The following is a 72,089-nucleotide window of genomic DNA, read 5'->3' as shown; positions in this document are numbered from 1 at the left end:
TGGGAGTTGGAATTCCTATCCTCATTATCATTGTCAATTGTGGTGGTAATTACAAATTGCTCCCACTTAATTAACCTCTAACAATTGAAGGAAAGTCAAGTGAGCAAGTCAACTTGAGTTCACAAATCCTAATCAAAGACTAAAGTTAGTGAAGCTCAAGCTAACTAGCAACTTTCAGTCACTAACCAACAAGAGATTTTGACAATTCAAGAGTCTCCAAATTACTCAATTCGAGCTAAGAATATAAAGATCTAATTTAAAATCCTACCAAGCATTTTATCAAACACTTGGTAGGCACAAAATAAAAGCATGATAAAGTTAACAAGGAATATTAAATTTAAACAACCAATTGCAAGCATCAATGACTAACAATTAAAGAGAGTAACAATAAACATGGAAAACATAAATTGTATTAAAAGAAATCAAATGTAACAAGAGCTCATAAATATAAAAATAACGAAAAAGGGAAATTAACAAGAGAAGAAGATGAACTAACGTGCTTAAACAAATAAAAGTAAGACAAAAACTAAATTAAAGGAAGATTGAACCTGAACCTAAAGAGAAATTGAAAGAAGAAACCCTAAACCTAGAGAGAGGAGAGAGCCTCTCTCTCTCTCTCTAGAATTCTACATCTAAACCTAAAATTGTGTGAGTGAAAGTTGAATGATTGATTTCCCTTCCAGCTCCACCTTGCAGTCTCTAATCAGTATTTTCGGGCCTAAAACTAGGTCCAAAGCAGCCCAAAAATCGCCCCCAGCGTTTTTTGTTTAATGCAGCATGTGACGCTCTGTCACGCGTACGCGTCAGCCATGCGTATGCGTCGCTGAACAAATTTCTGGTCACGCGTACGCGTCATCCACGGGTACGCGTCGCTTGCCTCTTGCACTGGTCACGCATACGCGTCGTTCATGCGTGCGCGTCGCTACCAGATTCTCAAAACCTCAATTTCTTGTGTTCCTTCCACTTTTGCATGCTTCTTTTCCATCCTCTAAGCCATTCCTGCCCTGGAAAACCTGAAAACGTTGAACACACATATCACGGCATCGAATGGTAATAAGAGAGGATTAAAATTAGCAAATTTAAGGCCAAAGAAGCATGTTTTCAATTATAGCACAAAATCAAGAAGAAAAATGTAAAACATGCGATTTATATGCATAAGTGTGAGAATAATAGATAAAATCTACTCAATTCAATACAAAATAAACCGTAATATAACGGGTTATCAATGGTAAATATTAAGAAGTCCATGTTTTTACCCTCCAAAAACATAAGTCAGATGATTATAGCTTGTTGTTTGCTACAAAATTTTATTCAGATAAATATGAATACGGATCTCGAAGAGCAAACTAGCATCTTAGATGAATATCTTCCTGTTGGAGAGGAAGCACTAGAAGAGCTTATTGATGTAATCGAGAATACCAATAAGCAGACATAACAGTAGAATAACATGGCAATTGAAATGTATAAAGAGTGGCGAGCTAGTTGTACGGAATAGGGATAGCTACTACTGTGAGTTTGACTGTTATTATTGTACTTGGCATTAAATTTGTGATGTAAAACCTACTATTGTGTTTGTCGCAATGTCCCTGTTCGGGACATTGTAATTCAAAGGCAACCAAGAGATGAGAAAAATAATCATCATTTTTAAAAGAAATTGTGGTATGAGATTTAGAGTGGCCATCAATTAATTTTCCATAAGAATGGAATGGCTGACTGGATGCCAAAAATAAAAAAAATCTGCCAAATCAGAATTTAGAGTTCAGGAGTTAATTACGAATAAGGAAGGTATTCGTACTCTATATTGTTTGTTTTTAAACATTTATCTTTTATCTATTATTATTTATGTATTTAATTTTGTTGGTCTTTTTTTTTTTAAAAAAAGATATTATGTATTCTTTATTTATTTTTATTATTTTGGTAATTAAATTTCTTCAACATAATTGGTAAGATGTAATATATTATATTCTAATAATTTTATCAAAAAGAATATTTATTTTATATTATTGTTATTTTTATTATGAAAATTAAATTTAATCAACGCTACTTAGTATATAACCTTAAGAATATTAAAAAGAAATAATTTAATTGGTACCCTAATTTCTTTTAAGGTTTAATTATTCTGCAGGTCCCTATAGTTTTACCGAATTTTTAATTAGGTCCCTATACTTTTTTTCTTTTCAATTGGGTCCTTAGACGTTAATTTTTTTTAATTTAGTCCCTGCCGTGACAAAATCGTTTGAGATAACAGAATATTCTGTTAAAAAATCGAATATTCTTATAATTGGGTTAAAAAAGCAAACTGAACCCACCTCCAAATTTTCAAAATCCCAAAACTACCTTTGACATTTTGTAGAACCCTATCCAGCGCTTGTTCTCTGAAGTCAGTGGCGTTTCTTCTCTGTTCGCTGGTGTCGTCGTCCATCTGCGTTGTCGTCGTCCTTGGCGACATGAGCATCTGTCGTCGTCCGTCATCCTTGGTCTGTCCTGCACTGCTCTGCGCTATTAGTGGCAACTCCATAACACAGACGTCACTATCGAAGTCTTGTTTACCTCCACAGCTTTGGAGGAAGCTCTTCAATTTCTCTTAAATTGAATTCATTGAGTTGAAGAATTCAAAAAAGAAAGAAGAACGAAATCAAAAATGGGTAATCAGAAGCAGATTTTCAAAGAGCCCCAATTTGCACCCTTTCTCACTTCACGTTCCAACATCGACCTCAAGGTGCAAAATTCTCCTAATTAGCCTTTTCAATTTTGCGTCTTATCTCAATTTAGGGTTTTAAATTTCACTGCAATGTGCCTAATTCCCCTTCATGTATTCCGTTTTTTGGATAAATGGTGAAATTTGAGTGTGAGAAAACTAAGTTAAGGGTTTAGGATTTTTAATTTTTGTTCTTTTGTGGTAATTCAGGATAAGTGACGAAATTTGAGCATTAGCAATTGCATTAAAGAATCCAAAGAAAAGTCCAGGATTCCTAGAATAAGGCTACGGCCCCTACTGCTATCCTAGTTGCTGCAATGCCATTGTTGTTTCTGGGGAAGATGCTACCCCTGTCACGACTATGATTCATCAACCTGATCCTTCTGTTGCTGTGGGTGGTTCCTCTCAAAATGACGAAGATGCTAAAATTCCTCTGCGGTATGCAAATTGATGTCACTAATTTTATATGGATTATTGCAATTAAATTATGTGGATTAAGATTGTAATTCTAGTTAAAACTGTTGTATGCCTTAACAAAATAAGAAAGGTATTTTGTTACTTTTGAATTGTTCTGAGACTTGGTTGCTTTTGTTCATCTTCTCCCTAAGTACAATGCAATGATTTTAGAAGCACTGTCAGCTCTAAAAGATGCTAAATCTGACCTAAATGTCATTGTTAACTTCATTGAGGTCAGATTATGAACTTATAGCAAGTGAAGGTAGCAGTGAAGAAAGTGATGCTAATTCTCAGAATGTAAGTTAGTTTACTTGTCAACTTACCACTGTATTTCCAAGACGTTTCTGTAGTTTTCAATCCAGACATTAGTTCAGTACGAGTTACCTATGGTAGCGATTATTTACAATAATGGAGGGGTATATAGTGGTGACCGGAGAATCCCCGAAGAGATAAATGGACCTCACAAAGATGATCCTACTCCGACTTCCTTTGTTTCGAAAGCAGGCTACCATGCTTTGGTTGAAACTTTTGGTAGAAAAGACTATCATATTGGGACCCCTAATGAACTCAAGTCTGCTCTTTATTGTTGATCCTATGCTGGTTGTGGGAGGCTACAACACAAGAACTGATTTCTAGATTATCTGTATAACACTGAAATTACGTTTCCTATGGTTTTTGTTTTTAGATTTCAAATTTTAATAACACAAATTACATAGCCTTGTGATTTTTTATGGTGTACCATAATATGATAAAGACACAAACTATATTCCATGAATCCACACAAATGTAAAATATTACATGATCATAATAAATACTTGAATGATAGAAATTGAATTTTATACTACTATTTTTGTTTCATTTTATCCTTTTTTTTGTATGTTCTTAAGATAAAGTATTTTGAAAGTAAAAAAGAAAAGAGAAGGTATTTTTGGTACAATTTGTATATAAATAAGCAAAAAAATGATAGTAACAAAATAAAAAGGATTATAGAAATATCTTTCATATCGTAGAATCATTGAATAGGGATTATAGGAATATCTTTCATTGAATATTTATAATTTCATTGAATTTTCAATTAGGTCCCTATACTTTTTTTTTCTTTTCAATTGAGTCCCTAAGGGTATACAAGTAATTTCACAATTCACTAAAATTTTTTGGACGTTTAACGTTAACAAGGACTAAATTGAAAAAAAAATGTATAGGGACCCACTACAAAAAAAAAGAGTTTAAAATGGCATTGACATTACGGCGGTTTTAAAGAACCGCCGTAATACCCGTTATTATGGCATTTTTGGTTGCTGCCATAATTAACTTTGGGTTTGGTGGCGGTTCTGGTGATTATGGTGGTTTTGAACCGCCGTTTTCACACGTATATAAAACAAAGGAACCGCAACCCTAGCTCATTAAACGAAACACATCATAACGGCACTCTCGATCTCCCTTCTCTCTCCTTCGTCTCCTCCGTGTAAAGAAGCTCTCCACATCACCGTTCTTCTCTCTCGGGCTTCTCCTCTCTCTTACCATCTTGTGTTCAACCAGTCGACGATCTCAGATCTTGGATCTTGGATCTTCCTTCCTCACATCTGCCATCGACACTGCTTGCGAAGCCGGAAAGGTTGTTTCCCTAACCTTACCCCCTCCTCTCTCTCTCCTCTCTCTCTCTCTCTCTCTCTCCCTGATCTCAGATTTAGTGCCAATGTCTAGTGTTCTGAACTGGTTATGTTGATTAAAAACTACTTGTTATCTGAACTGGTTTTGTTATGTTGATTCAAGTATCTAGTGTTCTGACTTGTTTAAATTTGCATTTGTATCCGTTTCTAATTTAGACAAGTTTGGGTTTGTTAATTGAGATGTATTAAATTTTATATATCTTCCAATTTAGGTTATCATAGCAACTTGTATTTCAGGCTACACCAAGACTTAGCAAGGATAAAGTCAAGTAGTGTGTTGATCCGAAACTTGGAGCAGTTTGGGTTTGTTTTTTCTTGTTTGTTGGTTCAATTTTTAAGGCGCAGTTTCTGGATTAAAATAGTTCTCAAAGCACTGCATTTTTAAATGTTCTCAATGACCAGTCAGATTTTTAGTATATTCTATTCCTTATTCACATGTTAGGCCTTTTTTAATTCACATTTGCTGACCCCTTTTTATATTTTAACTTTCAGTTTCAAAATTTTATATGTCTTCGAATACCCTATATTGACTATTAGACTCACTTGTCTTACTTGTGTTTGAGACTTTCAGCTGGTTTTTAATCAATTATTCAAATAGGCGCCACCAGATTTTGCATTTGACCAAGGAATGAAGAAATAAGAATTAATTGAAAACAGATAGTGTGTCTTTGTGTTTTTATGTAAACTAGTTGTTTGATTATTTAGATAACTAACTAACTTGCTTTAACTAACATGAATTTGTTCTTGATAATTTTTCATGTGAAACAGGTTTTTTGCTGTATCTGATTTTTGCTGCTATTCTCCAGCAATTGTCGTTGGTTTGCTTCTTCAAGTGTTTGAATTGAATGCTTACTTCACTGTTGCAACAATCTATTCTTTATTTTTAGTATTTATCTTGCATTTAGCTTGATTTTGGAAATTAAGATAGTAATCTTGTTTCCTTAAGTGCTCTTACAAATACTAGAAATGAGATCTTTTGGTGAACGTTTTTTACCTTGTTGCGTTGATTTGTTTCTCTTTCAATTTATGTATCATGGTCTATTCCATTACATGAGCTTGTCAAATGTTCTTTATTTTTGTAGTAAGGGAAGTTTTGTCAACATGGATTTTGTGATTTGAAAATGTCACTTGATTATTATTCAAGAGCGTACTATCCAATTGTGTTAACTATGTGCTACACAAGTCATATTTTAGACAGCCATCACAATGATAAAGATAGTGCTTTCAGTTATCGTGGCAGTCATATAATGTGGCACCAAGCACCCACATGGCACATGGATGAATCTCTCTCAGCTGACATGTGCTACCTAAAGTTAGGCTAAGAATACTGAATTATCTGCAGATTTCAGTGTCAAATTCAACATGAGCTACATTCATGATGACTGAATTTATCTTTGCTGCAGTTTTTGAGCTTATTAACTAGTCAAAAATTGACATTAATTATAGTTGTTGCTGTTGCACTCAATTGCAAACTGATTTTAATAACTCACTGCAACTTGAATGCTTTCAAATGACATATTGTAAAAAGGAAAAAAGAAAAATGAAATAACTAACTTATTTTAATAACTAGTCAATTTTAAAGTGCATTCTATTTAATTTGAGCATCTATCTACTAAATTAGTGAAGTATTTGAAATTCGAATCCTATATTTTGTTCCTACTTCTTTTCTTCTAGTTAGATTAGATTAGATGCTCTGCTATTTTTTTCTTTCTTTATCTTTTCTCTCTTTGCGCACGTCATTTTACTTTTCTCTGTAATGATTATCTAATTTTTATTTTTATGAACACAGGGTCCACAACCTAGCCTTGCCAATTCAGTTAGATGGCTTCAAATTCAGACATCCACTGCCACTGTATGCTCTCCCTCACTTCCTGTTTATATTTGGTGTTGTATGAAATGTATACAATAAGCCTTTATCGCGTGTATTTTTTTCCTCTGTGAATGGAATTACTGCTATATTTCCTAGCATTGTTATATTGGTACAGTTGGTCTTTGGGGGGGGGAGGGATTTTGATACTAATCATGATATTTTCTGGAACTTTGTTATCATTATTAATGTTGTTGATAACATAACCATTTATTTTTCTATCTTTCAGGATCTACGTTCTGAGTTGAATGAGCTTATTCCAGAATATCAGGTTCGTTCTATTATTTTAAGCTTTGGTAGTGATACCTATTTATGTTGGATAAGCTGATTTAGAATATTAAAGATCATCATCATCAGTGGAGGACAGAGCATCTAATCTCTAATCAAATAAAAACTTTCTCTCATCAACTTGCTTTGACTTTTGATCCATTTGCATGGTCCCATGTGAGACACTATTGGTTCCTATGTATAAATAATATATTATATATGTATACATACAAAGTCTTCTTTTTCATCATATAATAAACAAATTTAAGGCAAAAATAATAATTGATATGGAGAACATGGAGTATTTTTCCTTTCATCATGATTAGGATTAGTGCCAAAATTGCATGTGTCTTAGTTATTACTATTGGTAATATGCTAATAAGCTAATCAGCTCATTATTAGTTCAGACTTTAGAGTATGTTACTGATGCACGAAATTTTTATTCACACTTTTCACAATTCCGCACAACTAACCAGCAAGGGCACTGGGTCGTCCAAGTAATACCTTACGTGAGTAAGGGCCGATCCCACGGAGATTGTTGGCTTGAAGCAAGCTATGGTTATTTTGTAACTCTTAGTCAGGAAATTAGAAATAAAATTGATTGGGTTTATGAAAAGTAATTAACATAAAGTAAATAATACTTGTTGTGCAGTAATGGAGAACAGATTGAGGTTTTGGAGATGCTCTGTCTTCTGAATCTCTACTTTCCTACTGTCTTCTTCTTCACGCACGCAGGTCTCCTTCCATGGCAAGCTGTATGTTGGTGGATCACCGTTGCCAATGGCTACCATCCATCCTCTCAGTGAAAATGGTTCAAATGCGCTGTCACCGCACGGCTAATCATCTGTCAGTTCTCACTCATGTTGGAATAGAATCTATTGATTTTTTTGCGTCTGTCACTACGCCCAAACTGACGAGTTTGAAGCTCGTCACAGTCATCCCTTCCCAGATCCTACTCGAAATACCACAGAAAAGGTTTAGACTTTCCGGATCTCAAGAATGGCCGCCAATAATTCTAGCCTATACCACGAAGACTCTGATCGTGAACCAGGAGGCTAAGAGATACACACTCAAGCTAGTACAGATAGAATGGAGGTGGTTGTGAGGCACGCGTTCATAGGTGAGAATGATGATGAGTGTCACAGATTATCACATTCATCAAGGTGAAGTGCGAGTGAATATCTTAGAATAGAAACAAGCGTGATTGAATGAAAAACAGTAGTAATTGCATTAATTCATCGAAACACAGCAGAGCTCCTCACCCCCAACCATGGGGTTTAAAGACTCATGCCGTCATAAATACAATGTGAAACATGTAAAAAATGTTATGAGGTACATAGTAAGTCTCTAAAAGTTATTTTTATACTAAACTAGTAGCTAGGGTTACAGAAAATAAGTAACTAAGTGTATATAGTGCATAAATCCACTTCCTGGCCCACTTGGTGTGTGCTTGGGCTGAGCATTGAAGCTTTGCACGTGTAGAGGCTTCTCTTGGAGTTAAATGCCAGGTTGCAGCCTGTTTGTGGCGTTTAACTCCGGTTTGTAACCTGTTTCTGGCGTTAAACTTCAGAATAGGGCAAGAAGTTGGCGTTTGAACGCCAGTTTGCGTCGTCAAAACTCGGGCAAAGTATGGACTATTATATATTGCTGGAAATCCCTGGATGTCTACATTCCAACTCAATTGAGAGCGCACCAATTGGGCTTCTGTAGCTCCAGAAAATCTATTTCGAGTGCAGGGAGGTCAGAATCTAACAGCATTTGCAGTCCTTTTTCAGCCTCTGAATCAGATTTTTCCTCAGGTCCCTCAATTTCAGCCGAAAAATAACTGAAATCACAGAAAAACACACAAACTCATAGTAAAGTCCAGAAATGTGATTTTTATTTAAAAATTAATAAAAATATAATAAAAAGTAACTAAAACATACTAAAAACTACCTAAAAAAATGCCAAAAAGCGTATAAATTATCCGCTCATCACAACACCAAACTTAAATTGTTGCTTGTCCCCAAGCAACTGAAAATCAAATAGGATAAAAAGAAGAGAGTATACTATAAATTCCAAAATATCAATGAAACTTAGCTCCAATTAGATGAGCGGGACTAGTAGCTTTTTGCCTCTGAACAGTTTTGGCATCTCACTTTATCCTTTGAAGTTCAGAATGATTGGCATCTATAGGAACTCAGAATTTAGATAGTGTTATTGATTCTCCTAGTTCAATATGTTGATTCTTGAACACAGCTACTTTATGAGTCTTGGCCGTGGCCCTAAGCACTTTGTTTTCCAGTATTACCACCGAACACATAAATGCCACAGACACATAACTGGGTGAACCTTTTCAGATTGTGACTCAGCTTTGCTAGAGTCCCCAATTAGAGGTGTCCAGGGTTCTTAACCACACTCTTTTTGCTTTGGATCATGACTTTAACCGCTCAGTCTCAAGCTCTTCACTTGACACCTTCACGCCACAAGCACATGGTTAGGGACAGCTTGGTTTAGCCGCTTAGGCCAGGATTTTATTCCTTTGGACCCTCCTATCCATTAATGCTCAAAGCCTTGGATCCTTTTTACCCTTGCCTTTTAGTTTTAAGGGCTACTGGCTTTTTGCTCTTGCCTTTTGGTTTAAAGAGCTCTTGGCTTTTTCTGCTTGCTTTTTCTTTTTCTTTCTCTTTTTTTTCTTTTATTTTCGCCATTTTTTTTGCAAGCTTTTGCTTTTTCACTACTTTTTCTTGCTTCAAGAATCAATTTTATGATTTTTTAGATTATCAATAACATTTCTCCTTTTTCATCATTCTTTCAAGAGCCAACAATTTTAACATTCATAAACAACAGATTCAAAAGACATATGCACTGTTCAAGCATTCATTCAGAAAACAAAAAGTATTGTCACCACATCAAAATAATTAGACTAATCTCAAGGATGAATTCGAAATTCATGTACTTCTTGTTCTTTTGTAATTAAAACATTTTTTATTTAAGAAAGGTGATGGATTCATAGGACATTCATAGCTTTAAGACATAGACACTTAAACACTAATGATCATGTAATAAAAACACAAACATAGATAAACATAAAGCATAGTAAACGAAAAACAGAAAAATAAATAAATAGACAAGGAGATTGAGGAACGGGTCCACCTTAGTGATGGCGGCTAGTTCTTCCTCTTGAAGATCTTTTGGAGTGCTTTAGCTCCTCAATGTCTCTTCCTTGCCTTTGTTGCTCCTCCCTCATAGATCTTTGATCTTCTCTAATTTTATGGAGGAGGATAGAATTCTCTTGGTGCTCCACCCTTAGTTGTCCCATGTTGAAACTCAATTCTCCTAGGGAGGTGTTAATTTGCTCCCAATAGTTTTGTGGAGAAAAGTGCATCCCTTGAGGCATATCAGGAATTTCATGATGAAGAACTTCCTCATGCTCTTGTTGAGGTCCATGAGTGGGCTCTCTTGTTTGCTCCATCCTTTTCTTAGTGATGGGCTTGTGAGATGAATCTCTCCATCTCCCATGACTCGGAGGTGGAAGCAATTGCCTTCTCTTTCCTCTTTCTAGAGGTTTCTCCGGCCTTAGGTGCCATTAATGGTTATAAAAAAAGCAGTGCTTTTTTCTACACCAAACTTAAAATATTTGTTCATCCTCGAGCAAAAGAAGAAAGAAAGGAGGAGAAGAAGAAGAAGTGGAGGAGATAGAGTGGTGTGTGGTTTCGGCCAAGGAGGGTTGAGTGTGTATGATGGGGTGGGTTTGGGAGGGATATGGTTTGAATTTGAATGGTAAGGTAGGTGGGATTTTATGATGGATAGATGTGAGTGGTGAAGAGATTATGGAGAAGAGTGTAAGATTTGATAGGTGAAGGGTATTTGGGGAATAGTGTTATAGAAAGGTGTGAAGAAGAGAGAGAGGGTGAGTTGAGGTTGGTGGGGATCCTGTGGGGTCCACAGATCCTGAGGGGTCAAGGACTTATCATCCCTGGTCTATTTAGGCGTGTAAATGCCCTTAGAGTGCAATCTTGGCGTTTAACGCCAGAGTGCTACTTATTTCTGGCGTTTAATGCCAGCTTTTCTCCCTTTATTGGCATTTAACGCCAAGTTGGTGCTTCTTTCTGGCGTTAAATGCTAGTCTGATGCTTCTTACTGGCGTTTAAATGCCAGTAAGCTCTTCCTCCAGGGTGAGTTGTTTTTAATGCTATTTTTCATTCTGTTTTTGATTTTTCAGTTGTTTTTGTGACTTCACATGATCATCAACCTACAGAAAACATAAAATAACAATGGAAAATAAATAGATACAATTAAATAACATTAGGTTGCCTCCCAATAAGCGCTTCTTTAATGTCAATAGCTTGACAGTGAGCTCTTATGGAGCCTTATAGTTTGCAATGTTTGCAAACCATGGAGCTTCCTGAATAGCAAACAATTGCTCATCCAGAAAGGTTTCAGATATCTTAGTATGAGGAAGGGATGCTCCTGCTACTGGTTCTATCCGGGACAGGTGATCAGCTACTTGATTCTCTGTCCCTTTTCTGTCTCTAATTTCTATATCAAACTCTTGCATAAGCAACACCCATCTTATGAGTCTGGGTTTTGAATCCTGCTTTGTGAGAAGATATTTTAGAGCAGCATGGTCAGTGTACACAATCACTTTTGATCCTACTAAGTAAGATCTAAACTTGTCAATGGCATAAACCACTGCAAGCAATTCCTTTTCTGTGGTTGTGTAATTTTTCTGCGTATCATTTAAAACACGGCTAGCATAGTAAATGATGTGCAGAAGCTTGTCATGTCTCTGTCCCAATACTGCACTAATGGCATGGTCACTAGCATCACACATTAGTTCGAATGGTAATGTCCAGTCTGGTGCAGAAATAACTGGGGCTGTGACCAACTTAGCTTTCAGAGTTTCAAATGCTTGCAGACACTCTGTGTCAAACACAAATGGCATGTCAGCAGCTAGCAGATTGCTCAGAGGTTTTGCAATTTTTGAAAAATCCTTTATAAACCTCCTATAGAATTCTGCATGTCCCAGAAAGCTTCTGATTGCCTTAACATTGGCAGGTGATGGTAATTTTTTAATTATCTCTACTTTAGCTTGATCCACCTCTATTCCCTTATTTGAAATTTTATGCCCAAGGACAATTCCTTCAGTCACCATAAAGTGACATTTTTCCCAGTTTAAAACTAGGTTGGTCTCTTGGCACCTTTTCAGAACAAGTGCTAAATGGTCAAGGCAGGAGCTGAATGAGTCTCCAAATACTGAGAAGTCATCCATGAAGACTTCCAAAAATTTCTCTACCATATTAGAGAAGATAGAAATCATGCACCTCTGAAAGGTTGCAGGTGCATTGCACAGGCCAAAAGGCATCCTTCTGTAGGCAAATACTCTAGAAGGACATGTGAATGCTGTTTTCTCTTGGTCCTGAGGATCTACTGCAATTTGGTTGTAACCTGAATAGCCATCCAAAAAGCAGTAATATTCATGACCTGCTAGTCTCTCTAGCATCTGGTCTATGAATGGTAAAGGAAAGTGATCTTTCCTGGTGGCTATATTGAGCCTTCTGTAATCAATACACATATGTCACCCTGTAACTGTTCTTGTAGGAACCAGTTCATTCTTTTCATTATGAACCACTGTCATGCCTCCCTTCTTGGGGACAACAAGGACAGGGCTCACCCAGGAGCTATCAGAAATAGGATAAATAATCCCAGCCTCCAGTAACTTAGTGACCTCTTTCTGCACCACCTCCTTCATGGCTGGATTTAGCCGCCTATGTGGTTGAACCACTGGCTTAGCATTATCCTCCAATAGGATCTTGTGCATGCATCTAGCTGGGATAATGCCCTTAAGATCACTTATGGACCACCCAAGAGTTGCCTTGTGTGTCCTTAGCACCTGAATTAGTGCTTTCTTTTCCTGTGGATTTAAAGCAGAGCTTATGATCACCGGAAAAGAGTCACCTTCTCCTAGAAATACATATTTCAGGGATGGTGGTAGTGGTTTGAGCTCGGGTTTAGGAGGTTTCTCCTCTTCCTAAGGAATTTTTTGGGACATCCCCGTTTCTTAGAAAGGGGTCATAAGTTTAGGCTAAGTCGTGCAAAATTTAATGGAAAAATTGAGTTGAGGGATCCCCCAGCAGTACTAACATGGTCAGAAAAATTGGAACAACTTGAAGGCATCAATGTTTCATTTGGGAAGGAACTACAGGCAAGTAAAGGTAAGAGGACTCGACGAAAAGTTATTGAAGAAGATGATGAATCTGGGATGTGGAGGAAGAAAAGCATATTTTTTTTATCTTCCTTATTGGGATTCTAACTTATTGCGCCACAATCTAGATGTCATGCACATTGAAAAGAATGTTTGCGACAATGTGTTATACACTTTTCTCAATGAGACTGGAAGGTCAAAGGATAATCTCAAAGCTCGTAAGGATCTTAAAGAAATGGGTATAAGGAAAGATTTATGGCCAGATGAAAATGGGAGATATCATCCATCTTTGTTTACAATGTCAAATTCCATGAAAGATGTATTCTTGCGTACTATAAAGAATATTAGAGTACCAGATGGTCTCTCGAGTAATATTTCACGGTGTGTTGACCTGAAGCAAAGAAAGCTCTCTGGATTGAAGAGCCATTACTGCCATGTCCTTATGCAGCAACTATTACCCATTGCCATACGTAATGTGCTACCAGATAAAGTTACTGCAGTGCTAATAGAGTTGTCTTCATTCTTTCAACAGTTGTGCTCTAAAAGCTTAAGTCTTACAGAAATTGAGAAGCTCCAACCTCGAATAATCCTTACCCTTTGTCATTTAGAAATGTTGTTCCCTCCTTCTTTCTTTACAATCATGGTTCATTTAACCTGTCATCTAGTTGATGAAGCAAAACTTGGAGGACCAGTACACTATAGGTGGATGTATCCTATTGAGAGGTAAATATCTCTTTTCAATCATTATTTATTTAACCTATCACTTAGTTATATCTTGCTTACTAAAGCCAATTATACAAACTAGGTATTTAGGATATTTGAAGTCCTATGTACGAAACAAAGCTAAATAAGAAGGTTCTATAGCTGAGGGATATGTGGCTGAAGAAGCTCTTACATTTTGCTCTCGATACTTAGAAGGGATTGAGACAAGATTTAATAGGCCACCACGTATTGATGATCGTCCGGATGGTAACTACAGTACACATGTTGATTCGCTTTTTCCACAAATAGGTAAGTCTAAGGGAGCTTTCACAGTATTTGAGTTGTCACCTATGGAAAAAAAAGAAGCACATCGCTATGTGGTTCTAAATTGTCCATATGTCAAACCGTTCATTGAGTAAGTACTTAAGGATTTGCATACATGTTTTTTATTTACCTAAAAATAGTTGTTTAGTTAGAGTTAAACTTTCATATCTGACAGTGACTTCAAAGATTTTGTACGAAGACGATCTAAGGGTAGAAGGCCTTCAAATGTAGAGATAGAAAAAAGAGTCAATAAAGATTTTGTTACTTGGTTTCCTACGCAGGTAAATAGAAAAGTGATCTTTTTTGCTAATATTCAGCAGTATTTGTGGATATAATAACTAATATTTTGTTCTATCATAATAGCTTATGAACCCAGACATTATGAATACTGTGCATGAGGATTTGAGATACTTAGCAAGGGGTCCATCACAATATGCCAAGAGGTTTTCTACATTTAGTATCAATGGGTTCTCCTTTCGAACTACCAATCGAGACAATGGGTTAAGGACCCAGAATAGTGGAGTTTTCTTAATGTCTTCAACTCCTTGTGTTGCTAGCGCTAGTGATACTAATGTTAGGAATGTTGATTTGTCATATTATGGCAAATTAGAAGATATTACTACAATGGCCGATTTCGGGTTACTTTATTCAAATGTAAATGGGCTGACACCACAAGAGAACGGGGATGTAGAAAGGATAGTTGGGATTTTACTTCTGTTAATTTTTCACGAGTAATACACAGTGGTGACCGAGAGGAGGATGATCCATATATTGAAGCCTCACAAGCTCGAATGGTGTATTTCGTCAATGATGAAGTGAATAAAGATTGGAGTGTTGTCGTGCATTTGAAGCCAAGAGACTCATATGATATGGGGGAAATGAAGATGATGAAGCATGTGAGAATGAGCCTTGGTTAGAGCAAAACCTGGATTCTTTATTTGAAAATGGTGATAATCTATCATTGTTAAGAGATGAGGTAGATGATAAATTACTAGATGATGACATTGGAGAAGACGAACACATGTCAGAATAGTTAGTAGGTTAAATTAATTTATGGTACGAAATTTATATTATGTAACTTTTGATAACTTTAGTTTATTTGCATTAACTTAATTATTTGATCAATTGTTTAATTTTTCAGTTTATTTGCATTAACTGAATTAGAATAAATGGATTGCATTGCATGAAGAAAAGTTAGTCATGTAAAGTATGGGCCATGTAATTATGATAAGATAAAGACCGAATCTAGCAGCAATGACAATATTCATATTTAAAATGCTTGAAACGGCTTTAATTTGCTTTAAATTATTTCACCAACTTAGCTACAGGGTCTATTCTTTTAATCTTGATGCACATTTTATATTATATTTATTAATTATTGATTTAATCTATTATGCAGATATGCCAAAATAAAAGAGGTACAAGAATCTACTTAAAGTAGCAGCAACTGCAAATTCTTCACAAGACAAGTCGGCAGCTTCAAATGCATCACAAGTCAAGTCCGCAACAGCTGCAAATTCCTCTCGAGACACATTGGTAGCTACAAATTTCTCCTGAAACAAGTCGGCAGCTTCAAATTCCTTCCGGGACAAGTCGGCAGTAGTTGCAAGTTCCTCCCGAGACAAGTCGGCAGCAGCTGCAAGTTCCTCCCGAGACAAGTTGGCAGCAGCTGCAAGTTCATCCCGAGACATGTCGGCAGCTTCAAATTCTTCTGAGCCATCATCAGTTGCTCCAACTATATATGAGGATCCATCCGATCCTAATCGTAAACGTGGACGTGAATCTAAACATTATTAGACTGTTGATGCCATAGGTATGTATAGATGTTCTATTAGTATTTTTAGATGTATAGATGTTATATATGAATTAGTTTGAAAGGATTGAAAATAGAAATTGAATTCTATGATACCCTTAGCTAGTTATTGGCTTATATACGTTGCCTTATCTACTTATGTTGCTGTCCAACATACAACGTGAATTTTATTTATTTTATTCTTTAGTCGCTCATTTACTCATTTATTTATACTCATTTGTCTATTTTAGATGAATACGAAGATAGTACACGCCTTCATTTATTAGCGAAGGATGTGCATAATTTGCCAGAAGGTTTGCGCATAGTTGTCAATTTTGATAAACATCATTCAGCAATAGGAGAAGTAGTTGGACTCCTTGCAGGAGTTTGTGGACAATTGGCCACTGATTGTGTAGCATTTCCAATCAGTTTTGAAAAGTGGTCAGACATTCCAGCAAGCTTTTTTGAAAATCAATGGAATATTTTTTTCCTAGTAAGAAGATTGATGAGCGGATAATTTATACGCTTTTTGGCATTGTCTTTAGGTAGTTTTTAGTATGTTTTAGTTACTTTTTGTTATATTTTTATTAGTTTTTATGAAAAAATCACATTTCTGGACTTTACTAGGAGTTTTTGTCTTTTTCTGTAATTTCAGGTATTTTCTGGCTGAAATTGAGGGACCTGAGCAAAAGTCTGATTCAGAGGCTAAGAAAGGACTGCAGATGCTGTTCGATTCTGACCCTCCTGCACTCGAAGTAGATTTTCTGGAGCTACAAAATCCCAATTGGGGCACTCTCAATTGCGTTGAAAAGTAGTCATCTTGGGCTTTCCAGCAATGTATAATACTCCATACTTTTCCCGAGATTTGATGGCCCAAACTGGTGTTTAAACGCCTACCAGAGACCCTTTTCTGGCGTAAAACGCCAGAACTGGCACCAGAACTGGAGTTAAACGCCCAAACTGGCATCCAAGCTGGCGTTTAACTCTAGAAAAGGCCTATGCACGTGTAAAAATCAATGCTCAGCCCAAGTACACACCAAGTGGGCCACGAAAGTGGATTTCTGCACTATCTGCACTTAGTTACTTATTTTCCGTAATCCTTAGTAACTAGTTTAGTATAAATAGCACTTTTTACTATTGTATTCGGAGAGAATATATTTTGATCATCTTTGGACTTTGGAGGCTGGCCATTGGGCCATGCCTAGACTTTTTCTCTTATGTATTTTCAACGGTGGAGTTTCTACACCTCATAGATTAAGGTGTGGAGCTCTACTATTCTTCATGAATTAATGCAAGTACTATTGTTTCTCTTTCAATTCACGCTTACTTCTTCTCCAAGATATACTCTCGTACTTAATTCAGTTAAGTTAGAATGAAGGGGTGACCCGTGATAATCACCCACTATCTTCGTTACTCGCTTAGCCAAGATCCGCGTGCCTGACAACCACAAGCGGTCTACATGATGTTCAACGTAGTCATTGGACGACAGCCGGAGTATAATCTCTTGGGTCTCTAATCCACGGACCGAGTTCGCGAGGTTAGAACCTCCGTGGTAGAGGCGAGAACCAATTGAATCTGCCTGACTAAGATTTACAAGATGACCATAGCTTGCTTCAAGCCGACAATCTCTGTGGGATCGACCCTTACTCGCGTAAGGTATTACTTGGACGACCCAGTGCATTTGCTGGTTAGTTGTGCGGAGTTGTGAAAAGTGTGATCACAATTTCGTGCACCAAGTTTTTGGCACCGTTGCCGAGAATTGTTCAAGTTTGAACAACTGACGGTTCATCTTGTTGCTTAGATTGGGTAATTTTATTTTATGTTTAAGCTTTTTATTTTTATTTTCGAAAAAAAAATTAGTTTTCAAAAAAAGAATTCAAAAAAATTTTTTAAGAATGAATTCTAGAGCTTCATGAGATATGTTGAAGCCTGGCTGACTGTTAAGCCATGTCTAATCTTTTGGACTGAGGTTTCCACTTTCCATTGTAGAAAGGACATGTCTGTATTTGTTATGCTAAAGCTTGGCTGGCCATTTGGCCATGTCTAATTCTTTTGGACCGAAGCTTTAGACTAACATTGCATGAATCCTAGAATTCTTATTAAAAAAAATTTTGAATTTCTTTATTTTCTTTTTCCAAAATAATTTCGAAAAAATACAAAAAATTTAATAAAATCACAAAAACCAAAAAAATTTTGTGTTTCTTGTTTGAGTCTTGTGTCAAATTTTAAGTTTGGTGTCAATTGCATTTTTTTAATTTTCTTAAAATTTTTGAAAATTCATGCATTATGTTCTTCATGATCTTCAAGTTGTTCTTGATAATTTTCCTTGTTTGATCTTTAATTTTTCTTGTTTTATGTCTTTTCTTGTTTTTCATATGAATTTTCAAATTGTTAGTGTCCGTAGTACAAAAGTTCTTAAGTTTGGTGTCTTGCATGTCTTTCTTTTCTTAAAAATTTTCAAAAATATGTTCTTGATGTTCATCATGATCTTCAAAGTGTTCTTGGTGTTCATCTTGACATTCAAAGTGTTCTTGCATGCATTATTTGTTTTGATCTTATATTTTTATCTTTTGTTTCATTTTGTTGTTTTTCTCTCTCCTCATTAAAAATTCAAAAGTAAAAAATATCTTTTCCTTATTCTTCTCATAATTTTTGAAATTTTGAGTTGACTTGGTCAATAATTTTTAAAATTTAGTTGTTTCTTGTTAGTCAAGTCAAAATTTTAATTTAAAAATTTTATCTTTTCAAATCTTTTTTTCAAAAATCAAATCTTTTTCATTTTTCTTCTTAATATTTTCGAATTTCTTAAATAAATTTTCAAAATCTTTTTCTTATTTTTATTTCATATTTTCGAAAACTTTACTAAAAATTAATGTTTTGATTCAAAAATTTCAAGTTTGTTACTTTCTTGTTAAGAAAGGTTCAATCTTTAAATTCTAGAATCATACCTTTTAGTTTCTTGTTAGTCAAGTCATCAACTTTAATTTTTAAAATCAAATCTTTTTAATTTCTTTTTCAATTCCTTTTCAAAATAAATTTCAATCATATCTTTTTAAAATTTTAATTTCAAACTCTTTTTCTAACTTCTTATCTTTTCAAAATTTATTTTCAAATCTTTTTCAATCAACCACTTGACTTGTTTGTTTTAATTTTAAAAAGTTTACTATTTCTTATCTTTTTCAAAACCACCTAACTACTTTTCTCTCTCATTAATTTCGAAAACTAACTAACAAATTTTCAAAAATATTTTTAATTAATTAATTAATTTAGTTTTCAATTTGCTTTTATTTCTTTTCTTAAATTTTGAATTCTAACTTATAATTAAAATAAAAAAACAAAAATATTTTTCTTCTCTTTTAATTAAAATTCGAATACTCTCTCTCTCATTTCTTTCTATTTATTTTATTTAAGTACTAACATTTCTCTTCTACTCATAATTTGAACCCCTCTCTCTTCTCTCTGTTCGAATTATTCATCTCCTCTCTCTACCTCATTCTTCTATTCTTCTTTTCATCTGACACATAAAGGAATCTCTATACTGTGACATACAGGATTCCTCTTCTTTTCTGTTCTCTTCTTTTTCATATGAGCAGGAACAGGGATAAAGACATTCTTGTTGAAGCTGATCCTGAACTTCAAAGGACTCTGAAGAGGAAGCTAAGAGAAGCTAAAGCACAAAACTCCTGAGAGGACCTTACAGAAATTTTCGAAAAAGAAGCAGACATGGCAGCCAAACCCAACAACAACGGTGGAGATGCAAGGAAGATGCTTGGTGACTTTACTGCACCAACTTTCGACTTCTATGGAAGAAGCATATCAATTTCTGCAATTGGAGCAAACAACTTTGAGCTTAAGCCTCAATTAGTTTCTCTAATGCAGCAGAATTACAAGTTTCATGGACTTCCATTGGAAGACCCTCATCAGTTCTTAGCTGAATTCTTGCAAATCTGTGACACTGTTAAGACCAATAGGGTTGATCCCGAGGTCTACAGAGTTATGCTTTTTCCCTTTGCTGTAAGAGACAGAGCTAGGATATGGTTGGACTCATAACCTAAAGAAAGCCTGAACTCTTGGAAAAAGTTGGTCAATGCTTTCTTGGCCTCCACCTCAAAAGATGAGCAAGCTTAGAGTGGAAGTCCAAACCTTCAGACAGAAGGAAGGTGAATCCCTCTATGAAGCTTGAAAAAGATACAAGAAATTGATCAGAAGGTGTCCTTCTGACATGCTTTCAGAATGGAGCATCTTATGTATATTCTATGATGGTCTGTCTGAATTGTCCAAGATGTCATTGGACCACTCTGCTGATGGATCTCTTCATCTGAAGAAAACCCCTGCAGAAGCCCAGGAACTCATTGAGATGGTTGTAAATAACCAGTTCATGTACACTTCTGAAAGAAATCCTGTGAATAATGGGATGACTCAAAAGAAAGGAGTTCTTGAGATTGATACTCTGAATACCATATTGGCTCAGAATAAAATATTGACTCAGCAAGTCAATATGATTTCTCAGAATCTGACTAGAATGCAAGCTGCATCCGGCAGTACTAAAGAAGCTTCTTCTGAAGGAGAAGCTTATGACCCTGAGAATCCTGCAATGGAAGAGGTGAATTACATGGGAGAATCCTATGGAAACACCTATATTCCTTCATGGAGAAATCATCCAAATTTCTCATGGAAGGATCAACAGAAGCCTCAACAAGGCTTCAATAATAATAATGGTGGGAGAAATAGGTTTGGCAATAGCAAGCCTTTTCCATCATCTTCTCAGCAACAGACAGAGAATTCCAGGCAGAGCCTCTCTGACTTAGCAACCATAGTCTCTGATCTGTCTAAGACTACTCTCATTTTCATGACTGAAACAAGGTCCTCCATCAGAAATTTGGAGGCACAAGTGGGTCAGCTGAGTAAAAGAGTTACTGAAACTCCTCCTAGTACTCTCCCAAGCAATACAGAAGAGAATCCCAAAAGAGAGTGCAAGGCCATAACTATATCCAAAGTGGCCGAACCTAGAGAGAGTAAAAAGGCAGTGATTTCCAGTGAGGAAGACCTTGCTAGACGTCCATTGACCAATAAGGAGTTCCCTATTGAGGAACCAAAGGAATCTGAGGCTCATATAGAGACCATAGAGATTCCATGGAACTTAATGTTGTAGTTCATGAGCTCTGATGAAGATTCTTCCTCTGATGAGGATGAAAATATTGTTGAAGAGCAAGTAGCTCGGTATCTAGGAACAATCATGAAACTGAATGCCTTAGTTCAACAGAAATTACCTCAGAAGAAACTGAATCCCAGAAGGTTCTTAATACCTTGTACCATAGGCACTATGACCTTTGAGAAGGCTCTGTGTGACCTGGGGTCAGGTATAAACCTCATGCCACTCTCTGTAATGGAAAAACTGGGGATCTTTGAGGTACAAGCTGCAAGAATCTCACTAGAGATGGCAGACAAATCAATGAAACAGGCTTATGGACTTGTAGAGGATGTCTTAGTGAAGGTTGAAGGACTGTACATCCCTGCTGACTTCATAATCCTAGACACTGGGAAGGATGAGGATGAATCCATTATCCTTGGAAGACCCTTCCTAGCCACAGCACGGGCTGTGATTGATGTGGACAGAGGAGAGTTAGTCCTTCAATTAAATGAGGACTACCTTGTGTTTAAGGCTCAAGGATCTTCTTCTGTAACCATGGAGAGGAAGCATGAAAAGATTCTCTCAATACAGAGTCAAACAGAGCCCCCACACTCAACTTTTAAATTTGGTGTTGGGAGGCCACCATTAAGCTCTAAGTCTCTGTGAAGCTCTTTAAGAGCTCACTGTCAAGCTATTGACATTAAAGAAGCGCTTATTGGGAGGCAACTCAATGTTATTTAATTATATTTATTTTTATAGACATTTGTTTTCCATTGCCATGTTATGTTTTCTTTAGGTTGATGATCATGTGGAGTCATAAAAATAGCTACAGAATTAAAGCGAAATAAAAAACAGCATCAAAAATAGAACACCCTGGAGGACAGGCTTACTGGCGTTTAAACGCCAGTAAGGATAGCAGAATGGGCGTTTAACGCTTTAACGCCTATGCAGGCAGCATTTTGGGCATTTAGAAAAATGCCCAGTAAAGAAGGATTCCTGGCGTTTAACGCAGCCAAGGTATCTGGCTGGGCGTTAAACACCCAAAGAGGCAGTCAAGTGAGCGTTAAACGCCAGAATGGATAGCATTCTGGGCGTTTAACGCCAGGATGACACAAGGGAGGTAATTTTGTTTCCAATTCGATTTTTTTCAATTTTTCATGTTTTAATTCATAATTTTTTGCATTAAACATATTTTAAACGTTCATCTTTCAATTTCTATTTTCAAATATTGATAACCTTTCCAATTCTTTTTAATTCTTTTTTTATTTCTTTTCAATTCCTTCCAAAACGTTTTCAAAACTTACATATGTTTTCAAATTCTTTTCAACTCTTTTTAATTTTTCTTGTATACAGTAATAAGTTTTCAAAATTAATTACGTCATTCTTCTTCTACTCCCTTCTATCTTATTTTGCTCGAGGATGAGCAAACTTTTTAAGTTTGGTGTGAAAAAAGCTCTGCTTTTTGTTTTTCCATAACCATTAATAGCACATAAGGCCGGAGAAACCTCTAGGAAGAGGAAAGGGAAGGCAGTTGCTTCCAACTCCGAGTCATGGGTGATGGAGAGATTCATCTCAAAAGCCCCATCACTAGAAAGAGGATGGAGCAAACAAGAGAGCCCACTCATGGACCTCAACAAGAGCACTCCATCATCCTCCATGAAATCAGAGAGGACCAAAAGGCCATGAAAGAGGAGCAACAAAGGCAAGGAAGAGACAAAGAGGAGCTCAAGAACTCCATTGGTTCTTTAAGAGGAAGAAGAAGCCACCATCACTAAGGTGGACCCGTTCTTTAATCTCCTTGTTATTTGTTTTTCTGTTTTCGGTTTCTATGCTTTATGTTTTGTCTATGTTTGTGTCTTCATTACATGATCATTAGTGTTTAGTGTCTATGTCTTAAAGCTATGAATGTTCCATGAATCTTTCACCTTTCTTAAATGAAAAATGTTTTCTAAAAAAGAAAAAGAAGTACATGAATTTCAAATTCTATCTTGAAAATAGTTTAATTATTTTGATGTGGTGACAATACTTTTTGTTGTCTGAATGAATGCTTGAACAGTGCATATTTTTTTATAGTGAAGTTTATGAATGTTAAAATTGTTGGCTCTTGAAAGAATAATGAAAAAAGAGAAATGTTATTGATAATCTGAAAAATCATAAAATTGATTCTTGAAGCAAGAAAAAGCAGGGAAAAACACAAAGCTTGCAAAAAAAAAAGGGGCGAAAAATAAAGGCAAAGAAAGAAAAAGAAAAAGCAAGCAGAAAAAGCCAATAACCCTTTAAACTAAAAGGCAAGGGTAAAAAGGATCCAAGGCTTTAAGCATTAATGGATAGGAGGGCCCAAAGGAATAAAATCCCGGCCTAAGCGGCTAAATCAAGCTGTCTCTAAACATGTGCTTGTGGCGTGAAGGTGTCAAGTGAAAAGCTTGAGACTGAGCGGTTAAAGTTGTGATCCAAAGCAAAAAGAGTGTGCTTAAGAACTCTGGGCACCTCTAACTGGGGACTCTAGCAAAGCTGAGTCACAATCTAAAAAGGTTCACCCAGTTATGTGTCTGTGGCATTTATGTATCCGGTGGTAATACTGGAAAACAAAATGCTTAGGGCCACGGCCAAGACTTATAAAGTAGCTGTGTTCAAGAATCAACATACTAAACTAGGAGAATCAATAACACTATCTGAGTTCTGATTTTCTATGGATGCCAATCATTCTGAACTTCAAAGGATAAAGTGAGATGCCAAAACTGTTCAGAAGCAAAAAGCTACTAGTCCCGCTCATCCAATTGAAACTAAGCTTCATTGATATTTTGAAATTTATTGTATTTTCTCTTATTTTTATCCTATTTTGTTTTTAGTTGCTTGGGGACAAGCAACAATTTAAGTTTAGTGTTGTGATGAGCGGATAATTTATACGCTTTTTGGCATTATTTTTAGGAAGTTTTTAGTATATTTTAGTTACTTTTTATAATATTTTTATTAGTTTTTATGCAAAAATCACATTAATGGACTTTACTATGAGTTTGTGTATTTTTCTGTAATTTCAAGTATTTTCTGGCTGAAATTGAGGGACCTGAACAAAAGTCTGATTCAGAGGCTGAGAAAGGACTGCAGATGCTGTTGGATTCTGACCCTCCTACACGCGAAGTGGATTTTCTAGAGCTAAAGAAGCTCAATTGGCGCACTCTCAATTGCGTTGGAAAGTAGTCATCTTGGGATTTCCAGCAATGTATAATAGTCCATACTTTTTCCGAGATTTAATGGCCCAAACTGGCGTTTAAACGCCCACCAGAGACCCTTTTCTGTCGTAAAATGCCAGAACTGGCACCAGAACTGGAGTTAAACGCCCAAACTGGCATCCAAGCTGGCATTTAACTCTAAAAAAGGCCTATGCACGTGTAAATCTCAATGCTCAGCCCAAGCACACACCAAGTTGACCCCAGAAGTGGATTTCTGCACTATCTGCACTTAGTTACTTATTTTCTGTAATCCTTAGTAACTAGTTTAGTATAAATAGAACTTTTTACTATTGTATTCAGAGAGAATATCTTTTGATCATCTTTGGACTTTGGAGGCTGGCCATTCGGCCATGCCTAGACTTTTTCTCTTATGTATTTTCAATGGTGGAGTTTCTACAACTCATAGATTAAGGTGCGGAGCTCTGCTGTTCTTCATGAATTAATGCAAGTACTATTGTTTCTCTTTCAATTCACGCTTACTTCTTCTCCAAGATATACTCTTGTACTTAATTCAGTTAAGTCAGAATAAGGGGTGACCCGTGACAATCACCCACTATCTTCGTTACTCGCTTAGCCAAGATCTGCGTGCCTGACAACCATAAGCGGTCTGCATGATGTTCAACGTAGTCATTGGACGATAGCCAGAGTATAATCTCTTGGGTCTCTAATCCACGGACGGAGTCCGTGAGGTTAGAACTTTCGTGGTAGAGGCTAGAACCAATTGGCAGCATTCCTGAGATCCAGAAAGTCTAAACCTTGTCTGTGGTATTTCGAGTAGGATTTGGGACGGGATGACTGTGTCGAGCTTCAAACTCACGAATGTTGGGCGCCGTGACAGTGTGCAAAAGGATAGAGAGATCCTATTCTGACACAAGTGAGAACTGACAGATGATTTGCCGTGCGGTAGCTGTACCTGGTATTTTTCATCCGAGACGAGAAATCCGACAGCTGATTTGCCGTGCAGAAACCGTACTTGGAGCATTTTCACTGAGAGGATCATACAACTTGCCATGGAAGGGAGCACACATGATTGGATGAAGACAGTAGAAAAGCAGAGGTTCAGAAGCAACAAAGCATCTCTAAACGCTTATCTGAAATTCCCACCAATGAATTACATAAGTATCTTTATTTTAATTTACGTTTTATTTATCTTTTAATTATCAAAACTCATAACCAATTGAATCCGCCTGACTAAGATTTACGAGATGACCATAGCTTGCTTCAAGCCGACAATCTCCGTGGGATCGACCCTTACTCGCGTAAGGTATTACTTGGACGACCCAGTGCACTTGCTGGTTAGTTGTGCGGAGTTGTGAAAAGTGTGATCACAATTCCGTGCACCAAAGATTACTCAAACTCTAAAGCTTATTTCTTTGCCATTATTTAATTATATTTGCTGGTTAATATATATTCTTTATAATATTGAAGGCTCGATTTTGCTTCAAAGTGAGTGATAACTTGTCCAAACGTTTTTTGCTCCAATCGCTTGGCAAAATATGGAGGGAACATAGGATAAAGCTTTGGAATGATTTTTATGATCCAAGGTTGAGTAAAACCGAGATCATAAATAATGCACCAGAAGATATTGCTCCTGATCAATGGGCTTTATTCGTAGAATATCGTTTGAAGCCTGAAACTCAGGTAAGTACTTACTCTCCTAGTTAAATGTTGTCCTTTTTTACAGCATTTGAAATATATATATAATTGAATATGAACTAGTCAATGTTGTTGAAGAGTGATTTTGATTTCTGGGTGTCTCTAGAGTTGCCAGAGGTTCTGATCTTTATTTTTACAATTGAACTATTGGCTGCGGGGCAGTCATAAATAGTGGTACAGTCTCTATTTATTTTAGTCCTAAATTATTGTGGTTAGTGCACATTTTTACCCTATTTAAGTCAGTTTTGAAAGATGATGGTTCTTGCGGTTAACATGCAGAAGTGAATATTCTATGCTAGTTGCCCTCTGCAATTGAAGAGTGGTTTTTATCATAGTTGTTCGTGTGTATTCACTTCGGTTTCCCATTATTAACTAAACAAACTAATGTAATAATTGTGTCCAAATTTAACTTGCAGAAATTTTGTAAAAGGAATCAAGAAATTCGGCAAAAACAAATAATTCCTTATACTTCAGGTGCTAAATCAATTGCAAGAAGAAGGGCTGAATTGGTAATCAATTAATTCATGCATATCTAATCTATCTCAAATATAATGCATGCATCATCTCTTAATTTTCTACATATTTAATCTAAGTTAGTAGGCTGCTATTTTTGGATCGAGTCTTTCTACTTTTCTTAAATTTTAGACGGAAGAGATGGGAAAAGAAGTTAGTAGGGTTCAAATGTGGGACATCACTCACAAGAAAATAGATGGAAGTTATGTTAATGAAAAGGCTAAAGAAATAGCGGTAAGACTAAAGTGCAATAAGTAACTTGTTTGTATTTCTTTTTCTTTCTTTTTTATAAGATAATACTATTTTTTATTCTTTCTCTTTCTTTTTATATATGTAGGAGAAGATTGAAGTACATAGCAGCCAACAACCGATGGAATTAACTGTTAATTCTCCTCTTGATGCTCTTGGAGTAGTTTTTGGGAAAGAGCACCCTGGTCGTGTTCGAGGTTTAGGTATGGAAGCTGTTCCAACAATTTCTTTCAAGAACAACACTACAAGGATTAGTCAAATAGATTTAGGTTCTTCAAATGATGTTGGCACATCATCTACTTCTGGTCCAAATGTGCAAGAAGAGTTGGATACCGTTAAAAGCGCAATTTCAAGTGCTAGTCTCTTATATTACTTCTAAGGAAGGAGGTAAAATTCCAATACAATTGGCTGGAATATTCCCTACTCAACAAGTTTCACAGGTACATTCATATTCTACTTATGATTCCTATTATTAATATAATTAGTAGTAGTGCTAGCTTATGCTAGAGTGATAGTAATAATTAATACAAGTTTAACAAAAGGCATATACTTTCCTTCTGTTTATGAAACTCACGGTTATGTGAAATACTAAAGAAGAGAGAGTGTAATTTATAGTATAGCCTCAACTACACATATAAGATAGTTCAAATAGTGGAACACAACACAACACTGCTTTGGGTAAAGGTGCAAATTAAAGTCTTACCTTCTAAGCTCAACATAACACAAAACAGCTTAGCTTAAATTGTCTAAGGAACTATAATGGAATTTGTGTTTGGATTTCAACTTTTGAACAATGAGGTTTGGAAAACGATGTCAAACCTGTTTTTATACTCTTAAATTTTTTTCATCAATTTAATGAGAAATATAATGTGGTTTATATGGTGCTAATTAGTTTTCATGTGTAGTTGGCTCTATAATCTTAAATTGGTTTCATTATTGTATCAATGTTATGTAATTAGACATGATAAATGTATATCAATATATGCATTTTTGTTGCATTTCTTATGCTCATAATAGTTATATTTTTGTTGTAGGGATTGGATCAGGAGAGTGAGATTTCATCACCAAAAGAGTTAGGAAGTAGGTCTTCTGGAGCAAGCAACAAGGAAGCATGACCTTGTTTGATATGTTAAGACGTATATTAAGAATTATATGTTAAGACGTATTATTGAAAAATGTTACTTTGATACTTTGTTTTTGGATTATGATATTTCAATTATGACTTGGATTATGACTTTTAGATCATGTATGAATTAAAAATCATCTTATGATGTTTGATTTATGATTATGCCTTCTGGTTATTACGAGATTTTTAAGTGAGTTTCGAAAATATCACTTTAAATTGGTAGTTTCAATCTTATTTTAAAAAGCATAAAATTGTCATCATAATTAGGTACAAACGGCGGTTAGAAACCCCATTTTAAATGAAAACGATGCCATTATACGCTGGTAGAAATGGCGGTTAAAAACTGCCATTTTAAACACAAAAAATGCCATTATAACCTGGTAAAAAGGCGGCTAAAAACTGTCATTTTAAACACAAAAGATGCCATTATAACTTGGTAAAAATGGCGGTTATAATGGTAAAAACGGCAGTTTCCAACCGCCATTTTAAACAGAAATGATGCCACAACATCCTGGTAACGGCGGTTACAGCCGCCATTTTAAACAAATAAAAAATCGCCATTTTAACCATCAAAAAACTGCCGTAATAACCAAAATGGTGCCCAGAATAACGGCGTTTTTTGGAGGCGCCAATTTTGGTCATAATGGCGGTTCTAACCGCCGTAATTCCCCAAAATAACTGCCGTTTTAATCCTGTTTTTTTTGTAGTACCCAATTGAAAAGAAAAAAGTATAGGGACCTAATTGAAAATTCGGTGAAACTATAAAGATCTGCAGACTAATTAAACCTTCTATTAATTTCTATTATCGGTTATTTAAAGAGTTATAAAATATATTAAATTATAATAATATATCTTTATGATTATGATGATTGATGAGCGGATAATTTATACGCTTTTTGGCATTGCTTTTACATAGTTTTCAGTATGATTTAGTTAGTTTTTAGTATATTTTTATTAGTTTTTAAGTAAAAATCACATTTTTGGACTTTACTATGAGTTTGTGTGTTTTTCTGTGATTTCAGGTATTTTCTAGCTGAAATTGAGGGACTTGAGCAAAAATCAGATTCAGAGGTTGAAGAAGGACTGCAGATGCTGTTGGATTCTGACCTCCCTACACTCAAAGTGGATTTTCTGGAGCTACAGAACTCCAAATGGTGCGCTTCCAATTGCGTTGGAAAGTAGACATCCAGGGATTTCCAGAAATATATAATAGTCCATACTTTGCTCGAGTTTAGATGACACAAACTGGCGTTGAACTCCAGTTCCATGTTGCAGTCTGGCGTCAGCGCCAGAAACAAGTTGCAAAGTGGAGTTCAACGCCAGAATCACGTTACAAACTGGCGTTCAACTCCAAGAATGACCTCTCCACGTGTAAACTTCAAGCTCAGCCCAAGCACACACCAAGTGGGCCACGGAAGTGGATTTCTGCATCATTTACTCATTTCTGTAAACCCTAGTAACTAGTTTAGTATAAATAGGACTTTATGCTATCTTTAGTTTCATCTTTAGATCACGTTTGGGGGCTGGCCATTTAGCCATGCCTGAACCTTATCACTTATGTATTTCTAACGGTAGAGTTTCTACACTGCATAGATTAAGGTGTGGAGCTCTACTGATCCTCATGAATTAATACAAAGTACTACTGTTTTTCTATTCAATTCAAGCTTATTCCGATTCTAGGATATTCATTCGCACCTCAATATGAATGTGATGATCGTGACAGTCATCATCATTCCCAACTATGAACGCGTGCCTGACAACCACCTCCGTTCTACCTTAGATTGAATGAGTATCTCTGGGATTCCTTAATCAAAATCTTCGTGGTATAAGTTAGAATCCATGGACGGCCATTCTTGAGATCCGAAAAGTCTAAACCTTGCTGTGGTATTCCGAGTAGGATCCGAGAAGGGATGGCTGTGATGAACTTCAAACTCGCGAGTACTGGGCGTAGTGACAGACGCAAAAGGAGGGTGAATCCTATTCCAGTATGATCGAGAACCTCCAGATGATTAGCCATGCAGTGACAGCGCATCGAACCATTTTCACAGAGATGATGGGAAGTAGCCATTGACAACGGTGATGCCCTACACAAAGCTTGCCATAGAAAGGAGTAGGACTGATTGGATGAAGACAGCAGGAAAGCAGAGGTTCAGAGGAACGAAAGCATCTCTATACGCTTATCTGAAATTCTCACCAATAATCTACATAAGTATCTCTATCCTATTTTATTTATTTTCATCCACTATAATTTCTTAATGCAATTTAATCCGACTGACTGAGATTTACAAGATTACCATAGCTTGCTTCATACCAACAATCTCCGTGGGATCGACCCTTACTCACGTAAGGTTTATTACTTGGACGACCCAGTGCACTTGCTGGTTAGTTGTACGAAGTTGTGAAACAAAATTAAGAATATGAACGTGCGTATGAAGTTTTTAGCGCCATTACCAAGGAAGTAAAGATCACGATTTCACACACCAAGTTTTTGGCGCCATTGCCGGGGATTGTTCGAGTGTGAACAACTGACGGTTCATCTTGTTACTCAGATTAGGTAATTTTATTTTAATTTTAAGCTTTTTATTTCTTATTTTCGAAAAATACAAAAAGTTTTCTTCTTTTTCATTTTTCCAAAATAATTTTCAAAAAAAAATCCAAAAAAAAAATTCAAAAATCTTTCAAAAAAATTTTTTCCCTTTGTTTTCAAAAATTATTTTAAAATTTTTAAGAGTGAATTCTAAAGTTTCAAAATGGTATGCTGAAGTTTGGCTGGCCATCAAGCTTTAGACTAACCTGGTATGATTCCTAGAATCTTGATTGAGGACTTTGAATTCATTACTTCCTTTTTCCTATATGTTTTCGAAAAAAAAATAATATACAAAAATCCAAAAAAAATTAACAAAATCATAAAAATCAAAAAAATATTTTATGTTGTTTGTTTAAGTCTTGAGTTAATTTTTAAGTTTGGTGTCAATTGCATACTTTTATTTTTCTAAAAATTTTCGAAAATTCATGCATTCATAGTGTTCTTCATGATCTTCAAGTTGTTCTTGGTAAGTCTTCTTGTTTGATCTTCATATTTTCTTGTTTTGTGTCTTTTCTTGTTTTTCATATGCATTTTCAATTTGTTAGTGTCTGAAGTTTGCAAATTTCTAAGTTTGGTGTCTTGCATGTTTTCTTTGCATAAAAAATTTTTCAAAAATAAGTTCTTGGTGTTCATCTTGACATTCAAAGTATTCTTGGTGTTCATCTTGACATTCATAGTGTTCTTGCATGCATCACATGTTTTGATCCAAAAATTTTCATGCATTGAGTCAATTTTGTGTTTTTCTCTTTCATCATTAAAAATTCAAAAATAAAAAAATATCTTTCCCTTTTTCACTCATAAATTTTCGAAAATTTGAGTTGACTTTTTCAAAACTTTTTAAAATTTAGTTGTTTCTTATGAGTCAAATCAAATTTTCAATTTGAAAATCCTATCTTTTTCAAAATCTTTTTCAAAAATCAAATCTTTTTCATTTTTTCTTATTTATTTTCGAAAATTATAAAAATATTTTTCAAAAATCATTTTCTTAATTCTATCTCATAATTTTCGAAAATATTACTAACAATTAATGTGATTGATTCAAAAATGTAAAGTTTGTTACTTGCCTAATAAGAAAGGTTCAATCTTTAAATTTTAAAATAAAATCTTTTTGTTTCTTGTTAGTCAAGTAATCAACTTTAATTTTTAAAATCAAATCTTTTTGAATTTCTTTTTCAAACCTTTTTCAAAATAATTTTCAATCATATCTTTTTCAATTTCAATCATATCTTTTTCGAAATCAAATTTAAAATCCTTTCTAACTTCTTCTCTAACTTCCTATCTTTTCAAAATTTGACTTTCAAATCTTTTTCAATCAATCTTATCTTTTTGTTTCAATCACATCTTTTTTCAATCTTATCTTTCCAAAATTTGATTTTCAAAATCTCTTAACCACTTAACTTTTTGTTTGATTCTTATCTTTTTCAAAACTGCCCAACTAACTTTCTACCTTTAATTTTCGAAAATCCCTCCCTTTTTTTTTCAAAATTCCTTTTTAATTAACTAATTGTTTTAAATTTTAATTTTTAATTTAATTTCAAACTTTGATTTTCGAAATTTAACTTTAATTTTTAATTTTTATTTTAATTAATTTTTGAAATTCTCTCATCTCTCATCTCCTTCTATTTATTTATTCATCTACTAACACTTCTCTTCCACCCAAAAATTCGAAACCTATCCTCCTCTGAGTTCGAATTCTTCTTTTCTTCATTCTTTTTCTTCTTTTCTTTTACTCACACAAGGGAACCTCTATACTGTGGTAAAAAGGATCCCTATTATTATTTTTTGTTCCCTTCTTTTTTATATGAGCAGGAGCAAGGACAAGAACATTCTTGTTGAAGTAGATCCTGAACCTAAAAGGACTCTGAAAAGGAAACTAAGAGAAGCTAAAATACAACAATCCAGAGACAACCTTACAGAAATTTTCGAAAAGGAAGAGGAGATGGCAGCCGAAAATAATAATAATGCAAGGAAGATGCTTGGTGACTTTACTGCACCTAATTCCAATCTACATGGAAGAAGCATCTCAATCCCTGCCATTGGAGCAAACAATTTTGAGCTTAAACCTCAATTAGTCTCTCTGATGTAACAGAACTGCAAGTTTCATGGACTTCCATCTGAAGATCCTTTTCAGTTCTTGACTGAATTCTTGCAGATCTGTGATACTGTTAAGACCAATGGGGTTGATCCCGAGGTCTACAGGCTTATGCTTTTCCCGTTTGCTGTAAGAGACAGAGCTAGAGTGTGGTTGGACTCTCAACCCAAAGATAGCCTGAATTCTTGGGATAAGCTGGTCACGGCTTTCTTAGCCAAGTTCTTTCCTCCTCAAAAGCTTAGTAAACTTAGAGGGGATGTTCAAACCTTCAGACAGAAAGAAGGTGAATCCCTCTATGAAGCTTGGGAGAGATACAAGCAACTGACCAAAAAGTGTCCTTCTGACATGCTTTCAGAATGGACCATCCTAGATATATTCTATGATGGTCTGTCTGAATTAGCTAAGATATCGTTGTATACTTCTGCAGGTGGATTCATTCACCTAAAGAAAACGCCTACAGAAGCTCAAGAACTCATTGACATGGTTGCTAATAACCAGTTCATGTACACTTCTGAGAGGAATCCTGTAAGTAATGAGATGCCTCAGAAGAAGGGAGTTCTTGAAATTGATACTCTGAATGCCATATTGGCTCAGAACAAAATATTGACTCAGCAAGTCAATATGATTTCTCAGAGTCTGAATGGAATACAAGCTGCATCCAACAGTACTCAAGAGGCATCTTCTGAAGAAGAAGCTTACGATCCTGAGAACCCTGCAATAGCAGAGGTAAATTATATGGGTGAACCTTATGGAAACACCTATAACCCCTCATGGAGAAATCATCCAAATTTCTCATGGAAGGATCAACAAAAGCCTCAACAAGGCTTTAATAATGGTGGAAGAAACAGGTTTAACAATAGTAAACCTTTTTCATCATCCACTCAGCAACAGAGAGAGAATTCTGAGCAGAATCCATCTAGCTTAGCAAATTTAGTCTCTGATCTATCTAAGGCCACTGTGAGTTTCATGAATAAAACAAGGTCTTCCATTAGAAATTTGGAAGCACAAGTGGGCCAGATGAGTAAAGGAATCACTGAAACCCCTCCTAGTACTTTCCCAAGCAATACAGAAGAGAATCCAAAGAGAGAGTGCAAGGCCATTGATATAACAATCATGGCCAAACCTACAAGGGAGGAAGAGGACGTGAATCCCAGTGAGGAAGACCTCCTGGGACGTCCAGTGATCAACAAAGAGTTTCTCTTTGAGGAACTAAAGGACTCTAAGGCCCATCTAGAGACCATAGAGATTCCAATGAACCTCCTTATGCCTTTCATGAGCTCTGATGAGTATTCTTCTTCTGAAGAGAATGAGGATGTTACTGAAAAGCAAGTTGCCAAGTACCTTGGTGCAATCATGAAGCTAAATGCCAAATTATTTGGTAATGAGACTTGGAAAGATGAACCTCCCTTGCTCACCAATGAACTGAGTGATCTGGAACAACTGAGATTGCCTCAGAAGAAACAGGATCCTGGAAAGTTCTTATTACCTTGTACCATAGGCACCATGACCTTTGAAAAGGCTCTATGTGACCTTGGGTCAGGGATAAACCTCATGCCCCTCTCTGTAATGGAGAAACTGAGAACCTTTGAGGTGCAAGCTGCCAGAATCTCATTAGAGATGGCATATAACTCAAGAAAACAGGCTTATGGACTAGTAGAGGACGTGTTAGTAAAGGTTGAAGGCCTTTACATCCCTGCTGATTTCATAATCCTAGACACTGGAAAGGATGAGGATGAATCCATCATCCTTGGAAGACCCTTCCTAGCCACAGCAAGAGCTGTGATTGATGTAGACAAAGGAGAATTGATCCTTCAACTGAATGAGGACAACCTTGTGTTTAAAACTCAAGAATCTCCTTCTGTAACAATGGAGAGGAAGCATAGAAAGCTTCTCTCAGTACAGAGTCAACTAAAGCCCCCACAGTCAAACTCTAAGTTTGGTGTTGGGAGGCCTCAGCCAAACTCTAAGTTTGGTGTTGAACTTCCATATCCAAACTCTAAAGTTTGGTGTTGGGAGTCCATAAAATTGACCTGATCACCTGTGTGGCTCCGTGAGAGCCCACTGTCAAGCTATTGACATTAAAGAAGCGCTTGTTGGGAGGCAACCCAATTTTTATTTATCTAATTTTATTTTAATTTTTATTGTTCTTTCATGTTTTATTAGGTTTATGATCATGTGGAGTCACAAAATAAATACAAAAATTAAAAACAGAATCAAAAACAGCAAAAGAAAAATCACACCCTGGAGGAAGGACTTATTGGCATTTAAACGCCAGTAAGGAGCATCTGGCTGGCGTTCAATGCCAGAACAGAGCATGGATATGGCGTTGAACGCCAGAAACAAGCAACATCCTGGCGTTCAAATGCCAGGAATGCACCCTGAGAAGAGCTGGCGCTGAACGCCAGAAACAAGCATAGAACTGGCGTTCAACACCAGAAACATGCTGCATCTGGGCGTTGAACGCCCAGAACAAGCATCAATTCAGCGTTTAAACGCCAGAATTGCATGCAAAGGCGTTTTACATGCCTAATTGGTGCAGGGATGTAAATCCTTGACACCTCAAGATCTGTGGGCCCCACAGGATCCCCACCTACCTCCACTCACCTTCCCTCCTCATAATCCTATATCACCCTTTCCCAAGAACCCTTCACCAATCACCTCAATCTCTCTTCCCCATCACCTACACCCACCCACTCAAATTCAAACCATCAACACACCTTCATCTCTCCTTCTTCTCATCCTTTCTTTCTTCTTTTGCTCGAGGACGAGCAAACATTTTAATTTTGGTGTGGAAAAAGCATTGCTTTTTTTTCATAACCACTAATGCCTCAAGGGATGCACTTTCCTCCACAGAATTTTTGGGAGCAAATCAACACCTCCCTAGGAGAACTAAGTTCCAACATGGGACAACTAAGGGTGGAACATCAAGAGCACTCCATCATCCTCCATGAAATTAGAGAAGATCAAAGAACAATGAGGGAGGAGCAATAAAGACAAGGAAGAGACATAGAAGAGTTCAAGGACATCATTGGTTCCTCAAGGAGAAAACGCCACCATCACTAAGGTGGACTCATTCCTTGTTCTTAAATTTTCTGTTTTTCATTTTTTTATGTTAAATGTTTAATTATGTTTGTGTCTTATTACATGATCATTAGTATCTAAGTGTCTATGCCTTAAAGTAGTGAATATGAATCCATCACCTCTCTTAAATGAAAAATTTTTTAATTACAAAAGAACAAGAAGTACATGGTTTCGAATTCATCCTTGAAACTAGTTTAATTATTTTGATGCGGTGACAATACTTTTTGTTTTCTGAATGAATGCTTGAACAGTGCATATGTCTTTTGAAGTTGTTGTTTATGAATGTTAAATATGTTGGCCCTTGAAGAATAAGGAAAAAGGAGACATGTTATTTGATAATCTGAAAAATCATAAAAATGATTCTTGAAGCAAGAAAAAGCAGTGAATACAAAAGCTTGCAGAAAAAAATGGGAAAAAGAAAAAGCAAGCAGAAAAAGCCAAAAGCTCTTAAAACCAAAAGGCAAGGGTAATAAAAAGAATCCAAGGCTTTGAGCATCAGTGGATAGAAGGGCCTAAAGGAATAAAATCCTGGCCTAAGCGGCTAAACCAAGCTATCCCTAACCATGTGCTTGTGGCGTGAAGGTGTCAACTGAAAACTTGAGACTGAGCAGTTAAAGTCAAGGTCCAAAGCAAAAATAAGAGTGTGCTTAAGAACCCTGTACACCTCTAATTGGAGACTTTAGCAAAGCTGAGTCACAATCTGAAAAGGTTCACCCAGTTATGTGTCTGTGGCATTTATATATCCGGTGGTAATACTGGAAAACAAAGTGCTTAGGGCCACGGCCAAGACTCATAAAGTAGCTGTGTTCAAGAATCAACATACTGAACTAGGAGAATCAAAAACACTATCTGAACTCTGAGTTCCTATAGATGCCAATCATTCTGAACTTCAATGGATAAAGTGAGATGTCGAAACTATTCAAGAGGCAAAAAGCTACAAGTCCCGCTCATCTGATTGGAGCTATGTTTCATTGATAGTTTGGAATTTATAGTATATTCTCTTCTTTTTATCCTATTTGATTTTCAGTTGCTTGGGGACAAGCAACAATTTAAGTTTGGTGTTATGATGAGCGGATAATTTATACGCTTTTTGGCATTGTTTTTATATAGTTTTCAGTATGATTTAGTTAATTTTTAGTATATTTTTATTAGTTTTTAAGTAAAAATCACATTTCTGGACTTTACTATGAGTTTGTGTATTTTTCTGTGATTTCAGGTATTTTCTGGCTGAAATTGAGGGACCTGAGCAAAAATCAGATTCAGAGGTTGAAGAAGGACTGCAGATGCTGTTGGATTCTGACCTCCCTGCACTCAAAGTAAATTTTCTGGAGCTACAGAACTCCAAATGGTGCGCTTCCAATTGCGTTGGAAAGTAGACATCCAGGGCTTTCCAGAAATATATAATAGTCCATACTTTGCCCGAGTTTAAATGACGCAAACTGGCATTGAACGCCAGTTTCATGTTGCAGTCTGGCGTTCAGCGCCAGAAACAAGTTGCAAAGTGGAGTTCAACGCCAGAAACACGTTACAAACTGGCGTTCAACTCCAAGAATGACCTCTCCACGTGTAAACTTCAAGCTCAGCCTAAGCACACACCAAGCGGGCCCCAGAAGTAGATTTCTGCATTATTTACTCATTTCTATAAACCCTAGTAACTAGTTTAGTATAAATAGGACTTTATGCTATCTTTAGTTTCATCTTTAGATCACGATTGGGGGCTGGCCATTCGGTCATGCCTGAACCTTATCACTTATGTATTTCCAATGATAGAGTTTCTACACTCCATAGATTAAGGTGTGGAGCTCTGCTGTTCCTCATGAATTAATACAAAGTACTACTGTTTTTCTATTCAATTCAAGCTTATTCCGATTCTAAGATATTCATTCGTACCTCAATATGAATGTGATGATCGTGACAGTCATCATCATTCCCAACTATGAACGCGTGCCTGACAACCACTTCCGTTCTACCTTAGATTGAATGAGTATCTCTGGGATTCCTTAATCAGAATCTTCGTGGTATAAGTTAGAATCCATGGACAGCCATTCTTGAGATCCGAAAGGTCTAAACCTTGTCTGTGGTATTCCGAGTAGGATCCGGGAAGGGATGGTTGTGACGAACTTCAAACTCACGAGTACTGGGCGTAGTGACAGACGCAAAAGGAGGGTGAATCCTATTCCAGTATGATCGAGAACCTCCAGATGATTAGCCATGCAGTGACAGCGCATCGGACCATTTTTACAGAGAGGATGGGAAGTAGCCATTGACAACGGTGATGCCCTACACAAAGCTTGCCATAGAAAGGAGTAGGACTGATTGGATGAAGACAGCAAGAAAGCAGAGGTTCAGAGGAACGAAAGCATCTCTATACGCTTATCTGAAATTCTCACCAATAATTTACATAAGTATCTCTATCCTATTTTATTTATTTTCATCCACTATAATTTCTTAATGCAATTTAATCCGCCTGACTGAGATTTACAAGATGACCATAGCTTGCTTCATACCAACAATCTCCGTGGGATCAACCCTTACTCACGTAAGGTTTATTACTTGGATGACCCAGTGCACTTGCTGGTTAGTTGTACGAAGTTGTAAAACAAAATTAAGAATATAAACGTGCGTATGAAGTTTTTAGCGCCGTTATCAAGGAAGTAAAGATCACGATTTCGCACACCAATGATATTATAAGATGTATAAGAATATTTAATTAAATAATAAAAAAATGGAAATGAAATAAAAAAGGTTACATGTATTATATTTGTTAGTGTTGAATATGATAAAAAAAGGGAAAAGAATTGGCAGATTAATTATTAATATGTATGAAGTATCTCATTATATTTATTTTAAAATTATTTTTGACTCATATTTTAGTAACAAATTATCTGATAGCCTAATGGTGATTGAAGTGTTGTTTCCCTTGGAGGTTCGGTGTTCAGATAATAGGAATTGCAAAATTTACTTTATTTTTTAAAAATCTTCTCATAAAAAAATAATAAAATAAAATGACACTTTCACAATCTTGGAGTCACGACACGAGGTCACAAAAGAAAGTGAATGATTAAAAATGATGATGTTTTCTTTTTTAAAAAAAAATAAAATAAACAAATAAAATAATTCAATCAAACCTTTACATTCTTACAAATTAAATTCACTATCATTTTTAACACAGATTATACTCTTACATCTTTCTGAACATTTTCATACACACATTCAGATGAAAATTTCATAAGCACCATACATATTTTTCAGATAAAAAACACATCACATATTTACAAATATGCTTTAACATCAAATGTAATATAATTTTACAGATAATAAACATGATGTTTTATAAGATCTGTTTCAATAATAATTAAGTTTATTTTAGTCTTCTTTTTATTTTAATTTTATTTTTGATAAACTGAATTAATATAGATAATATTTATGTGGGAAAAAATATGAATAATTGTAATAATATTTACAAAATAAAATAAGCACAGATAAGTAATATACCAAAAATATTTGATTACACTAAATCTTTGAGATATTTTTCTAAAAATTTTGTGCTAAAATTTTCATATCTTTTGCGAAAATTATTTTGATGGTAATGATCTATAAGCTCTCCTCTCTGTGTATTTTTTTTAAACCTCCTCTCGAATTTTTTCTTTGACTTTTTTTTTTCGTTTTCAAATCTTTTCTTTTTTAAATCTCCTTTTCAAAATTTCTTCTTTTCAAATCCTTTTTTGTTTTAAATCTCCTTCCCCTTTGCACTGATTTGCTTGTAGTACTTATAGAAAAAAAAAATGTTCTTGCATCAACGCAAATTGAAGAAGAAAATTTTAACACTCGTACATGCTTTGACAAGTATTTTCAATGGCAAGTTTTAGATAAGATGGACATGTCTTTATTATTCAACATCTTCATGTTGCCAAAGATTTTGTCTCTGGCTTTGATCTACTGCTGACTTGCTACTTGTGACTTTCACAATTTTTTATTTTTGGTTTTTTTAGATACTAATGTATCAGAAAATATTGTTGTGACTTTTTATATTTATATTTTTTATTTTCTCAAAATAATAATAATAATATGTAATTATTTAAAAAATTTTAGATATCAACAACCGCCCCCTTTGCATTTTTATTTATAAAAAAATAAAAAGACAAAGGAGTTGATCCAAACTTGTCCTTGAAGAAAGATTGAGTACTATCAAAATACATGGTTGGTAACGTCTTGGTGCGGTTGAAAGAAACATAAAGATATAACAGAAGACTAAGAATTTTTGGAAGTGAAATACAATGGGTACTGGATCGGCACGGTTGTCCCATGTTATATAAAATTAACATGTATGATTAGATAATGAAATACAATGGGTATTGATTTGATGTAATTGCCCCACATAATGAGTACTGGCCGATACAGTTGCCACATAATGAAGATAAAATGTGATGTGATAAGAACTTTTAAGCAAGGTGACTAGCAAGATAACCTTCAAATAAAAAATAATAGGTACTAATTGAATTCCGTTACCCAAAAAAAAAAAAAAATAGTGGGTACCAATCGGATATAGTCACTTCATAAGGGAAGAAAAAATAAGATGGGTACCAATCGAGTATGGTCGCCTCACAGGGAAAGAAAAATATGATGAGTACCGTTATATTAGGTTGTCCCATGAAGAATGGAAAAACAAAGATGGGTACCAGTTGGTTATGGTTGCCTCACAAGAAAAAGACAATATAGGTACCTGTTAGATACGGTTGTCCCATGAAAAGGCAAATGTGATATCAGTCGGGTATGGTTGTCCCATAAAGTAAATATTTGATGACTAATGAGTTAGTCTCAATGCAATGGTTACTTGATAGAATAGGCTGTTCATGATTAAAATAGGCTGCTTTTGGATATCAATTGGATATGATTTTCTCACAAAATAAAAATCATATGATTGAAATGCTTAAGGCAATATATGATCATGATATGATGATGAGTTTCAAAAACATAACTCAATATTTTCAACTGAATTTTTTTTCTGAAAGATATATATGATGCATGATTATTGTTGTTATTGTTGTTTTTTTTTATACACATCCTTATTGTCATCAATCGCATTCAAAGATGAATGAACTTAGAACATTTTTTTTCTTTTTCTCTTGCAACGTGTTTTATGAAAGGAATATATGATCTTCATTGTCTTCCCTTTTGAAAAGCTGGTGCACGAAATTGTGATCTCAGGCAACGGCGCCAAAAACTCTGTACGCACGTCTTAATAAATCGTTTTTCATTCACAACTTCGATACAACTAACCAGCAAGTGCACTGGGTCGTCCAAGTAATAAAACCTTACGTGAGTAAGGGTCGATCCCACGGAGATTGTTGGTATGAAGCAAGTTATGGTCATCTTGTAAATCTCAGTCAGGCGGATATCAAATGGTTATGGAGTTTTCGAAAATAATACTAATTAAACAGAAAATAAAGATAGAAATACTTATGTATATCACTGGTGAGAATTTCAGATAAGCGTATAGAGATGCTTTCGTCCCTCTGAATCTCTGCTTTCCTGCTGTCTTCATCCAATCAGCCTTACTCCTTTCTATGGCTGGCTTTATGTAAGGACATCACCATTGTCAATGGCTACTTTTCATCCTCTCTGGAAAATGGTCCGATGCGCTGTCACTGCATGGCTAATCATCTGGAGGCATCACCTTGGTCAATGGCTGCATCCCATCCTCTTGTGAAAATGGTCCAAATGCTCTGTCACAGCACGGCTAATCATCTGAGGTTCTCGATCATACTGGAATAGGATTCACCCTCCTTTTGCGTCTGTCACTACGCCCAGCACTCGCGAGTTTGAAGTTCGTCACAGTCATTAAATCCCAGAATCCTACTCGGAATACCTGACGTCGGGGTTTTTACCAGTAAAGAGATTCATAGAAACAGTTGCGTTGTAGATATAGTCTCTAAACCGACAAAAATCCCTTCGTACAAACGTTTTGGGTGTCACAAGCAACAAACCCCTTTAAAAATTGTTAACCGAGTATTCAAACCTCGGATCGTCTTCTCAAGGAACTGCGAGGAAGTATGTTCTTATTATTGGCTATAAAGGTTGTAATCGGGGTTTAGAAGATGAGAAGCAAGTAATTTAAATGACAAGTAAAGTAAATGGTAATTAAAATAAATAAATACTGTAAAGCAGGCTTTTGGCAAGGTAAGAGAAGTTGGAGGTCCAACGTAGTTATCTCTCTCAACTATAATGAAAGTTGAATCTAAACTCCACTTGGTCAACCTTTACTAGGGCAAAGAAAATTCAGGGGACTAATTAAATTGACCTTTGAATCCTATTTATTTCCTAAGAAAAGGTTGGGATTACTTAAGTTCAGCTCAATTAGCAAGATAACGATTATCAGTTATGTTGAGTTTAATAACTGTTGAGTTACTGAATTCTTAACCAGGACCAAAAGGGGAAAGAGTAAAATTGCTGGAATAATAAAAATATCCTTAGATGGAAAGCAATGGTAACTTAAATCAAAAGAACAATCATAAACTGAAAATACCTCAATTATCATTAATTCAAATAACAGTCTGTAGCATGGAAGAAATTCATAAATTAAGTGATCAATTCAAGTGCTGGAATAAATTAAGGTAAAAGGAAGCTAAAACAAAGGAACGTAAAACCTGGATTGAGAGTCACTCTTAAAACAAGAAGAAATCCTAAATCCTAAGAGAGAGAGAGAGATAAGATCTCCCTCTCAACTAAATCTAAATCATTGAAAAATAAAAATATGCGAGCTCCCTTTGAATGGATGCATTCCCACACTTTATAACCTCTGGTCTATGCTGTTTGTACTTGGATCTGGGCCAAAAAGGGCTTCAGAATTCGCTGGGGGCGTATTCTGTAAATTCTGATACGTGGCCTCTGTCACGCGTCCGCGTGGGTCACGCGGTCGCGTCGTTTGGAGCTTTTCCTTACCACGCGGTCGCGTCAGTCATGCGACCGCATCATGTGCGTTCTGCTTAAGGCGCGCGGTCGCGTCAGTCATACGGCCGCGTCGCTGCATCTTCGCTTCTGGCACGCGATCGCGTCATCCATGCGATCGCGTGAATACCAGTTTCCTTAAAGCTCCGTTTTGCTTTCTCCTTCCATTTTAGTATGTTTCCTTCTCCATCCTTTAAGTCATTCTGCCTTAGAAAATCTGAAACTACTCAACACACTGATCACGGCATCGAATGGAAATAAAGGTAATTAAAATAACTAATTTTTAAAGCTTAGGAAACATGTTTTTTCACAATATGACATAATAAGGAAGGGAAAGTAAAACCATGCAATTAATGTGAATAAGTAGGTGAAGGATTGTATAAATCACTCAAATTAAGCACAAAAGAACTCATGAAATATGGATTTATCAACCTCCCCACACTTAAACACTAGCATGCCCTCATGCTAAATCCAAGGTAAATAATTAAGGTTAAAGTGATGGAATGTCATGCAATGCAACCTAATTTAAATGCAACTACCTAAATGAATGATGCATCATGCAACTCTCATATATAAAGCTTACATGTAGCCAAGTTAATTCACATTCTCAAGGAGTCATGTATATATATATATATATATATATATATATATATATATATATATATAGTCAACCCTTAAATAATAAAGCATTTTAGCAAATGAGGTGGGAAAGAAAACATTGTACAAACTTGCAAAACAATTAGTAAATATAAGCACAGATATATGTTGATGAGTTATAGAACCCTCACTGGATTTTGTGTTTACTCTCTAGTCACTCAGTGTTTATTGGGTTTATTCACTCTATTTTTCTTTTTATTCTTACTTTGCATAGCTTTGTTCTTCATCTAACCAATCAACAATTATAGAATATAGTCATACCAAAAAGTCATGAGGTCTTTAATTGAGGTTGTAATAGGGTCAAGGTAAAGGTAAGGATTTATGTATAGGGTCAAGTGAGCTAATAAGTGAATCCTTAATTAGACTAAGATCTCACCTAACATACATATTTAGTAAAATAAAACTTCTTTGCCTATTTTTCCATATTATCCCACTTATTGTTACATACTCATGTTTCACTTTTTATTTTTTATTCCATGTGCATTGCTTTTATTTTGCATTGGGGAATTTCTTTTGTATCCCCCTTTTATTTAAATGCTGAAAAATAACTCTTTTTTTTTTTCAAGGCACATGGCAATTAAATCACTCTGATTTTCTCATGAGCATGCTTCCCAAATTTATTTTATTTCTTTTAACTTCTCTACCTTTTGTTTCTATCATCCATGTTCCCAAAAGGTTTCCCACATTTAACTCTATTCATGATTTTCTATCTTAAGCTAACCAAGGATTCACTTGGAATTTTCTTTTGTTTTTCTACTTAAGGCTAGTAATTTGGCTAAATAGAATAAAGGGGTTTTAAAAGGCTCAAGGGGGCTAACAAGGGTGATGTAAAAGGTAGGCTAATTTGGGGTAAGTGAGCTGAAATCAAATGATGGCCTCAATCATTCTCTTGGTATGTATCTACATTCTATATTCTATAATTGGACATATAGATTAAAGCAAAGTAAAGAACATCAGAATAAAAAGAAATGAAACACACAGAAATGAAATTATGGTTTGAATGCAACCATACAATTAAGCTCAAGACTCACAGGCTGTGTGTTCTCTAACTCAAGCATCATATATCATTTATATATTGTATGAAGGTTTAGTTAAAAATTCCCATTATTCTCATAAAAAAATTTATTTAGGGTAGCTTTTAAAGTTTTAATGTTCCTCCTTGATGAAATGTTGTCAGCTTAACTACATCATGTAATGCTATATATAAGGTTTGTGGATTTAAATCTGTTATGTTCAATTTCCTAGCTTACTTCCTTTTTATATTTTTCTATTTAAACTATACTATCTTATGCTAAAAAGGGTAAACTATACTAATTAATCCACTAACAAATCAGAATTGCAAACTAAACTAAATAACTAAAATAAACTAAATGGCTAAAATATGAACTAAAGATGCAAAATGCAGAAAATAGAGTAAAAATACATGAAAGCAATGTATAAGTACTCAGAAAATAACAGTAAAAAGAAAAATATAGAAAAATATCCAAAATAAAAGAAAAAAAAGATGTAGTGGTTCACCAAAATAAACGCCAAAGATGGCGACCTCCCCACACTTAAAAGGAAGCATCGTCCCCGATGCTCAATCAAGCCGGGTGTGAAGGAGTGTCATCACTGGAAGGGATGGTAGCTGTAGTCTCAATGGTGGTAGGCTGGGAGTCTGGCTGCTGTGGAGGAGGTGCTGACTGGACCGGGATCTCAAGATCTGCAGCCTCAATCTGATGTGGGACTGCTGCCTGTTGTGCGGCTGGTGCTGCCTCCTGGGGATGGGTCTCTGCCTCGGGCGCATCCGCCTCCTCCTCAGATGCCTCGGACGGTGTGTCGGGCTCGGAGGGGATGTCACCGAATCGTATCATCAGCTTTAGGTGCTCATAGTGCTGCTTGTTGCGACGCTCCATCTGGTCAAGTCGTCGGAACAAGCGGTGCACCAGATGATAGACGGGCTTTGTGGCAGGTGGAGGTGCAGTGGTGGTCGCAGGGGTAGGTGGTGCAGCAGTGGAGGAAGAGGGTCCAGCAGACGGTGGGGCTGACTCATCAGTAGTAGTGAATGGTGGTGGTCTGTGGCCCAAGGCTAAGAAGTTCCGGCTGTGCGGAATGATCTTCCTGCAATCCGCCGCTGGTGGTCTCTCATCGGCATCCTCCCATGGCACGTCAGCTCGACGGCCAAGCTGTGTAACCAGATATGGAAAAGGGAGGGTGCCTCGGACGTGGACCCTGGCCATATAGTGCCGAATGAAACGTGGCAAATAAAGGTCCTTACCCTCCAACACACACCAAAGGAGGGTGATCATAGCAGCCGGGATCTCCGTCTCGTGAGTACTCGGCATCACATAATTACTCAAGATCTGATGCCATAACCGAGCCTCATCATTTAAGTATGCTCTCTTGATCCCTCTAGGCATGGTAGTGTCCTGACCCATCACCCAAGGGACTGTCGGGTCGAGAGCTATCCGTGCCTTCACAGCATCCCAATCAAACTGCATCTGACGCATGTCCTCCTCAGCCTTTGAATAACCATCAGGCTGATCGGACTTGGCTGGGAGCCAGAGAATGTCCTCTAAGGCCTCCTCAGTGACCAGAATTTGTTTTCCTCTCAGATTCACTGCATCTAGGGTGGTGAGGTAGTAGTTGCAGTAGAATTTCCGGACTCAAGATGCGTTGACCTCTGTCAGTGTTCGCTCCAGAAAAAACCAGCCCCTTTGCTTGATTTGCTCAGTGGTGTACTGCTGGAGTGCTTCTGGAATCTTCAGAGTTCGTTCCAGGTATAGATTTCTGGAGTTTGCAAAAGCTGGGTACTTCAGCTCACAGTACCGGTTTGCAAATTTTGTAGGATCATTTGCAGGGAGTAGCTGGTCAGCTTTTTCCTGCTGTGTGAAGTTCTTCTCCCGCCATGAAGAATCGTGCATTAGAGCAATGATGGACTGGGAGGAATCTCCTCTCTTGCGCTTGCCAGTAGCCTTGCCTTTTCCTTTCCTTTGTGAGGCAGACATCCTGAAAAACAGAAAACCAGGATATGGATAAAATAGGAAAGCAAATAGGCAATTAAACAAAGGAAACTCAAAGCGGCAAGGGGAAATAAAATAAGGAAAATGAGTAAATGAAATGTGATTGAATTTATGTTAAACGGAAAAAAATAATCAATATGCCATGGTAAGAAAGTTAGAGGAAAGTGAAAATAATCAGAAAAGAGATTAAAAGGGTTAGTATGGTTAGAATTTGAAAAAGAAATTAGTAAATTAAAATTAGTGAGTTAGTAAAGTGCGGGTTAAAGTAAGTGGCATAGAAAAATTCCATATAATAAGGATTCACAGGTAAGAATAGAAGTACTCATAATCGAACAAGGAAAACAGGGTGATGTTGATTCGAATAGAAATAAAGAAAGCAAAAATTGGAATCAGTGAATCACAAATGCAGTTTATGAACAAGGAAATCAAAGAGGATAAGAAAGTCTGCCATAGCATTCATGAAATGGTTTGGGTAAAGTAGCGTAAAATAGAGTTCAGAAATGCCAAACCAAAACATGAATGAAAACAATTTACAAAAAATTTGGGCAGCATTCCGGCTAAAATTGGAGTGTCCCGGAAAATAAACAGCAATCATAGCAGTTCATATGAATTAAAAACTTGCTGCAGTTATCAGTAATGAATAGAAACAGGAAAATTTTAGAGTAACAAGCAGCAATTGCAAGAAATCACAGCATATGAACGAAGTCACAGGAACAGCAGAATTGCAGTTATGATAAAACATAAATAGGAACAGTGCAAGTAAACAGACCTAGATCCACTAACCACAGCCTAAGCTACCTAACAACCTAAAAATCCACTACAGCATGCATATCTATCTATCCTAATGATGAACAGAAACGGAAAAAATTACAGAAAAACGACGAACGGATAAAAGGGGGGTTGCGTTTTGCGGAACCTGGTAGGCGGGAGGGGTGGAACGGGAAAGAAGGTGGCTGCGGCGGCGTCCGGCGCGGTGGCGGGGCACGGTGTCGCGGTGGCGGCTGAGGGGGGCAGTGGCGAAGAGGGTTTAAGGTTAGTGATAGAAGAAGGGGGGTTGTGGGTGGGTGGCGTGGCTGGATGGCCGGCGGTGGTGGGCGGTGGTCGCGGTGGGCAGTGGTGGAGAGGGGAGGAGAGAGGAAGAAAGAAGAAGAAAGAAGGGAGGGGAGGGGGTTGCGGCGGCGGTGTGTGGAGGACGGCGGCGTCTGGGTGATGGCGCAGTGGCGGCTGGGTGGTGGTTGGAGGAAGAAGGAGCAGAGATGGGGAAGGGGGTTGGGGGTGGGGGGCTGCGCGACTGATAGGGTTCGCGTGGCTGGGGGGTTATACTTTTGAATCCACGCGGTCGCGTGGTTAGGGTGAAAATAGGAGTGACGCGATCGCATGAGAGGGGGGAAAGAAGGGTGACGCGATCGCGTGGGTCGCACGATCGCGTCGCTGGAATTCATGCTAAACGCACGACTCCAGCGCCGTTTTAGTGCAACTCTCTGTCTCCTTTTGGGGTGATGTGCAATTCATGCGACGCGATCGCGTCGCTCACGCGGTTGCGTGGGATTGGTATTGTGCAAGTGCCGCGATCGCATGGGCATGCGATCGCGTGGGCCAATCTGTGCGAAACGCACAAGGGCCGCACGATTCCAGCCTAACTTTCTGTTCGTTGGATCCTTACGCCGATATATATATCACGCGGCCGCGTGGGTCACGCGGTCGCGCGGGTGGTGTTTTTCGCAATATAACGCGATCGCATGGGGCATGCGGTCGCATCGTGCACCCCTATATATATATATATATTTTTTTTTTATATGCATGAAAAATGCAGAATGCAATGATTAACATGAATGTTATGCATGATTCCAGGTTTAATAAATTAAAATAAAAAAGGAGAAATAAAAGCAATGAATAAGAAATAAATTGAAAAAGAAGCGACCATACCATGGTGGGTTGTCTCCCACCTAGCACTTTTAGTTAAAGTCCTTCAGTTGGACATTGGAGGAGTATCCTGTTATGGTGGTTTATGTTTAAATTCGTCCAAAAATCTCCACCAGTGCTTGGAATGCCAATAGCCTCCGAGGTCCCAAACTAAGCATGCAAAGCTTTTGAGCAGCTCCAAACAGATTTTCAGGCTCCCGGGACTACGAATGTCAGGATAGAGTCCAGGATTCCAAGCCTTGCTTTTAAATCCGCCTCCGTCTTGATCTACATGTCTCCATCCGGGCGGTTTAAAAGTAGAATCTCACTGTGGTGACCAAACGTTCTCTGTGATCCATGCAATTGAGCATGATACCAATCCGTGTACTTCGAGGTGAAGCGTGGAACCTTATTGAACCTTGTGCACCAGCTCTGAGTACGAGCCATTTCCCTCTTACTCTTAAAGCCGCAGAGAGCTCTAAGCTGGCCATCTGTTTCTAGCAAACCGTATTCAAGTGAATAAGTGAAGTTATAAGTTAAGGATTGTACCCACTTGAAGCTTGTATTAGGTGGTAATGGCCTTGGGATAGGTGTTTTTGGTGGTTCTGCAAGTTCCGTTTTCTTGTGCTCTTCTGTGAATTCCTCCACTTCTTTGCAAAGATCTTCAATTGTATATGTGTCCTGGCCAAAGTCGTCTATGTCTTCCTCATCACTTGAGTCATAGATTGGAGGTTGAGAGAAATCTACCTCCACATCATCTTCATATTCACTTAGGGAAGATTTTTCGTTCTCATAGAATTCACTTGCGGATGCAAGTTCATCACCAAGAGAGCTAGACTTGTGACTATCATCATCAAGGGAATTTGCTCCTTGGATTATTCCGTCTGATTCCTCATAAACGACTTGCCTTGGAGATTGTACAGTATCCTCCTTAGCATCAACTGTAGCATCCTGGACGGAGTTTTCCTCAATTATGGATTCCCATGGAGGTTCAGCATCTCCTAGATCTTCAACCAACTCTTCTTCTTAAACAAAGACAGCTTCTTCTAATTGTTCTAGTACAAATTCATTTTCTGTCTTATCCACTGAAGTTTCTGGTAGCGCCTTCATGCTACACTCTTCATTGGGCTGTCCACATGGAGCTGTGGCTGATCCTTGTGTATTTGAGCGCCTAGAAGCCCATTGAATTATCGCTTGCTCCAGTTGTTGAATGGTTGTTTGAAATTTAATTACTGTTTCCCTTAGGCGATCCTCTGCTTCTCGGGTTGCTGGACTTGGACATGATACAAAGGAAAGTGGTGGTGATTGGGGGTGATTGGATTGGTATTGGGGTAAGGAAGGATCATATGGTGGCGAATGGTGAAGAGAAGCTTGTGAGTGTGGTGGTTCGAGGTTATGTTGAAAGGATGGTTTATATGCACGGGGTGGGGTTTGTTGGTAGCTACAAGGTTGTCCACCATGTCTTTCAGCTGGGTATGCACTGTAGAATGGTCTTTGTCCAGGATATCTCGGAGGGTGTTGCTGCCAAAAGGGTTGATTAGATCCTCTTGGTTTCATCCATCCTTGATTGGTCTGACCTTGATGCACATTCCTGCTGTAACTTCTATTTCCTTTAACAATATTAGAACCAAACTCAAAGCCAGAGGGGTGAGAGTTCATAGTAGCAAATAAAGATAAAAAGGAAAAACAAAAATAAATAAACAAGCAAAAGAAAAATATTTACAATAACCAATAACAAGGCTCACGTTAGCAGTTCCCCGGCAACGGCGCCATTTTGACGTCGGGGTTTTTACCAGTAAAGAGATTCATAGAAACAGTTGCGTTGTAGATATAGTCTCTAAACCGACAAAAATCCCTTCGTACAAACGTTTTGGGTGTCACAAGGAACAAACCCCTTTAAAAATTGTTAACCGAGTATTCAAACCTCGGGTCGTCTTCTCAAGGAACTGCGAGGAAGTATGTTCTTATTATTGGCTATAAAGGTTGTAATCGGGGTTTAGAAGATGAGAAGCAAGTAATTTAAATGACAAGTAAAGTAAATGGTAATTAAAATAAATAAATACTGTAAAGCAGGCTTTTGGCAAGGTAAGAGAAGTTGGAGGTCCAACGTAGTTATCTCTCTCAACTATAATGAAAGTTGAATCTAAACTCCACTTGGTCAACCTTTACTAGCGCAAAGGAAAGTCAGGGGACTAATTAAATTGACCTTTGAATCCTATTTATTTCCTAAGAAAAGGTTGGGATTACTTAAGTTCAGCTCAATTAGCAAGATAACGATTATCAGTTATGTTGAGTTTAATAACTGTTGAGTTACTGAATTCTTAACCAGGACCAAAAGGGGAAAGAGTAAAATTGCTGGAATAATAAAAATATCCTTAGATGGGAAGCAATGGTAACTTAAATCAAAAGAACAATCATAAACTGAAAATACCTCAATTATTATTAATTCAAATAACAGTCTGTAGCATGGAAGAAATTCATAAATTCAGTGATCAATTCAAGTGCTGGAATAAATAAAGGTAAAAGGAAGCTAAAACAAAGGAACGTAAAACCTGGATTGAGAGTCACTCTTAAAACAAGAAGAAATCCTAAATCCTAAGAGAGAGAGAGAGAGAAGATCTCACTCCTAACTAAATCTAAATCATTGAAAAATAAAAATATGCGAGCTCCCTTTGAATGGATGCATTCCCACACTTTATAACCTCTGGTCTATGCTGTATGTACTTGGATCTGGGCCAAAAAGGGCTTCAGAATTCGCTGGGGCGTATTCTGTAAATTCTGATACGTGGCCTCTGTCACGCGTCCGCGTGGGTCACGCGGTCGCGTCGTTTGGAGCTTTTCCTTACCACGCGGTCGCGTCAGTCATGCGACCGCGTCATGTGCATTCTTCTTAAAGCGCGCGGTCGCGTCAGTCATGCGGCCGCGTCGCTGCATCTTCGCTTCTGGCACGCGATCGCGTGAATACCAGTTTCCTTAAAGCTCCGTTTTGCTTTCTCCTTCCATTTTAGTATGTTTCCTTCTCCATCCTTTAAGTCATTCTGCCTTAGAAAATCTGAACCTACTCAACACACTAATCACGGCATCGAATGGAAATAAAGGTAATTAAAATAACTAATTTTTAAAGCTTAGGAAACATGTTTTTTCACAATATGACATAATAAGGAAGGGAAAGTAACACCATGCAATTAATGTGAATAAGTAGGTGAAGAATTGTATAAATTACTGAAATTAAGCACAAAAGAACTCATGAAATATGGGTTTATCAATACCACAGATAAGGTTTAGACTTTTCGGATTCTCATGAATGCCGCCATCAATCTAGCTTATACCACGAAGATTCTGATTAAGAGATCCAAGAGATAATCATTCAATCGAAGGTAGAACGGAAGTGCTTGTCAGGCACGCATTCATAGGGAATGATGATGATTGTCATGTTCATCACATTCATGTTGAAGTGCGAATGAATATCTTAGAAGCGAAATAAGTTGAATTGAATATAAAACAGTAGTACTTTGTATTAATTCATGAGGAACAGCAGAGCTCCACACCTTAATCTATGGAGTGTAGAAACTCTACTGTTGAAAATACATAAGTGAAAGGTCCAGGCATGGCCGAATGGCCAGCCCCCAAAACGTGATCACAGGATCAAAAATACAATCCAGGATGTCTAATACAATAGTAAAAAGTTCTATTTATAATAAACTAGCCACTAGGGTTTACAGAAGTAAGTAATTGATGCATAAATCCACTTCCGGGGCCCACTTGGTGTGTGCTTGGACTGAGCTTTAGCTTTCCACGTGCAGAGGCTTCTTTTGGAGTTAAACGCCAGGTTGTAACGTGTTTTTGGCGTTCAACTCTGGTTTGTGACGTGTTTCTGGCGTTTAACTCCAGACAGCAGCATAGAACTGGCGTGCAACACCCTTTTACGTCATCTAAACTCGGCCAAAGTATAAACTATTATATATTGCTGGAAAGCCCTAGATGTCTACTTTCTAACTCAATTGGAAGCGCACCATTTTGAGTTTTGTAGCTCCAGAAAATCCACTTCGAGTGCAGGAAGGTCAGAATCCAACAGCATCAGCAGTCCTTCTTCATCCTCTGAATCTGATTTTTGCTCAAGTCCCTCAATTTCAGCCAGAAAATACCTGAAATCACAGAAAAACACACAAACTCATAGTAAAGTCCAGAAATGTGAATTTAACATAAAAACTAATAAAAACATCCCTAAAAGTGACTAGATTCTACTAAAAACATACTAAAAACAATGCCAAAAAGCGTATAAATTATCCGCTCATCACAACACCAAACTTAAATTGTTGCTTGTCCCCAAGCAACTGAAAATCAAATAGGATAAAAAGAAGAGAATATACTATAAATTCCAAACTATCAATGAAACATAGCTCCAATCAGATGAGCGGGACTTGTAGCTTTTTGCCTCTTGAATAGTTTTGGCATCTCACTTTATCCATTGAGGTTCAGAATGATTGGTATCTATAGGAACTCAGAGTTCAGATAGTGTTATTGATTCTCCTAGTTCAGTATGTTGATTCTTGAACACAGCTACTTTATGAGTCTTGGCCGTGGCCCTAAGCACTTTGTTTTCCAGTATTACCACCGGATACATAAATGCCACAGACACATAATTGGGTGAACCTTTTCAGATTGTGTCTTAGCTTTGCTAAAGTCCCCAATTAGAGGTGTCCAGGGTTCTTAAGCATACTCTTCTTTTGCTTTGGACCTTGACTTTAACCGCTCAGTCTCAAGTTTTCACTTGACACCTTCACGCCACAAGCACATGGTTAGGGACAGCTTAGTTTAGCCGCTTAGGCCAGGATTTTATTCCTTTAGGCCCTCCTATCCACTGATGCTCAAAGTCTTGGGATCCTTTTTATTTACCCTTGCCTTTTGGTTTTAAGGGTTATTGGCTTTTTGCTCTTGCCTTTTGGTTTTAAGAGATTTTGGCTTTTTCTACTTGCTTTTTCTTTTTCTATTTTTTTTTCGCCCTTTTTTTTTCTGCAAGTTTTGTTCTTTGCTGCTTTTTCTTGCTTCAAGAATCATTTTTATGATTTTTCAGATTATCAAATAACATGTCTCCTTGTCATCATTCTTTCAAGAGCCAACATATTTAACATTCTTAAACAACAACTTCAAAAGACATATGCACTGTTCAAGCATTCATTCAGAAAACAAGAAGCATTATCACCACATCAATATAATCAAACTAAGTTCAAGGATAAATTCGAAACTCATGTACTTCTTGTTCTTTTGAATTAAAACATTTTTCATTTAAGAGAGGTGATGGATTCATAGGACATTCATAACTTTAAGACATAGTTACTAACTACTAATGATCATGTAATAAGACACAAACATAGGTAAGCACTTAACACAGAAAACGAAAAACAGAGAATGTAAGAACAAGGAATGAATCCACCTTAGTGATGGTGGCGTTTCCTTCTTGAGGAACCAATGATGTCCTTGAGCTCTTCTATGTCTCTTCCTTGTCTTTATTGCTCCTCCCTCATTGCTTTTTGATCTTCTCTAATTTCATGAAGGATGATGGAGTTCTCTTGATGTTCCACCCTTAATTGTCCCATGTTGGAACTTAATTCTCCTAGGGAGGTGTTGATTTGCTCCCAATAGTTTTGTGGAGGAAAATGCATTTGAGGCATCTCCGGGATCTCATGGTGATGAGCTTCATGCGTCTCTTGAGCTCCATGAATGGGCTCTCTTGTTTGCTCCATCCTTTTCTTAGTGATGGGCTTCTCTTCCTCAATGGGAATGTCTCCTTCTATGTCAATCCCAGCCGAATTGCATAGATGGCAAATGAGGTGAGGAAAAGCTAACCTTGCCATAGTGGAGGACTTGTCAGCCACCTTGTAGAGTTCTTGAGGTATAATCTCATGAACCTCCACTTCTTCTCCAATCATGATGCTATGGATCATGATGGCCCGGTCTATAGTAACTTCAGACCGGTTGCTAGTGGAAATGATTGAGCGTTGAATGAACTCCAACCATCCTCTAGCTACAGGCTTAAGGTCCAGTCTTCTCAGTTGAACCAGTTTGCCTTTTGAGTCAATCTTCCATTGAGCTCCTTCCACACATATGTCCATGAGGACTTGGTCCAACCTTTGATCAAAGTTGACTCTCCTTTTGTAGGGGCGTGCGTTCTCTTCCATCATTGGTAAGTTGAACGCCAACCTTACATTTTCCGAACTAAAATCTAAGTAATTCCCCCGAACCATGGTGAGATAATTCTTTGGGTTCGGGTTCTTACTTTGATCATGGTTCCTTGTGATCCATGCATTAGCATAGAACTCTTGAACCATTAGAGTTCCGACTTGTTGGATGGGGTTTGTTAGAACTTCCCAACCTCTTCTATGGATCTCATGTCGGATCTCTGGATACTCATTTCTCTTGAGTTTGAAAGGGACCTCAGGAATCACCTTCTTCTTGGCCACAACATCATAGAAGTGGTCTTGATGAGCTTTGGAGATGAATCTTTCCATCTCCCATGACTCGGAGGTGGAAGCTTTTGTCTTCCCTTTCCCTTTTCTAGAGGATTCTCCAGTCTTGGGTACCATCAATGGTAATGGAAAAACAAAAAGCTTATGCTTTTACCATACCAAACTTAGAATATTGCTCGCCCTCGAGCAAGAGAAGAAAGAATAGATGAAGAAGAAGAAGAAAATATGGAGGAGAGGAGGGAGAGGTGTATTCGGCCAAGAAGAGAAGAGAGGGTTGTGTTGTGTGAAAATGAGGAAGAATGGAGGGCTTTATATAGGGAGGGGAGGGGGATTAATTTCGGCCATATAGGGTGGGTTTGGGTGGGAAATTGATTTTGAATTTTGAAGGTAGGTGGAGTTTATGAGGTAGGTTTATGGGGAAGAGTGGATGGATGTGAGTGGTGAAGTAGTGATAGGGAAGAGAGATTGAGGTGATTGGTGAAGAGTTTTGGGGAAGAGTGTTTATTGGGAAGAGAGGATGAACATTGAGAAGAGGGAAGAGAGTGAGTGGTGGTAGGTGGGGATCCTGTGGAGTCTACAGATGCTGAGTTGATCCTGTGGGGTCCACAGATCCTGAGGTGTCAAGGATTTGCATCCCTGCACCCATTAGGCATGTAAAATGCCTTTGCATGCAATTCTGGCGTTTAAACGCCGAATTGATGCTTGTTCTGGGCGTTCAATGCCCAGATGCAGCATATTTCTGGCGTTCAGCGCCAGCTCTTCTTCACTGTGCATTTCTGCGCGTCTGAACGCCAGGATGCTGCTTGTTTCTGGCGTTCAACGCCAGAAACATGCTCTGTTCTGGCGTTGAACGCCAGACAGATGCTCCTTACTGGCGTTTAAACGCCAGTAAGTCCTTCCTCTAGGGTGTGATTTTTCTTCTGCTGTTTTTGATTCCGTTTTCAATTTTTATATTTATTTTGTGGCTCCACATGATCATGAACCTAATAAAACATGAAATAACAATAAAAATAAAATTAGATAAATAAAAATTGGGTTGCCTCCCAACAAGCGCTTCTTTAATGTCAATAGCTTGACAGTGGGCTCTCATGGAGCCTCACAGATGTTCAGAGCATTGTTGAGACTCCCCAACACCAAACTTAGAGTTTAACTGTGGAGGCTCTGGTTGACTCTGTTTTGAGAGAAGCTTATTGTGCCTTTTTTCCATATTTACAGAAGGATGCCCTTGAGTTTTAAACTCAAGGGAGTCCTCATTCAGTTGAAGGACTAATTTGCCTCTGTCAACATCAATCACAGCTCTTGCTGTGACTAGGAATGGTCTTCCAAGGATGATGGATTCATCCTCATCCTTCCCAGTATCTAGGACTATGAAATCAGCAGGGATGTAAAGGCCTTCAACCTTTACTAACACGTCCTCTACTTGTCCATAAGCCTGTTTTCTTGAATTGTCTACCATCTCTAATGAGATTTTAGCAGCTTGCACCCCAAAGATTCCCAGTTTTTCTATTACAGAGAGGGGCATGAGGTTTATCCCTGAACCAAGGTCACACAGAGCCTTTTCAAAGATCATGGTGCCTATGGTACAAGGTATTAAGAACTTTCCAGGATCCTGTTTCTTCTGAGGCAATGTCAGTTGATCCAGATCACTTAGTTCATTGGTGAACAAGGGAGGTTCATCTTCCCAAGTCTCAATACCAAATAATTTGGCATTTAGCTTCATGATTGCACCAAGGTACTTGGTAACTTGCTCCTTAGTAACATCCTCATTCTCTTCAGAAGAGGAATACTCATCAGAGCTCATGAATGGCATAAGGAGGTTTAATGGAATCTCTATGGTCTCTAGATGAGCCTCAGATTCCTTTGGTTCCTCAAAAGGAAACTCCTTATTGATCACTGGACATCCCAGGAGGTCTTCTTCCTTGGGATTCACGTCCTCCCCTTCCTCTTTGGATTCGGCCATGATGGTTATATCAATGGCCTTGCACTCTCCTTTTGGATTTTCTTCTGTATTGCTTGGGAGAGTACTAGGAGGGATTTCAGTGATCCTTTTACTTAGCTGGCCCACTTGTGCCTCCAAATTTCTAATGGAGGACCTTGTTTCATTCATGAAACTTACAGTGGTCTTAGATAGATCAGAGACTAAGTTTGCTAAATTAGAGGTATTTTGTTCAGAGTTCTCTGTCTGTTGCTGAGTGGATGATGGAAAAGGTTTGCTATTGCTAAACCTGTTTCTTCCACCATTATTAAAGCCTTGTTGAGGATTTTGTTGATCCTTCCATGAGAGATTTGGGTGATTTTTCCATGAGGGATTATAGGTGTTTCCATATGGTTCACCCATGAAATTCACCTCTGCTATTGCAGGGTTCTCAGGTTCATAGGCCTCTTCTTCAGAAGGCGCCTCTTGAGTACTGTTGGATGCAGCTTGCATTCCATTCAGACTCTGAGAAATCATATTGACTTGTTGAGTCAATATTTTATTCTGAGCCAATATGGCATTCAGAGTATCAATTTCAAGAACTCCCATTACTCACAGATTTCTCTCAGAAGTGTACATGAACTGGTTATTAGCAACCATGTCAATGAGTTCTTGAGCTTCTGTAGGCGTTTTCTTTAGGTGAATGGATCCACCTGCAGAAGTATCCAATGACATCTTAGCTAATTCAGACAGACCATCATAGAATATATCCAGGATGGTCCATTCTGAAAGCATGTCAGAAGGACACTTTTTGGTCAGTTGCTTGTATCTCTCCCAAGCTTCATAGAGGGATTCACCTTCTTTCTGTTTGAAGGTTTGAACATCCACTCTAAGCTTGCTCAGCTTTTGAGGAGGAAAGAACTTGGCTAAGAAAGCCTTGACCAGCTTATCCCAAGAGTTCAGGCTATCCTTAGGTTAAGAATCCAACCATATTCTAGCTCTATCTCTCACAGCAAAAGGGAAAAGTATGAGCCTGTAGACTTCAGGATCTACTCCATTAGTCTTAACAGTATCACAGATCTGCAAGAATTCAGTTAAGAACGGAAAAGGATCTTCAGATGGAAGTCTATGAAACTTGCAGTTTTGCTGCATCAGAGAAACTAATTGAGGTTTCAGCTCAAAATTGTTTGCTCTAATGGCAGGAATTGAGATGCTTCTTCCATGTAAATTGGAATTAGGTGCAGTGAAGTCACCAAGCATTCTCCTTGCATTATTATTATTATTTTCGGCTGCCATCTCCTCTTCTTGTTCAAAAATTTCTGAAAGGTGCTTGCTGGATTGTTGTAATTTAGCTTCTCTTAGTTTCCTCTTCAGAGTCCTTTCAGGTTCTGGATCTGCTTCAACAAGAATATTCTTGTCCTTGCTCCTGCTCATATGAAAAAGAGGAAACAGAAAAATAATAATAATTGGGATCCTTTTTACCCAGGTATAGAGGTCCCTGTGTGAGTAGAAGAAAAGAAGGAGAAAAGAATGTAATGTAAGGAAAGAAACACAAGGGTGAGGAGAGCAGAGATGTGAGATGAAGAGAAGTGTTAGTAGATGAATAAATAAATAGAAGGGGATGAGAGAGAAAGAGAATTTTTGAAGATTATTTTTGAAAAATGGTTAGTGATTTTCGAAAATTAAAAGAAGAAATAAATTAAAATTGAATTTTGAAACAATTAGTTAATTAAAAAGAATTTTTAAAAAAGAGGGAGATATTTTCGAAAATTAGAAAGAGAGGGTTAGTTAGTTAGGTAGTTTTGAAAGAGATGAGAAACAAACAAAAAGTTAGTTAGTTAGTTGAAACAAATTTGAAAATCAATTTTTGAAAAGATAAGAAGATAAGAAGTTAGAAAAGATATTTTAAAATCAAATTTTTGAAAAAGATATGATTTTGAAAAAGATAAAATAAAAAGATATTTTTTTGAAAAGACATGATTCAAATTAGTTTTTGAAAAAGATTTGATTTTTAGAATCACAATTAATGACTTGATTCACAAGAAATCACAAGATATGATTCTAGAACTTAAAGTTTGAATCTTTCTTAGCAAGCAAGTAACAAACTTGAAATTTTTGAATCAAAACATTAATTGATGATGTTATTTTCGAAAATTAGGAGATAAAGATAAGAAAAAGATTTTTGAAAAATATTTTAAAAATTTTCGAAAATAAATAGGAAAAGTGAAAAAGATATGATTTTTGAAAAAGATTTTGAAAAAGATAAAATTTGAAAATTTGATTTGACTCATAGAAAACAACTAGATTTTAAAAATTTTTGGAAAAGTCAACTCAAATTTTCGAATTTTATGAGAGGAAAAAGGGAAAGATATTTTTTTGATTTTTTTTGAATTTTTATGATGAGAGAGAAAAACATGAAAATGATGCAATGCATGAAAATTTTTAGATCAAAACAATGAATGCATGCAAGAATGTTATGAATGTCAAGATGAACACCAAGAACACTTTGAAGATCATGATGAACATCAAGAACATATTTTTGAAAAATTTTTGATGCAAAGAAAACATGCAAGACACCAAACTTAGAAATCTTTAATGCTTAGACACTAAGAATTCAAGAATGCATATGAAAAACACCATACAACACAGAACAATATAATATGAAGATCAATCAAGAAGGTTTATCAAGAACAACTTGAAGATCATGATGAATGCAATGTATGAATGCATTTTTTTTCAAAAAGTGCAAATGGAGATGCAATTGACACCAAACTTACAAATTGACTCAAGACTCAAACAAGAAACACAAAATATTTTTTTGATTTTTATGATTTTCTAATTTTTTTTGGATTTTTCGAAAATTATTTGTGAAAAAGAAAAATAAGGATTCCAAAATTTTTAATATGAATTTCAAGAATCTTGCACTCTTAGTCTAAAGCTCCAATCTGAGGGTTAGACATGGCTTAATAGCCAGTCAAGCTTTAGCATGTAAATCAAGTGGATCAGGAACAGCAACAGGTGGATCAGCAACAACTAGCTTGCTCTTGATAATGTTGGGTTGGAAGCCCCAGTCTAAATGAATTTAGATACGGCTTTACAGCTAGTCAGGCTTCAACATGCTTCATGAAACACTAGAATTCATTCTTAAAAATTCTGAAATAATTTTCGAAAACAGATGAGAAATTTTAGAAAGATTTTTGAAAAAAAAATTTGAAAAATTTTTGGAAATAAAACAAAAAGAAAATTACCTAATCTGAGCAATAAGATGAACCGTCAGTTGTCCAAACTCGAACAATCCCCGGTAACGGCGCCAAAAACTTGGTGCACGAAATTGTGATCTTAGGCAACGGCGCCAAAAACTCTGTACGCACGTCTTAATAAATCGTTTTTCATTCACAACTTCGATACAACTAACCAGCAAGTGCACTGGGTCATCCAAGTAATAAAACCTTACATGAGTAAGGGTCGATCCCACGGAGATTGTTGGTATGAAGCAAGCTATGGTCATCTTGTAAATCTCAGTCAGGCGGATATCAAATGGTTATGGAGTTTTCGAAAATAATACTAATTAAACAGAAAATAAAAATAGAAATACTTATGTATATCACTGGTGAGAATTTCAGATAAGCGTATAGAGATGCTTTCGTCCCTCTGAATCTCTACTTTCCTGCTGTCTTCATCCAATCAGTCTTACTCTTTTCTATGGCTGGCTTTATGTAAGGACATCACCATTGTCAATGGCTACTTTTCTTCCTCTCTGGAAAATGGTCCGATGCGCTGTCACTGCATGGCTAATCATCTGGAGGCATCACCTTGGTCAGTGGCTGCATCCCATCCTCTTGTGAAAATGGTCCAAATGCTCTGTCACAGCACGGCTAATCATCTGAGGTTCTCGATCATACTGGAATAGGATTCACCCTCCTTTTGCGTCTGTCACTACGCCCAGCACTCGCGAGTTTGAAGTTCGTCACAGTCATTCAATCCCAGAATCCTACTCGGAATACCACAGACAAGGTTTAGACTTGATCACAGGATCAAAAATACAATCCAGGATGTCTAATACAATAGTAAAAAGTTCTATTTATAATAAACTAGCCACTAGGGTTTACAGAAGTAAGTAATTGATGCATAAATCCACTTCCGGGGCCCACTTGGTGTGTGCTTGGGCTGAGCTTTAGCTTTCCACGTGCAGAGGCTTCTTTTGGAGTTGAACGCCAGGTTGTAACGTGTTTCTGGCGTTCAACTCTGGTTTGTGACGTGTTTCTGGTGTTTAACTCCAGACAGCAGCATAGAACTGGCATTCAACGCCCTTTTAGGTCATCTAAACTCGGCCAAAGTATGAACTATTATATATTTCTGGAAAGCCCTGGATGTCTACTTTCCAACGCAATTGGAAGCGCGCCATTTTGAGTTCTGTAGCTCCAGAAAATCTACTTCGAGTGCAGGGAGATCAGAATCCAACAGCATCAGCAGTCCTTCTTCATCCTCTGAATCTGATTTTTGCTCAAGTCCCTCAATTTCAGTCAGAAAATACCTGAAATCACAGAAAAACACACAAACTCATAGTGAAGTCCAGAAATGTGAATTTAACATAAAAACTAATAAAAACATCCCTAAAAGTGACTAGATTCTACTAAAAACATACTAAAAATAATGCCAAAAAGCGTATAAATTATCCGCTCATCAAAAGCACATAATCTTTGTGACATTTCTTGTTATTCATTTTCTTCGTAAAATTAGCAGATGTTTCACATTATAGTATTAAAATAAAATGCAGATTGAAGTAAGTAAATGTGGTATTAATGACATAACTAATAAAAATAGGATCATAGAGACCAACAAAAAAAGAAAAAATAAACATTCCATCAAATATATTTTTCGAGAATGATAAAACTAGAAGCCAGCTTCTAATTTGGATCACCTGTAACCAAATCTTAAAAATGTTGATCGACATTGCAGTTTAGGTCCCCATCCAAAAAGTCATATTATTATCAATCACCTTTTCCTTTTTCTTTTCTTTTTTTTTTCTTTTTTTTTCTTTTTCTTTTCTTTTTCTTTTGAGAAAATGACAAATATGTTTTTGATTTTTTGCCACGCGGACATTTTAGGTCCCTGAGGATTGAAAAATATATTTACGTCCTTGACCTCCTTAAAACCAGGACATTTAAATTCCTCCGTTCAACTGAGCTTGTGAGACGTAACGGCGATGTCTGACACGGACTCCGTTCTGCTGATGTGGCCATTACGGTGTGCCGCATAGATGCGCAAATAGGTTTAGGCACAAAAAATTTCCCCACCCCAAGAACGACGCCGTTCGTGTCCCCCCCCCCCCATGCTCATCCTTTTGCTTTTTTAAATTTCCTTTAAAGCCTATAAGACAGCAATATAATTACAGAAACCCCATAACAAAGATCAAAACTCAAAAGTCACAGTCATACTCTGTTTCTCCATAAAAAAAGTCTCAGTTTCTTATTCCTTGTTGCGTGGTGAAGTCATCGAAGGAGAAGGTGAAGGGACAACATTGTTTGCTTGTCGTCTCTCTTCGTATACGAAGGTAAGTTTCGTTGACCTCATTAATTCGTTTTCTGTAGAAGGATTTTAGTTGGTACATGGGTTTGGGAAGATGCATGTTGCGTATTGTAATGTGGGTTTATTTTGTTGTTGTTTAGGGTTTGATTCATAAACTGCAACCTATTACATAAATGATAGTGAAATCTGTGTTGGGGAAAAGTTGTTTTGTTCAATTGTTATCTCTGATCATGAGTAAAATTGCATGCGAATAGAACTAAATTTTACAGAATAGTGAAATACACGTTTGATTCATTCAAAATGGTAAGAATGGTTGGTTTATATTTTTCAGATGGATGATTACTATGTGGTGCCAGTTTTATATCATGGGGATAATTTTACCAGGAGAGATGGTGGTGAGCTTGTTTATGTGGATGGTAAGGTAGAGAAGTTTCTGAAGATGGACAATGATTTTTTCAACTTCGGAGACTTGGTAACCTTGTTCAAGGGCTTAGGATATCAATCATACAAGGCTGTCTACTGGTATGACCCAACTAGTCCAAACATTGAGTCAAGGCTGCATATTCTGACAGGGGATGCAGGGATCAATATGATGCGAGAGAATAAAATAAAGAATCTAAAAAATGATGAGTTCTACATTTACTTTGACTACCCCGTGGATAATCCTGAGATTGTTGATACTACGGTAAAGAGAGTAATAGACAAGTGGATATAGATGATGTTCTAGAAGAACTTCATACATCCTTCTCCTCCTTCTCCTCTGATGATGGGTACGAGAGCACGGAAGATGTTTGTATAAACCTCCACCACCAGGGTTTGAAGGTGATAGTGATTCAACTAACAGCAGTGAAGGAGATCAGAATGCTAAAAGAAAAAAAGCTTTAAAGGGAAAAAAGAAAATTGTGTCTCCAAAGAATGCAGCTGCAAAGAGGCAAGGGTTAAAGAGAAATGCTAACACAGAGAAGAAGAAGGTGAAGCATGGGAGGAGGGTGAACAGAAGTGGTGGACATAGTGGAAATGGAAGGATGGGAACAAGTGTTGAAGGTGTATATAATGTAGGTAATAGGCCTAATGTGCAGAATGATGGAAATGATGGGCCTAATGTGCAGCTCAATGTGCATCCCAACAGGGAACTAGTAGTTGGGTTTTATGTTAGTGACGTCCAGTCAAATAAAGAAGACCCCATATTTGAGTATCAGTATGAAGAATTACATACCCCCATCTCATCAGAGGATGAAGACAGCAGACATCACTTTCCTCAATTTGATGATGAATATGCTTTTGGAGAGGGAGATTTGAATTAGGGACTAGGTTTGCCACCATTGAAAGGTTTAAGAAAGTGTGAAAAATCCATTCATTACTGAGGGTAGGGAGCTACAATGGATTAAGAATGATAGGGAGAGAGTCAGAGTGGATTACAAAGATGAGAAGTGTCCTTTCTTAGTGCATTTGTCATACAATAAGACTCTGCAGTGTTACCAAGTGAAGACATATAAAGATGAACACACATGTGCTGGGATTTAGGGAGTAATGCTGCTGATCAGCATTGGATTAGTAAGAAGGTTGAGAAGAGGATGAACACTCAACCACACATGACCACAAAAGAAGCAATTGATTTTCTTAGAGAAGAATTTTCATTATGTGTCCATCCGGAAATGGTTTACAGGGCAGTAAGGGAGGCAAAGGAGACTATTATGGGTAATGAGCGAGATCAATACACTAAGCTCCGGGATTATGCATTTGAGATTTTATGGAGCAACCCAAGATCAACCTCACGATTAGAGCTAACCCCAATTCCACAGTCTCCCCCTGTCTTTGATAAAATATATATATGTTTAGATGCATGTAAGCAAGGTTTCAAGGGTGGTTGTAGGCCTTTTTTACATCTTGATAACTATTTTCTTAAGATATATTGGGGGGGCAGCTTTTAACAGCAGTGGCACAGGATGCAAACAACCAAGTTTATGTGGTTGCTTATAGTGTTGGAAGGTCTGAAACCAAGGATTTCTGGAAGTGGTTTCTGACTCTCCTTTAAGAAGACCTAGGAGATATAATCAGTCATGGTTGAAACTTCATATTCACTCAATAAAAGGTAAATTTTACATTGATAGTTAACTTTATATTATTCTATTTGCAATTTGTATGTAATTCTGATATGAATTTTACATTGGTTCTTAACTCTATACTCTATATTATTCTATTTGTAATGTGTATGTAAATCTAATTTGAATAATACATTGATTGTTAACTCTATATTATTCTATTTGCAATTTGTACGTAATTCTGATATGAATTTTATATTGATTGATAACTCTATACTCTATACTATTCTATTTGCAATGTGTATGTAAATCTGATCTAAATAATATATTGATTGTTAACTCTATATTCTATATTATTCTATTTGCAATTCGTATATAAATCTGATCTAAATTTTACACTGTTTGTTAATTTTACATTATCTTGTTTGTTTTAACTATTTAATGCATGGTTTGTTACCTACTCTGAAGGAGGTGATGCCAAATGTGCATCATCGCAATTACGTGATGCACATTTGTAAGAATTTTATCAACCAATTCAAAGACTTTTATATCAAAGAGATCATTTAGGAGTGTGCTAGGTGCACTACGAAACCCGAATTCAACAAATGCATGGAGAAGCTAAAAGGAGTCAATCAAGGTACATGGAAATACCTAAACAAGTTTGAGCCATCTACATAGGTCAAAGCTTATTTCTCCCATTGTCCTAAGCTAGACAACCTCACAGATAACATGCGTAAGGTCTTTAATGCAAAGATCGTGAACTAAAGAAGCAAGCCCATTCTCACAATGTGTAAGGAAATTATGTGTTATCTAATGAGGAGAATGGTGAACCATAAGCGGCTATTAGACAACTATCCTGGCAAGCTTGCACTAGTTTAGTAAAAGAGGATGGAAAGGCTTGTCAAACTTAGCACCAAATGGATGGCATAATGGACTAGTGACCATGAAAGGAAGAGGCTTGAGGTGAGTCGCAAAGCAATCAGGGTGGATGTAGATCTCATCAAGCATAGATGCTCATGCAACAGATGGTAGTTGACTGGTATTTATAGGATTATATTTCTACAATAAAATGTTTATAACTATTAGATTATATTTCATCCTAATGTGCTTTGATTATTTCATTCCCACGTTGTTTTAGAAATGCCTTGCTACCATGCAATTGCTTCCATTAGAAAGAGACATGATTCGTGATGCGTGAGCATCTTGTACCAATTTCTCCTTGTTTTCTAGTCATTTTCAGTTAGAATTATTACGTTTTATAATATTTTAGTGCAAAAATCATCTTTGGATGCTACTTTGAGTGTTTTAGTGTTTTTATTTATTTCAGGTGAAATTTGGAGCAATTAGGCAGAAGTTTGTGCAAAAAGGAGAAGATTTGGCACTACCCCTCTGGGCGTTAAATGCCTGGCTGGCGTTTAGCGCCAGGGAGCCTCACGAAAGAGGAAGCGTTCTGGCTCCTTAGGCGCTAAACGCCCAACTGGCGTTTAGCGCCAGGCAATCCGAACCAAGCCCACATCAATGAAGCATCTTCAAGTGGATTTAACCATTATTAGTTATCTTTTATTTTATTTTTGTAATTTTTATTTACAAACAATATCGTTTAGCTTTAAGATTTATTATTTTATTTTAGTTTCAAATCAAATTAGGTTAGATATAAAAAGGAAAAGAGCCTTCAAGGTGATCTCCTCACTTTCGCACTTTCACACTTTTCAGAACCCTTGTTTTCTCTGTAAGTCATGAGCCACTAAACCTCCTTGGTTAAGGTTAGGAGATCTGTTTATTTCTATAGATTGAGATTATTACTTTTCTATTTTAATTAATGTATGGATTCAGTTTCAAGGATTACTTTTGTTCTTCATTTTATGAATCTGGGTGGAACGAAAGTATGACTTTTATTCTATTTGCGTTCTTGTGACCCTTGGAAGAGGATCTCACCTAAACAACAGCTTGAAAGTAAATTCCTCCTAAACGGCTAATTACTTGAACTAATCGGGATATGTGACATATAATCCTCTTAGATTTGGGTAATTAGGGTTTTTGTGGCCATAAACTAGAATTGAACTTAACCCTCTAATCGGAATCAAGTGACCAAGATATTGGCGGTTGATGAAGGTTAGAGGAGACTAAATCACTAAGACATCAGGGTTTAGTCAATTACAGTTTGCCATGAAATGAATCTTGCATAATTAAAATAGTTGGTAAGAAAACTTAATCCAAAAAAGTAAACATCTTCGATACCTTAACGGTTTTCTCTTATTAATTTCTCACCAATTCTCTTATTTGCTTTCTTTATTCTTGAATATCTATTTAATGAGATCTCAATTCACCAAACCAATTTTTCTGCCTTCCTAACTAAGACAATCATTCAACCGTTGTTGTTCAGTCTATCAATTCTCGTGGGATCGACCCTCACAAACCTGAGGTATTACTTGGACGACCCGGTGCATTTGCTGGTTTAGTTGTGGACATTCCAAAAATCCGCACCAAGTTTTTGGCGTCGTTGTCGGGGACTGACAGTGATTGACAACTACTAGTTGTCTGGTTATTTAGATTAGGTGTTTTTACTTTAGTTTTATTCTATTTATTTCTTTAATTTTCGAAATTAACTTACAATTTTTTCTTCAATTTTTGAAATTAAGTTTGGTGTCCCTATAGTAATTTTTCTCTTTAAATTTCGAAAATATTAGTGTTCTTCCTTGTTTAATTTTCGAATTAGTAGTTTAATTTTTCTTAATTATTTTTGAAACATTTAGGTCTATTTCTTGTTTTATCTTATTTTATTTCTTTTTACATAGGATACCTCACTGGGAATTCTCTGCACTCTGACGTAGAGATTTCCACTTTTCTTTGTTTTCTGTTTGTTTGTGAGCAGGAACAGAGACAAAGAACCCCTTCTTGATTTTGATCATGAACCTGAGAGGACCTTGAGGCGGCATTTGCAAAAAGCTAGAGCTTACAGAGCCAGTGAAAATCTCAGGGATACTTTTGAGAAGGAAGCCATGGATCCCAACAATCCCAATAATGCTGTTAATGTTAATGGTGGAAATTCGAATGGTAACAAGCAAGCTAGGAGGATGCTGAGTTCCTACACTGCTCCCACCCTTGATTTTTATGAGCGCAGTATTGCAGTACCTCCTATTGGTGCAAACAATTTTGAGCTGAAGCCACAATTGATCACTCTAGTGCAGTAAAACTACCAGTTTCATGGGCTCCTGCAGGAAGATCCAATTCTATTCATCTCCAACTTCCTGCAGATCTGTGATACTGTGAAGACTAATGGAGTGAATCCTAAAGTCTATAAGCTCATGCTCTTCCCATTTGCTGTGAGGGACAGAGCAAAACAGTGGCTGGATACTCAGCACAAGGAGAGCTTAGACTCTTGGGATAAGGTGGTCAATAGATTTTTGACCAAATTCTTCCCACCTCAAAAGCTGACTAAGCTGAGGGTGGATGTTCAGACTTTCAGGCAAAGAGATAGTGAGTCCCTCTATAAAGCCTGGGAAAGATACAAGCAGATGATTAGGAAGTGTCCCCTAGACATGTTTTCAGATTGGACCAAGCTGCATATTTTCTATGATGGCCTCTCTAAGATGGCAAAAATGTCTCTGGACAATTCTGCAGGAGGTTCCTTGCACATGAAGAAGACGCCTGAATAGGCTAATAAGCTTATTGAGATGGTTGCTAACAACCAATATCTATATTCTTCTCAGAGGAATCCTGTGAATCCTATGAAGAAATGGGTTATGGAGGTGGACACCCTGGATGCTATTCTAGCTCAGAACAAGATCATGTCACAACAGATCAGTATGATTACTCAGCACTTGAGTGGTATGCAAGTCTCAGCTGTTAATACTCAAGATGCCTCTCATGACATGAGTGGAAGCTTCAACTAAAGGGAGAATTATGATTATGCTCAACCCACTCCTGAGCAAGTTAATTATATGGGAAATTCCTCTAAAAATTCCAATAATGATCCTTATTCGAATACATTCAATCAGGGATGGAGGAATCACCCCAATTTTGGGTGGAGAGAGCAACCCCAGAAGCCTCAGCCGAATTTCAACAATAACTCTCAAGGCGATTTTAATCAGAATAAGTTCAACAATTTCAACAACTATCAATTTCAAGCTTTTTAGCCACAGCAGGCGTCCACTCAATCTCAAAGCAACCTTGACTTGGCTTCAGTAGTTGCTGAGCTCTCCAAGAGTACTGATAGTTTTATGCATGAGACTAGAGCTTCACTCAAAAACTTGGAGATGTAAGTAGGATAGTTGAGTAAGAGGATACTTGAGAGGCCTCCTTACACTCTCCCCAATGACACAGTGACTAACCCAAGAGAAGAGTGTAAGGCCCTCACAACTGCTAACGAATCCATGCTGAAGAAGGAGGTGCATATTGCTAAGGGGTCAGAGGAGAAATAAGCTCCAGAAAAGGCTGAAGTTACAATATCATAAGCCCCACTTAAGGCACCTATACAAGAGTCTAAAGTATCACACCCTTAGGAGCTCCAAGAGGAGACCAAGGACGAGCAATTCTCTTAGTTCTTGGAAGTCTTTAAAAAGATACAAGTCAATATTTCTTTTGCTGAGACTCTTGAGAAAATGCCTCCCTATGTGGCATTCATGAAAGGATTACTCTTTGAGATGAAGACCCTAAAGGGAAATGAAATAGTAGTCCTGACCAAGTAATGTAGTGCACTCATTTAGACTAAGCTGCTAAAGAAGGTGCCAGATTCAGGGAGCTTTCAGATTTCTTGTACTATTGGGAATGTCAATTTTGACAAAGTCCTTTGTGATCTTAGCTCAAGAATCAATCTGATGCCTTTGTTTGTGGTGAAGAAGTTACAAATTTAAGAGGCTCAACCTACAAGGAAAGCATTGCAGATGGCTAATAAATCTCTAAGACAGGCACATAGGCTAGTGAAAAATACCTTGGTCAAAGTTGGAGAGCTTTTTCTCCCTGCAGATTTTATAATACTTGATATGGGAGAGGATGCAAATGACTCCATAATATTAGGAAGACCATTCATGGCCACTGGGAGAACTCTAATCGATGTCGAGAGAGGTAAATTGATTCTGAGGCTAAGTGAAGGCTATTTGGTATTCAAGGTTTTTAAACCTTCATTACTCTCTATAGAAGAGGTACTTGCATGCAGCGTTCATTGCTTAAGCCTCCTCCCTTGGTGGGAACCAATACAATTCCCCCTGAGAACAAAGCTAAGTTTGGTGTTAGGCATTCATCACCCACTAAGGAGCGCAGAGGTCCCAAGAAGAAAGTACCCAAGGGCTGGAGGAACAAAAAGATTCCCACTGAGGACTTCTCACCTGGGATGAAAGTGGCGTTCAGTGTTCACTAGAAGTCCAGTCCTACCTCATACAGTAAATAGGATTCTGTCTCTGGAGCATATTGAGTTAATCCATAAGAGAAAGGAAAGAGATTCACAGTGAGGGGTGAAGACCAAAGCCCCTATGACCACCCTCCTCCTTAACGGAGATGACCATCAAGCTAGTGACGATAAAGAAGCACTTGTTGAAAGGCAACCCAACCAAGAGTATCCTTTAGTTTTAATTTCAGTTTGAGTTTCATTTATTTTTCATTGTTTTTCATAGTTTTCCTTAGTTTAATTTTGATTGTGATCATGCACAGTGCCTAGAACAAGGACAGGGGAACTCGGAAGGAAGAATAGAAAACCCTGGAGCAAGGAGAATTTGAAGAGCTCTGGCGCTAAACTCCAGGTTGAGCGTTTAACGCCAGGAATGGAGCAAGGGGACCTGGTGTTAAACGCCAGGAGCACGTTAACACCCAGAACAGACAGGCAGAGGCTGGCGTTAAACGCCAGGTGGGCGTTTAACACCCAACTATGGCACTATTTTGAAGCTTTGTCACCTCTCTTAAGGCGCTAAACGCCAGCTGGGTCATGGGTGTTTAGCACCAATACTTGTCCCTAAAAAAGTGCCATTGTTGGCGCTAAATGCCGAGGTTGACGTTTAGCGTTAGGCACACCAGTTTCGAATATGAAGGTAAGGGTGTTTAACCAATGGTTAAAACCCCAACTCTCACCCAATTCCTAAAATCACCTCCCATCAACCTATCAAATCCCTTTAATCTTTCAACATACCCCCACTCTATCCAATCACCACTCATCAATCTCTATTCCCCATTAACCACATTCAAATTTTATTTTCCCTCCCACCCTTACTCCCTATAACCGAACCCTCCCCCCCACCTATATAAATATGGATAAATACCCATTTTCTCACCTCTTATCCCCACACCTCCAACTACCATCTTCCATCTTACTATCTCCTTATTTTCATACACTATCTTTTTCCCCACTAAACCGTAGCTCCCCTCCTTCCACTTTTCTTTCTCTTTTGCTTCCCTATTACCATATTCCCTTTTTCTATCTTTTCTCTATTTTATCTTTTACTTTGTTCGGGGACGAGCAAAACTTTTAAGTTTGGTATTGGATGCTCCGCTTTTTCCTCATTTTTACTATCCCAATGGCACCCAAAATCGGTGAATCATCTTCAAGGAAGAGGAAAGAGAAGGCACCTGCCTCCAGTCCTTATAATTTCATCCAGTTTTTCTCCAAGACCCACGAGGATCACTTCCATGAGATAATGAGCAAAAAGAAAGGGATCCACAAGGTCCGCTTTGATCTTCAGCCGGAGGAGTACCCGAAGATCTGGGAATAGATTTTGAGGAGGGGTTGGGAAGTTCTGACCAACCCCGTGACTGAAGTGGGTGTGCTTATGGTCAGGGAGTTCTACGCCAATGCTTGGGTGACCTATAAGCATGCCACTAACGTTAACTCGGATCTAAATAACTGGCGCACCTTGGTTCGAGGGGAGATTATGGAGTTTCGTCCAAAGAGGGTGGGGGAGATACTTCACCTGCCACCATATTGAGACGACCCTCACTCTTACACGCAGAGTGTCAACACTGACCAGAGACTGGACCAGGTCCTTGCTGATATTTACCTCTCCGGAGCACAGTGGAAGAGGGAAGCCAAAGGTCAGTCGTACTAGCTGGTTATGCACGATCTGAGGCTAGTTGCTCGGGGGTGGTTGGAGTTTATTTACCGCTCCATCATCCCTACAAGTAACCGATCTGATGTTACAGTGGACCAAGAAGTGATGATTTATTGCATCATGCTCGGTAATGAGGTGGAAGTACACCGCGTGATTCCTCAGGAGCTGTACCGAATAGCCGAGAAGGCCTCCACCTCTACGAGATTGGCCTTCCCTCACCTCATCTTTCGCCTGTGTGCTGAGGCCCGAGTCCGCTTGATGGTGATACCCCTATTGACATTGACCGACTTATCACTAGGAGGGTATGGAGTATGCTAGGGAGCATGGGCATTCACCACTGTAGGAGCCAGTTCCTCCTCCTCAACAGGAGCTTCCGAAGATGCCTCAGGGATTCTATTTCCATCTCTGTGACTACTGGGACCAGTTAATGACATCCATTAAGAAGATAACATCATCTGTTGATCAGCTGAGGATTGAGCATCAGGACCACTTGGCCTTTCTCCACCAACTAGTGGAGGAGCAGCTGAGGCAAAGACACGACATAGATAAGCTGAAGCCCCAGAAAGGATTCCCATGAGGGAGCAGCAGCCGCCATGACTGAGGTAGTTGAGTTTCTTTATCTTTTGCTTATCTTATTTTCTATTTCTCAATATTTTTATCTTATTTTCTGTCTTCTATTAAAGCTTTTGCATGATCACTAGTAGTCTTTTATTGCTTTCTAGTTTAATTATTTATCTTGTATTATGCTAAAGATGTCTCATGTATTGCTCACTGAGCTCAAAAAATAAAAATAAAAAGAAAAGAAATAGTAAAATACATGAGGCTTGAGTTATATATTATGAGTTTTTCTAGTTACTTGATGTGGTGGCATTATCTTTAATTCTGAATGTATGAATAAACAGTGCATATTTGATATTGAAATTAAGAATATTAGTTCTTAAGGTACAGGAACCTAGAGAAATATT

At 37.3% G+C, this 72,089-nt stretch overlaps 1 protein-coding gene and 2 non-coding genes across 3 annotated transcripts; 2 read left to right on the top strand and 1 right to left on the bottom strand.

Moving 5' to 3' along the window:
* Positions 1-15,860: 15,860 nt before the first annotated feature.
* LOC112721709 (uncharacterized) lies at positions 15,861-27,081 on the top strand. Its single transcript, XM_072206082.1, has 7 exons — positions 15,861-15,936; positions 16,215-16,375; positions 25,753-25,965; positions 26,397-26,489; positions 26,626-26,727; positions 26,831-27,011; positions 27,068-27,081. The coding sequence occupies exons 1-7, from the start codon at positions 15,861-15,863 to the stop codon at positions 27,079-27,081; spliced, it is 840 nt and encodes a 279-aa protein (XP_072062183.1).
* A 5,709-nt stretch (positions 27,082-32,790) lies between these two features.
* Positions 32,791-32,898, bottom strand: LOC112724448 (small nucleolar RNA R71). The gene has a single exon (XR_003163609.1). It is a non-coding gene; the product is annotated as a small nucleolar RNA R71 (small nucleolar RNA).
* Positions 32,899-57,308: 24,410 nt separating this feature from the next.
* LOC112724258 (small nucleolar RNA R71) lies at positions 57,309-57,416 on the top strand. Its single transcript, XR_003163430.1, has one exon. It is a non-coding gene; the product is annotated as a small nucleolar RNA R71 (small nucleolar RNA).
* The last annotated feature ends 14,673 nt before the right edge of the window (positions 57,417-72,089 follow it).

The sequence above is a fragment of the Arachis hypogaea genome, chromosome 11, assembly GCF_003086295.3.
Source record: "Arachis hypogaea cultivar Tifrunner chromosome 11, arahy.Tifrunner.gnm2.J5K5, whole genome shotgun sequence".
Lineage (NCBI taxonomy): Eukaryota > Viridiplantae > Streptophyta > Magnoliopsida > Fabales > Fabaceae > Arachis > Arachis hypogaea.
Note: the sequence above shows the minus strand (reverse complement) of the source record. Positions and strands in the feature narration are given on the sequence as shown.

Coding starts and splice junctions, on each gene's coding strand:
- LOC112721709 (XM_072206082.1), top strand. CDS start 15,861: ATGTCGGCAGCTTCAAATTCTTCTGAGCCATCATCAGTTGCTCCAACT. Junction 16,376..25,752: donor GACAATTGGCCACTGATTGT/GTAGCATTTCCA, acceptor ATAATATTGAAG/GCTCGATTTTGCTTCAAAGT. Junction 25,966..26,396: donor GTTTGAAGCCTGAAACTCAG/GTAAGTACTTAC, acceptor TTTAACTTGCAG/AAATTTTGTAAAAGGAATCA.